At 43.0% G+C, this 68016-nt stretch overlaps 1 protein-coding gene across 1 annotated transcript; it reads left to right on the forward strand.

The window, feature by feature from the left end:
- The first annotated feature begins 37700 nt into the window (after positions 1-37700).
- On the forward strand, positions 37701-59644 carry CHRNA9 (cholinergic receptor nicotinic alpha 9 subunit). Its single transcript, XM_061191335.1, has 6 exons — positions 37701-37761; positions 45238-45357; positions 45644-45789; positions 47016-47170; positions 55463-55995; positions 59103-59644. The coding sequence occupies exons 1-6, from the start codon at positions 37701-37703 to the stop codon at positions 59642-59644; spliced, it is 1557 nt and encodes a 518-aa protein (XP_061047318.1).
- Positions 59645-68016: the final 8372 nt, after the last annotated feature.

The following is a 68016-nucleotide window of genomic DNA, read 5'->3' on the forward strand; positions in this document are numbered from 1 at the left end:
GTTTAAAACAATAAGCATTTTGGGCTTCCCTGGTGGCGCAGTGGTTGAGAGTCTGCCTGCCAGCGAGGGGAACATGGGTTTGAGCCCTGGTCCAGGAGGATCCCACATGCCGCAGAGCAACGAAGCCCGTGCGCCATAACTACTGAGCCTGCGCTCTAGAGCCCGCGAGCCACAACCACTGAGCCTGAGTGCCACAACTACTGAGCCTGCACTCTAGAGTCTGTGAACCACAACTACTGAGCCCGCGCACATAGAGCCTCTCAACAGGAGAGGCCACTGCAATGAGAGGCCTGCGCACCGCGGCGAGGAGTGGCCCCCGCTCGCTGCAGCTAGAGGGAGCCCGCGCGCAGCAATGAAGACCCAACACAGCCAAAAATTTTAAAAAACCAAAAAACAGTAAGCATTTTTTATTTACCCACAATCTATAGGTCATGTGGGTGGTTCTTCTAGTCTTGGCTGGATTCACTCATGCATGTGCGGTCAGCTGGCGGGTTAGCTGTGGGTTGGGTTTACTGATCTTGGACAGGCTCTCTGGCTTGTCTTGGGCCTTGGCTGGGACAACTGAAATAACTTTTCTTTGTTCTATATGATCTCTCACTTTCCCGTAGGCTAGACCAAGCTTGTTCACATGGGATCTTGGCAGGTTTCCAAGAAAGAGAGAGTAGACCTGTCCAAGGCCTCTTAGGTCCAGGCTCAAGACTGGCACACTGTCATTTTTCTCATATTCTATTGGCCAAGGCAAGTCACGAGGCTGATCCAGAGGAAAAAGGTGGGGACATAGACTCCAACCCTTTATGGGAAGAACTGTAAAGTGACATTGCAAAGTGTGTGGACAAAGGGAGGGGTGAAGAATTGAGGCCATTTTTGCAATCAATCAACCACATCCAGTCTTCCAAGTTTTCAGCAGAAGTTAGAAATCTAGGTCTTTATATGAAATTTCCTGAGTTTTAAGTATTGCCTGCTAATTTACAACTTTTAAGACAGTGGTGGCTCAATGCTCTGTGGGCCAAACATATGTCTGAGTTGGATGTGGTTTGTCAGCCATTTGCAACCTCTGGGTACATAGTTTGCTCATGTTTCCACAGTAATGCTGAGAAGGAGGTTTGAACTGGGGCTGTCTGGACTCCAGGTCCATATTCATTCAGCAAACATTTGCATGCCTCCAAGTACAGGCATTGACAAACAAAGATAAATAAAGCACAATCCCTTCCCTGAAGGGGCTTCTGGTCAAAAGTGGGAGACAACCTGTAAACATACATTTAATTCATGTGGTTAAATGCTACAGATTGATTAATATAACTCTGGGTCTCTCTCTCTCTCTCCCCTTTCATACATGCCACACCCTGAAGGTGGAGTGATTGATCTCATTGGTAAATTTGGGGAAAACACCTGGGTATGTTCAGCTCAGTCCCCTGTGTACTCTCAGACCGGGGCCTGGCCAAGGAGAGTGCGTGTTCTCTGATCCTTCCTGCTGAAAGTCCTCCCAGAGCAGGTCCCTCCGTGCTGGCCTCTCTCCACCCCCTGCCCCTGGTGAGCACTGCTGAGAATGAGTGGAAAATCCACCTGATTCTGGGGCTCAGGAAGCAAGCTCATGTAACTCTCACACTAGGCTTTGTCTTCCTACCCAGCTTTATCAGCCACAAAGGTGACATCTTGGCTTCTGGCTTTCTCTTCTATTTTATTTTTTAACTTGTTCAGAACCGGGATAGGGAAGAGACATGTTATTTATTGAGGGACAGCCTCAGAGACCTCAATGGTACTCTGATTATGATTAGAGTATATATATATATAATATATTATATACAGTGTTTACATAATATTACATAACATTTACATAATATTACAATAATGTTTGCATAATATACATGTGTATTCACACACACACACACACACACACACACTATAGGTTTCTATACATATGTACACGGGTACATACATGGCACTGTGAGGGCCCTGACTGCTCAGCCCTTTCACCATGCTGCCTCTCAGAGCTCAACGTTGAGTCTGAGTGTACCGAAGTGGAGATGTAAGTCTCATATTCAAACAAAGGAAACAGGAATGTTCTTAACCCAAATAAAAGCTGGCATCAAAAACGTGGAGCATGGGACTTCCCTGGTGGCGCAGTGGTTAAGAATCCGCCTGCCAATGCAGGGGACACGGGTTCGAGCCCTGGTCCCGGAAGATCCCACATGCCGCGGAGCACCTAAGCCCATGCGCCACAACTACTGAGCCTGCGCTCTAGAGCCTGCGCGCCACAACTACTGAAGGCTGCGCGCCTAGAGCCCGTGCTCTGCAACAAGAGAAGCCACCGCAATGAGAAGCCCGTGCACTGCAATGAAGAGTAGCCCCTGCTCTCCGCAACTAGAGAAAGCCCATGAGCAGCAACGAAGACCCAACACAGCCATAAATAAATAAATAAATAAATTTATTTTTAAAAAAAACAAAAAAAAAACGTGGAGCAGCACTTCCTATCACAGTACAAAATTACCCATTATAGTTTGACATACACTTTTCCTTTTAGGAGTCTCTCTAGGTAGCATCTGCTTTGATCCCACGCCAGCTTTTGTTCCCATGTTGTTACCAAGGGTCTATGTTTCCCAGGAGAAAATGGGTTTGATTTCAAAGGACTCTTTAGGTTGCCTTATGGGTCTCAGAATTTCATGAGTTTATTCACCAAGGGGGTTCTGAGCACCCAGTATGTGGTGGACTCTGTGCTGGGTGCTGGGGAACAACAGAACGTGGAGCCACGTCCCTGCCCTCGGGGAGCTGCCATCTCCAAGGAAAACCTGAAGCCAAGAAGAGATGGAAGTGAGCCCCCAAAGCGTGCTAGGGCCCAGGGCCAAGGAAGGCTTTAGGTCCTGGGGTACTTAGTGATAGGCTGAGAACGAATGGCCCTCTCATTTCTTCTGACAAGTTTCTTCTTTCATACTGTTTGCTTTTTCCCTGGTAACGCTCATTGTCTGTTGTGTTGTGAAGACAGTTTGAGGAGGACCATCCAACCCTTCACGTATTTTCCATCTGTCAAACGTGAGTGCAGACTGTCAGGTTGCGCAGGCTGGGGAAGCCCATCTTCCTTACGAGCCTCAGCCAGAAGCTCACCCGCTCACTCTCTTTGATTCTCGTTGCTTTTCCTCCTCCCGATGTGCTGTAGCCAAGATGAGGAGGAATTAGCCCCATGGAAGGAATTTTATTTCTCTCTAGCAGTTTGTCAAGATAAGCTTGAGAAGGAAGCCACATCAGAAAGTAGGCTGCTGCCACCATCAGGGTATCTGCAGCACCTATGAGTCAGAGCCCTCGTTTCCATGAGGCTCCTGCAGCAAGCTCAGGGGCAGTTAATACTTTCCATTCACAAAGGTATCTCTGACCATTTACAGTAGACGTGTAAGAATCCCCATGACACAACACTACCCATGTCACCTCATGTTGACAAATCAATTCTGGGCCCAAAGTAGACTTTGGTTTAATCAGCACTGTAACATTCTAGATTCATTCTTTGACCAGGAGACAATATCTGGGCAAGTAAAAGCCATGGAATCAGGTGACCTGAGCTAATTAAAATCCTAAATGACTTTAGGGAAGTTATTAAACTTTCTAAATATCACTTTCTGGTTCCATAAAATAATAATTTTTTATTGGATGAGATAATGATAGTACCCACCTCATAATGTAATTAAATTTAAATGAGGTAATGCACTCAGCGCATGGGTGGGCCATACGGAGACTCAGTTAAAAGTTCACCTCTGTCATTTCTGGGGCATCCCCAGTCTTGCTGGTGACGGAGAAATAAAGGAAGTGAGAAGATGTACCACTTGGTCTGAAATAGGTTGTCCACAGTGCACGGAATGTACTTCCAATGCCCCCAGTACCATTGGAAGTTGGAATGTTTCCCAGTCCAGTAAGGTCTTAGTGAATTGGACAAAGGCCTTGAACAAACCAGGCACAGAGCTGCTGATGTCTTTCCTCATCCTGGAGGCAGCAGGTGGACGAAGCAGGGAGAACCTGTAGTCCAAATACTTTAGGCCAAAGCGCCAACCAGAGGGGGATCCTGAGAGGCATCTCTAGGGGAAGGCTCTGAGGTCAAGTTGGAGAAATGGCAAAAGGGAGAGAAAAACAAGAGTGAGAGTGAAAATAGAGAAGGTTTGACTGAACCCTCACTCTCTGCCCAATTCTCCCTCTTTTTCTCTCCTCGTTGAAAATGAGTAGGAGACGCTACCTGCATTGGGGCTATTTTAGAAAGGTGGACATATCTACTGTGGGAGGATTGTCTCTCGGGAGGGGGACGGACCCAAGAGTGCACAGAAGCGCTCATTGGAGCTTCTGTCTTACAAAAGGACGGAGAGTCCCTAATGGGTGGATGGCTGCCCTGCGGGGGGTGGGGGTGGAGATGCTTTTAGCCCCTCAGGGTGCTGCGCAAAACGGGACCAGCGCACTTAGAGAGAACCTCCACTCCTTACATTGATTTAAGCGGATTTTCAGTCAGATTCTTTAATAAAAGCCCTGGGAATGGGTTGCCATGGTTATGCCGGTTTTAACAGTTAGGAGCTTAGGGCTAAGTGGCTTCCCCCAGGCCGTGCAGCTTTTAGCTGCTGCATTTAGATTTTTAACTTCTCCTCCTGCGAGACACCGTTCTGCAAAGGAGAAAGGATCGCAGACAGGCATGTCCTGGGAGCCACTGGGGAGGCAGGTGACTTTGATTTGAAAGAATTTATGCTTTATCCATAGACAAGAGGTAGAAAAAGGTGGTGATCAAGGGAAAGGGCTTCGTCAGAATCCCAGCTTTGTCATATACCATCGATGAGACTTTAAGCAGGTGACCTTAAGCATTTTCTCTCAGAGAAATGGGGACCTTCCCAGTTCATAGGACAACAGTGTGCACTCACAGGGTTAAACGAGATGATATATGAGCCATGAGAAGCTCCCAGGGAGTGTTGTTCATTAGGTCCTTTCACTCCTGGTATCTCAAGGGCTCCTAGAATAACCCCAGATGCTGTATCAATGGCATCCTAATTTTTAAAATAATTAATTAATTAATTAATTAATTAATTTTTGGCTGTGCTGGGTCTTCATTGCTGCACTTGGGCTTTCTCTAGTTGTGGCACGCAGGCTCAGTAGTTGTGGCTCACGGGCTCTAGAGTGCAGGCTCAGTAGTTGTGGTGCACGGACTTAGTTGCTCCGTGGCATGTGGGATCTTCCCGGACCAGGGCTCAAACCCGTGTCCCCTGCACTGGCAGGCGGATTCTTAACCACTGCGCCACCAGGGAAGTCCAATGGCATCCTAATTTTTATGAGGAGGACTGAAGCAGTTGCTCAAGAACCTCCCCCACTGGCCTTTGAGACTTACGTGTGCCTGTTCCGACTTCATCTCCCGCCACTGCCAAGGCCAGCCTGCCTCTTACTGTCCCCCTCTTTGTGACCCTCTCCCCTGGCTTTTCATGAGACCAGCTCCTTCTCCTCCTTTGGGTTTCAGCTGAGGTCACCTCCTCGGGAGGCCTTTTCTAATCACCCTAATCAACCACCCTAGTTACTAGTCATTCTCTATCACTTTATTTATATTCTTTAAATGATTCATTATAGTCCGACATGATTTTGTTTATCGTCTTTAAACAGTTCATCACCATCTGAAAGTTATTGCGTTTATTATCAGTCTCCCCTGACTAGAACGTAAGCTCTTATTTTTCTTACTATATTCCTTGGATTGAACCTAAACTTGGGGACCCTCCTCTGCTAGGAGTCTATGCCTAGCATTTGGGTTCTATGAATTTAGCTAGAACAAAAATTACATCTTTATTTTCACTAATCCCTAACTGAAATTTAGCATTTCCTTTCACTGTGAACGTAGGCAACAAACCACAGTCATATGAACTGTGCTTGAGACTTTGTCACCCACGACTGTTTTACAGATATCTTGAAATGTCATTTACACTGACCTCTAACAGGTTAAAGTATTTTTTAGACCCACCGCTAGATCTTGTTATTTAACGCAGTGATAAAGAAACACATATGTTACTATATCACAATTTTAAAATATTTCGCTAACTACTTCAATACATTTGGTTTCTTTTATGATCCCCTGCGTTTGCTCTATGAATGTAAAAATCATCAGCCTGGGACATAATCCAACCTATATAACAGACCTCTTCCTCCATCTTCAAAGCTAGCCATGGCAGGTCAAGTCCCTCTCAAGTCTCACATCTCTCCTACCTCTCCTTCCATCTTATCTCTTTAACTCTTCTGCCTGCCTTCCTCTTCCACTTTTAAGGGCCCATTTGATTACATTGGACTCACCTGGATAATCCAGGATACTCTCCCCGTAGTGATAATCTCCCTATATTAAAGTCCTTAATTCCATTCAGAAAGTTTTTTGTTTTTGTTTGGTTTTTTTTTTTTGTCATGTATCATAGCATATTTACAGGTTCCAAGGGTTAGAGCATGGACATCTTTGGGGGGCCATTATTCTTTTTTTTTTTTTAGGAATAGAAAAGGGTTTTATCTGAGCCAAAGTGAGGACTGTAGCCCAAAAGACAGTCTCTCAGACAACGCTGAGGAACTGCTCTGGAGAAGCGTGGTTTCCTCTCAGAACAAAGAACATCAAACGAGTCAGGGATACATTCCTTGAAGGTTTCCAAAAAAAGCAGGTCAGCACATACACAGCGAGTCAGTGTGGCCTTGGCACCTGGGAAGGGAATCTTATCATGGAAGGAGTACCAGCTTTGGCTTTCCAGGAAGGAAGGCATTTAATCTTTATTTTTAATATGGATATTCTTTACTTCTGGTCAGTGTGCCCATTTCTTTAATAATTAAAGCAGATGTACAATATATGTTTTAGGCCACAAATAGGCTATTCTAGTTAGCATAAACTTCAGGTTAACTCATGTATAAGCCAGAATGATTTCGCATACATCAATACGTGAAAATTTCTTTGGTCATTTCCTTGGGGGGCCATTATTCTGCCTCCCATATCAATGTTCACTGTAGTTTTTTCAACCCTGTTTGTAATATGTTGGGAAAAAGAGGAAGCACAATAATATCTACCTTATCTAAGCATAGTGGTGAGGTGCAAGTGAAATAAACAGTGATATTTATATAGAATTCATCATCCTAAAAAAAAAAAAAAGAGGCATTAGCCTGAGAAAGTGGTCCATAGGTTTCACAAGATTTCTAATAGAGATCATGGCATAAAAAAAGTTATTTATCTGTGGTCTAGAACAGGGCTTGGCATATTGTAGGAGCTTGATAAAGATGTTTCTGAGTGAATGAGTTATTAGTTAGATGAAGGGAGGTAGAGAAGGAAACAGTGTCCTAGCAGAGGAAACAGCATTCAAAGGCTCAGGGGCTCTGTTCTCTGTTCTAGAAACAGAAAAACTGTCTGGTGTAGTTTGGGCTTCGAGAGCAGCAGTGGGGAGGGTTTTGAGCTGACACTAACAGGGTAAGCTGGCTGAACTTCATCCTGGGGCCATGGGAGGCCAGTAGGAGGTATTAGGCAGGACAGGAATAATGATGTTTGGGTTTAAAAAAATCCCTATGGCTGCCAAGAGGAGAGGAAAATGAAGAAAGCAAGCATAGATGCCAATTAAGAGGCTACTGTAGCTGGTTTGTAGTAGGCTGGGAGTGGAGGTAGAAGGAAGTGGATGGATTTGAGAGCGATTTCGGAGATGAAATAGACACCACCTGAGGGCTGATTAGAAGTAAGGGGTGAGGGAAAACAGGAAGTACAGCACCACTGTGGCTTTCCTGCCTGAGTTCCTGAGTGATGGTGGGTAGCTTACTGAGAGGGGGACACCGTGGGAATGCGGAGCGAGGTATGGGGACAGGCCCCAGGGCACCTGAAACTGCAGGTTAACACTGTTCTTATTTTGTTCATCCTGGCTTTGCTAAAATGCCTTGGAACTCAAACGATGGTTTGAGACCCCTATTTTAGTCCTAGTTCTGCCACTAACTTGCTACCTCAGGCACCTTTCTCAACTTCTTTGTTTTCTCAGCTGAACAATGGAGCCACTGATACTTTGTCCTGCGACACCTCACATGCTAGAGTAATGCCCTGCTCCCACCCCTTCCACTTGTTTCTGTCAAGTCAGAAATATTTGAGCCTATGACTTTGCCAGAGGAGTCTCAAAGTTAATGATGTTTCTCTAAACCTTGAATAATAACTAGGATCTCATTTTAATATCACAATGAAATTAATATTATTATTAATAAAAGCCAGTCTGTATTGACCCCTCATCATACCTCACACACTCTGCTGAGAGTTTTACGTACATTATTCCTTTTTATTCTCTATGATAACATTATGAGGTGGATATTTTTATTATACCCAATTTACAGATAAGGAAACTGAGGCTAGGGTTTTAAGTTACTTCCCCAAAGTCACAGTTGGTAGAGCAGAAATTGGAACTCATTCAGTCTGACTCTAGAATCTTTACTCTTTTCTTTTTTTTTGGCTGCGCCATGTGGCTTTGCAGGATCTTAGTTCCCTGACCAGGGATTGAACCTGGGCCCCGGCAGTGGAAGTGCAGAGTCCTAACTACTGGACTACCAGGGAATTCCCTAGAATCTGTACTCTTAATCACTACATATTCCTGCCTTCTTGGATTAATCACTGTTTTGGTCCAGGTGTTTGTAGGAGTTATCCTGACCCCTAGGTTCTAGATTGAATTGGATCATGTCTCCATTCCATACCCTGTGCAAAGTCCAGACCCTCCCTGAGATTCAGGTGGGCTCGCATTGTTATGGCAATCTGGCTTGGAGTTCCTGCTTCTGTGGAATTCTTTCAGTCTCTGGACCAGACTGCACATGTTCTCTTCCTTGTCTGTGCTCTGTTGCCCAGCTACGGGACCCAGATATTCTCCCTGATTTCTGCCAAGTTACTTACTCATACATTGTAACACATTTTGCCGAAAGTCAAAAGACGGAGGGTTTATAACACAGAAAAATGCAAAGTAAAAAAAAATTGAATAGTAGTTATCTCCATTTTTCCAAAGTCCCATAGTGATTTTGCCATTGTATTAGATAAGATTTCAGCTAAGCTGCTGAAACAATGAGATCCTCCCCTTGGCGCCCTGACTCTCCCACAGAAAAAACACTTGGCTTTATCTCTCTCTCCCAGTCTAGGCTGAGTGGACACTTTGCTTCCCACTGTGGTTGGAAGAAGGAACTTCCAACCACAGCTCCTTCTGTCTAGTTGCTTTGCCATCCCCTGGGAGTGACTGTGTCCTGATCTGTATAGTCAAAGCCAGGTCAAACTACATCTACAAACAGCCCATTGTAAGGGGAGAAGAGGAGGGAATGCAGACCAAGGATTTCCTCCTCAGCAAGTAGTTGGACACATCACTTCCATTCTCATTTCACTGGCAAGAATGTAGTTATGTGACCACGCTGGCTGCAGTGGAGCCTGGGAAGTGTAGTCTCTGACAGGGCTGTCAGGTGCCCAGCTGGAACTCTGTTACTATGCAAGAAGGGAAGAACAGGGTTTTGAAGATAACTGGAGGTCTCTGCTTCAACCAACCAGCCTCTTGCCCTTTGCTTAAACTTGTTCTTTCTCTTCTTTCTCTCTTTCCACTTTCCTTTAATTTCAGCACTCTCCCTCTGCCTCCCCATTCTGCCCTCATTCTTATTTATTTCTAAAGCAGAACAGTTTAGCCATCTCTCATTTTCCCCCCACCTGTTCTCCCATGTCTTAGGGTCTCACTTTCCATCCCAAAGGACCAATAAAGTTATTGTCCTAAACAAAGATATTTTATATTCAAATTGGGAGTTGGTGCCAGATGTTAAGATATTTTTTTTCTTACCTGGTACATGGTAAAAATAAAACAAGGCACCATTTTAAGACATTTCCCTCCAAAACACTGAGTTAAGATCCAAAGAAATCCATTGGCCTGTCATGTTAACATCCCAAATCCTAAGTGACTGAACAAACCCTCAAGAAGAAGAGGCTGCTCACTGCTTAAAATTTCACCCTACAACAGAGCGGAATATCTGGACTTCCAAGAAAAAGTTGCATGAGGGGCAGCTGATACTCTTGTTACTTGAAAAGTAAAATGATCGTTGTGAGAGAGTTTTACACTCTCCTTCCCCACCTTCCTAGAGACCACCTGCCCTCAGTTCTGCCAAACTACGCAAGCATTTAAAGTTTCTGCTAGGACTGGTATATATCATGTTTGACTACATTTCACTGGGCAAAGCAAGTTATGTGGACAAGCCCCCAAAAAATGGAGCAGGAATCTATCACTCTTCCCACAGGAAGACTACAAATCACAAGGTAAAGGATGTGGATGGACAGTCTTATTAGGGGGAGGGCGTGGATACTGGCACACAATAATCCATTTATCAGGTCATAAGAGGTAGGATTGGGAATGGAGATTGAAGCCTGGGCACGGAGACTCCTGAATGTTAGACCATGTAATTGGGGCTTTATTGAAAGGCTACAGAGAATCATTGAAGGTTTTAAGCAGGCTGGTGATGTTATCAGAGCCATGCCTTAGGAATGCCAATTAAAAGAATGACCTGCTCCCCCTTCTGAACTCACCATTGTGGAAGGAGTTGCGGTGAAGTTGAATTAATTAGTTGTTACAAACTGGCATTTTATTCCTGCCTCTATCTGGACAATAGGGTAACTGGACAATGGGTTAAGCCACTGTATTTGTCAGGGTTCTCCTGAGAAACCAATAGTATATATGATAATAGGAGTAATAGGAGTATACATATATATGGAGAATGGAAAGAGAGATAGATTTTAAGGAATTGGCTCATGCAATTTGGAGACTCACGGTCCAATATCTGGAGCATAGACTGGCAGGCTGGAGACCAAGGGAAGAGGGGCAGACTGCAAGGAGAATTCTCTCTTCCCCAGGGAAGTCACTCTTTTCTTTTTCTCTAAGGCCTTCAACTGATTGTATGAGGCCCACCACATTATGGAGGGTAATTTGCTTTACTCAAGTCCACTGGTTTAATTTTTTTTTAATAAATTTATTTATTTTTGGCTGCGTTGGGTCTTCATTGCTGTTTGCGGGCTTTCTTTAGTTGCGGCGAGTGGGGGCTACTCTTTGTTGCGGTGCGCGAGCTTCTCATTGCGGTGGCTTCTCTTGTCGCAGAGCATGGGCTCTAGGCGCACAGGCTTCAGTAGTTGTGGCACGCGGGCACAGTAGTTGTGGCACACGGGCTTAGCTGCTCTGCAGCATGGGGAATCTTCTTTGACCAGGGATCGAACCTGTGACCCCTGCGTTGGCAGGCGGATTCTTAACCACTGCGCCACCAGGGAAGTCCCTTAAATGTTAATCTACCCTAAAAATACCTTCATAACAACATCAGACCAGTGTTTGACCAAATATCTGGGTACCACTAGATACTGGCCTGGCCAAGTTGCCATGTAAAATTCAGCACCACACCCACAGACCCTTATCTTAGCCCTTATCTTTAAAATAGGCATCGATTCAGCTGTGCTATTGGGATTGCGTGGGTAAATGGCAGATGGAAAGAGGTTGGTAGGAATGATGGGCTGTGGGGCAGCTGTAGGGGCTGACATCCACCATATAGGCAGCCAGGCCTCCCTCTACAAAATCTACTAGTGGAAAATCGTCTTCTGAGAAGTAGTATCAGTGAAGTACTCCAATGAACTACCCTCTTGCTACGGCCTCTGCCCTAGTTCAAGCCTTTACGACCTTTTCTCTAGGTTCAGGCACTTCTTTTTCATGCTGCCACTCCCTTTTCCCAAGCACAAATCTGCGCTCCTTAGATGAAACCCCCTCAGTGGTGCTCCATTGCATTCCCACAAGGCTGAGTACATTAGGCCATCCAAGACCTGGCCTCGGTGCTATAGGATCTCTAGTCCTAGCCACCCCCCAACCCTGCCTTTGGAGCCTTAGGCCTTGTGAAGACATGCCCCATCAGCCACCTCTGGGGAGAGGTATCCCCTACAGCCCCTACTTGTATCTATTTTGTCTACTGGGTTCCCACATAAAAGTTTTTGTTTGGAGAAAGGAGTCCGTGTGTGTGTAGTGGGGGAGGGGGAGTTTGAAGAGTACTCGTTTGATAACACCAAGCTGCTCATCGCATGCTCCACGCCATTTCATACTTCTGCTTCTTTGTTTATGCTGCTCCTGTCCCTGGGAATGCCCATTTTTCTAAGCCTGGGACCGACTCTTCCTTTGCTATGGACAGAACGTTTGTGTTCCCCTAAATCCATATACCGAGGCCACAATCCCCAGTGTGATGGTATTTGGAAGTGGGGCCTTTGGGAAGTAATTAGGTTTAGATGAGGTCATGGAAGTGTTGCCCCCGTTGAGGTGATTAGTGCTCTTATAAGAAGAGGAACAGACCAGAGCCCCTTCTCTCTCTCCACCATGTGAGGATACCCTGAGAAGGCAGCCTTGGGCAAGCCAGGAAGAGGGGGTCTCACTGGACACTGAATCTGCTGGCACCTTCATCTTCGACTTCCCAGTTTACAGAACGGTGAGACATAAAATTCTGTTGTTTAAGCCACCCAATCTATGGTATTTTGTTATAGCAGCCTGAGCTAACTAAGACATTACTCAAGCCTTAGCTCAAGAAACTCCACTTCCAAGAATCTGATCTAAACCCCAGGGTGGGCTAATGTGTTTTGCCTGTGTTCCCACTGAAACCTGTGCATGTAGCTATGTTTTTTTACTTCATTAAATTGAAAGCTTACTTGTTTATGTGTATATTTCCCCCATTAGGCAGTAAACTTTTGAAAATAGGGATTATTTCTTTATTCCCTCAGCACCTGGTATAGTTGGAGCTCAAAACAGTGTGTGTGTGTGTGTGTGTGTGTGTGTGTGTGTGTGTATGAGACATGAATGAAACCAGTCTTCTGGAAAAGGTCCCCATCCTCCCATGTCTACCTTAAGCCGCACCACCTCTGAGAAGCCCACCATGATTGCTACAGTCCTCAGTGATCTGTATCTAACCATCTAATGAGACTCTATGACATCATGAATCTGTACCACATGGCTGAATATGAATTCATCCTCCATCTCCATTTTCCTAGACATAAAAATTCCACTAATAAGATCAATTTAAGAAAATCAGAGCAGTGAAAAAATAAATTCAAAACATTAAAAGAGTTATCCATAATCCTATCATCTTTGCAGTAAACATCTCTACTTAAGGTTTTTAAAGAGTTTCTATTGAAATAATGTCTTTTAAAAAATAAATGAAAGAAATACAGGTTCATTATAGAATGTTCTGAAAACATAGAAGAGTATAAAGAAGAAAATAAAAAGCATCCGTTATCCCATCACCCAGAGACAACCACAGTAAGTCTTTGGTACAATTTCTTCCAGTCTCTTTTCTAAGTGTGTATGTATATGTATGGATTATTATAATAACTAATATTCATTGAACATGGTCTACTCCAGGGCTCTAAGTAGTATAAGCTCATTTACTTTTCAATAATCCAGTGAGGAAAATATTTATTATCTCTATTTTAGAGACAAAAATCCTGAGACACAGAGAGATTAAGTAATTTGTTCAAGACACACAATAGGTAAGATAGTGGATCCCTGTGTGTGTGTGTGTGTGTGTGTGTGTGCATTTGTGTGTGTGTATATATATGTATTAATGTTTATATATATACCCATTTTGGGGGGAAGCCGCTAAGGGTTGCAAGTTTTACATTCACAAGAGTTGATGAAAAAGTTAGCTCCTAGAAAACACTCGGCAGTTGGCTGATGGTTTGCAGACAACCTCTGCATTATTATTTCACAGCCTGACATGCTGGTACTACCTAAGGATCAAGGCTCTGCTTGTCTGTTGGCTCCAGTCCTGCTTCAAAGAGGACTTCAAGGGTCAATTCAGGCTAAAGCTTCTCCATTTTTGATGGCTTAGGCAGCTAAAGAATACTTCTCAGGTTTATTCCAAGGAAAGCCTAAATAGTTGCTTTTCCCTTAGGAGAATTCATATAAAGTGACATGTATCCAGTTCTTATTACAGTTGTATTTTTAAAAATTGATAAAAATGATTACTGTGGATCATAAAAATATTCGATAAATACCTAACAAAAATTAATTATTATGCATCATGAGAATAAGTGCTAAACTAATAGTTTCTAAGAAATAAAAAGTAAAGCTCATGGTAGCTAACAGTGACCCACAGGCAAAGCTTTCTGAAATATATTGTAGCGTTCCAATTATTTACTGCAGGATAATGCAGGAGTCATTTGTTTTTAACTGGGCTCAGGAGGTGGTTTTCACTTGGAGTCTCTCATGAGGTTGCAGGCAGATGGTGACTGGGACTGGACGCATCTCGAAGGCTGTCTGTTCTCTAGGACTTTGACTGGAGGTGAGAACTGGAACATCTATATATTGGCATCTCCATTGCCATTTGGGCTTCCTCATACCAGGGCAGCTGGGTTTGAAGAGTAAAAACCCGAGAGAGAACCAGTCTAAATCATCTTTTATAACCTAGCCTCAGAAGTCACACAGTGTCCTTAAATCCAGCCCATATTCAAGGGTAAGGGAATTAGATTCTACCTCTTGATGCGAGGAGTGTCAAAGAATTCACAGACATGTTTTAAAACCATCATATGTAGAAACTCTTCAAACTTTATGGTTCTCATCAGAGAATGGTCGTTCCTCTGTTCACTCTTACAGTGGGCTCATTCTCTGAAACGTCCTGGGGCACACGTAGAGCTTCAGCACACTTCGACTTGTTCTCAGAGGTCCCCGTATTAGGTGCATTTCCTTTTAGGACAAACAGCTCTACAATGCCATCTATCTCCTGGATTTTGTCACTGCCTTTAAAAACGCTTGATGGTTCTGAAAGTGCTTTGTGGGGTCCGCCATGATTCTCTGCATGCAGCTCCAAGGGGGAAAGGCTGTATGCGGAGGCTGGATGCGTTTTCCTCTGTCTTGTGGGCTTTCCCTCCCCAGATCAGCTGCATGGGGTGACTGAGGTAAAACGGAAGGCTCTACTTAGGTCAACAACAGGTAGTAACTATAAGGAGGACAGCCAACAGAGAAGCAAAGAGGAAGTGGATCAGTCTTTTGGGCCATGATTATGTTGTTAATAATACTCAGCATTTATTGAGCTCTTCTTGTATGCTGGGCTCTGTGCAAAGCGTGTTGCCTGCATTACGTCATTTAACAACTCTTCTTACCAGCGTTAAGTGATAGGCACTATTTTTATTTTCACTTTCGCAGTGGTTGAGTGGCTCGCCCAAAGCTGCACAGCTACTAGCAGATAGATCCTGTATTTGAACTCAGGTATGTCTGACTCAAAAGGCAGAATAGTGGTTATCAGTGTGACCCCGGGGGTCAGAACCCTAATGCTTGGGCTTGAAACCTCACTTTGGGTGATCTTTGACAATTAACCTCTTTGTATTTCAATTTTCTCATTGGCAGAGAGGGGATGATATATATACCCCACTGAGGTTTTAACATTAAATGGGATGAGGTATTTAAGGTGTTCAGCACTCAACAAATGTTAACTATTCCCCCTTCTCCTCTACTACTTACATCTGCTAGGATGGTGATTCATTCGAAAGGATAATATACTAAAGATCCAGAGGTCTAAGGAAATACAAAATGAGGAATCAGCCATAGACCCATTGTCAGACCTCATTTCAGTTGTGAAATTTCAGTTGTGACTCTATGTTCCCATCTGCAAAGTGGGCACAAGACTGAGACGTTGTGATGATAAATGGAGGCATCCCAAGTTTCTCCACTATGGCATCCCAAGCCATTCTCTATTTGCAGGTCCAACTAAGTTTGCAAACCACTTGCCAAACCAAATGCAAACATACATAATGGAAATTGATTCAGGAACTCAGAGTCAGAAAGGAGGGCTGGTGACAAGCCCTCTCCACCTCCTTGCTGGGTTTCAAGCACTTTCCAATCCCTAGTGGCCAGATTCTGGTCTCTTCTTTTTTGGGTTAAGCTCTGGAGAGTGGGGCTATGATTTCCTAAAATGTGTTGGAAAGCTGTGAGATCTGTTGCAGCAGGATTTCTTCCACTGTCTCTATGAGTAACTTGGAGGCTCTGGCTGGAAAGGGCCCAATGCAGAGCCCGGAGGGTGGTGTGGCCCTCTCTCTCCCATCAGTGTGGCTCAGCTCCCGATCAGCGGTGCCTTCCCAACCCGAAGAGGCTGGGAAGTTTTTACACAGGCTCCAAGCTGTTGACGTGTATGGTACAGCCCCCTCCCAGGCAGGTTGATTTGTGAATGTGCTGAACTCTAGTGTACTAGGCAGCCTAACCACAGAGAGAAATGTTTTGTTTCTCTACCGGATACACCTGCCCAAAACGCAGCGCTCCCTCATGCTGCAGGCTCTGGTTTGTTTGAAAGATTGCACCCTCCAGATAAACCAGAGGGTACAATTGTGTGCACTGAGAACCTGCGGAGGCTGAAAAGGAATGAAATTGATTTTCTTTCCTTGGGGGGCAAGGGACAATTGTATAAAATTGTTTTTCTATCCAAATGAGCATTCTTCACTTTCCTGTTAGTCATAATTTCTCAAAGTGTACCACCAAGAGGATTTTAGGGATACGCGGACACAGCATTAAAGAGCATTGAGTCACAGACTGAGAAACTTACTCCCTTTTTAATTTTTTTTCAATCTTTCTGGTTTTGTCAGGAAAAAAAATTTTCGTTTGAAGCTCATATTTTTCTTTTTTTTTTAACATCTAACACTTGTTAATCTCCCTTTAAAAACACACATACACCAAATGAGTATAGACCTCAGATTTGGAGTCTTTAGTTAGATGTTATATCTTCTTAAATGCTATAATATTGCCTAGATAAAATTTGATAATTTTTTTGTTTTTGTTGTGATTATTTTTAGGATTATCTTTAATTTATGGTAAGGGATAGCAGTTTACCATTTATTTTAGGCATATTATGTTTCTTTTTAAAATAAATGTATTCGAGTTTTAAAAATCAGTTAAAGAAAAATATTAAGTAAATAATTGTACAGGTGCTATTCATAAATAGTATAAGTCATGGGATTAGTATGTGGTGATATTTGGGTGTGATAGAAATTGGGAAGGGAGTACACAAGTATCTGACATATGAGCAACTAGGCTTTGGAGTCGGATAAACTTGGGTTTGAATCACTGTCTACCACCTACTAGATGCACGACCTTGAGTAGCTATTTAATCTAGTTCCACATCTGTAAAATCATGAGAATGTCAGTTCATTATTCACTTTAGGTTTTGTGAAGACAATGCATGAAAGGCTGTAATGCATGGTCCTGGAACATACTCAAGAAAGTTAGCCATTATATTTTTTTATTATAATTATTATTATTAGTGCCAGGAAACTGTGCTTATGTAAGCACAGTGCCTGGTACATAGCACACAGTAAAGTGTAACTGCTCCTATAATTGCTGTTTTTATCATTAGCATCATGTGTTAGTTTGTGTCTGCTCTGAAGCAGGTGTCCACATGGGATTAGATGTGCAAGGGATTTATGAGGGGGAAGGTCTGTGCAGGATAAAGGAGGAGGGAGCAGGAGAAAGTGGAGAGAGAAGTTCTGACACCTGTGAAAGGAAGGTGGCTTGGGTTGAAGGTGTCTCAGACTTCAGTGCAGTTACAAGAAAGCTTTGGCCAGGTGGATGAGGAGTCCTGGAGTCAAAGTCGACCCCTGGAGAAGTCCGCCTTCTGTGCTCAGTCACTGGCTGGGAGCAGCTCATGGAAGTATGGTCTTGATGTGAACATGGTGGCGAATCCAGAGGGCAGCATCTGGGTCACTTATGCCCCCCATAGCAGGAGATCTGAGCAGCACATTTTGTGACTGCCGTGCAGATCGCCTCCATCTTACTCATAAAAAAGGAGCCTGAGTATTTTCTCCAATTCATTTATCCGGCTAACTAACACCCGGTCATTGCAACCCAGAGAGAGATTAAAATTATTTCACACCCAAAACTGAAATATAATACTTGGCTAACTAATGATTTTCTTGTCTCAATGCTCAACTAACAAGCCAAACACATTACTTACTTTAAAGAGTTTATCTTGATCACAACTTTATTAACTGTTTTGTCTTCTAGCTCTAATTTTGGATTTCAAAAGTTTTGCATTTCAGGCAGAGAGCGAAGCACAATTGACACTTTCATGCAAATTGAATCTAACAAAGGGCCTCATTTGTCAGTCAACAGATGTGTTTGGCTCACACAGTGTTTAAAAAAATTTTGGGGGGTCAACATTTTAAAATTGGGAGATACATTTGTTTTTAAATGTTGACTTTGATTTCTTCTCTTGAAAACCACAGATCTGGAACACTGAGCCTGAATTTCTGCATGACAGTATTATCTAGGGTGAAAGTGGCTGCCCCTCAAAGTGGGGCTCTCCTATTTGTTTCAGGACCTACCACCCACATAAAATATGCATATGCCCTTATACCCAGCAGGCTTCGTTGATTTATGGTCCTGTCTGATCCTTTGTGCAGAGAATGCTAACTGTACCTCAATATTATATTCTCCCCTTCTTCTATAGTGATGTTCCAGCTGTACTCATGACTGCCCATCTAGGACTACATTTCCCAGCCTCCCTTGCAGTTAGGTATGGTCATGTGACTAGGTTCTGGCCAATACTATGAAAATGAAATGGATGTTTGGAACGCCAGACTGCTTTTAAAGAAAAGCAGGATGCCCTCTCTTGCCCCTTTTCTTTTTCTTACCAGCTGCAAAGTGGACGTGATGGTGGGAGCTGGAGCATCCATCTGATATCACAAGATGGAAGCTATGTATTGAGAATAGCAGAGCAAATAGGAGGAAACTGGGTCTTCAACATCAAGGAGTTACATACCAGCTCTGGAAAACCTATGCTCAGACTGTTACATCAGGAAAATGAACTTCCATTCTTATGTCTCTTTTTCACAGCAGCCTCAACTGTATCTTAACTAATACAACCCTGTTTGCAATTGAATCTGTAGCACTTGTCTTAATTGGAATTGAGGTATAAAGGAAAAGAAAATGTATGATTCTGCAAGTTGTTTTCCCTTGTAAATGGGACCTATGTGGCCAGCATTTAATTGCAAATCAAATTTCACTGACAGCTGAGATAAGACATAATTTTTTTTATGGTTAAAGCAATATTGGAAAGCCCTGGCCATGTCTCACAGGCTCTGTTTGCAGGTGGTGCCATTTTCTGGCTGTGGATGATTTGTCCACATGGCTCCTCAGGGGCTACTATATCCACAGCTACATGTCTCAGGTCCACAGGCTACATTCTCATCTCTTCTTCACCTCCACCTTGTCTTTGAAGGCCACACTTGAGCAGGCAGCCCTCCCACCTTTTCTAGGCACTGCCCTCTGAGTGAAAGAGAAGTAGAAACTTCTTGGTTGGTACTGTTTTGGCTTCCAGGGGTCCAAGAGAGGCTTCCAGTGCTAAGTGTGAAACCACTGAGGATCCTCACAGTTTCGATCTGAGCAGACCCTGCTGTATTATGTGAGGGTAAAGGGCTGTTTATGAAAATGATGTATGACAAAAAAAGGACTTACTACTCCCCAGAGGCAGGTGCCAAAAATGGCATGTTATTGTGTCCTTTAGAATGATGAATGAAAGTACTGAATGAAATTTGGGTAATAATAATGCCAAACTATTTAGTTTGCCTGTGACAGAGTTCTCCAAACTGGGACTATTTTGGGGAACAGAACAGGAGAAGAAAAAACTGATTAATGAGCACTTAATGTGCCATAAATATTATGTACATTTTCTCATTTGATTATCTGAAAAGTCCTATGAGGTAGTATAACTATTTTTTTCTTAAAGCAGAAATGCTAAGAAAAGTTAACTTGACAAAGATCACACAGTTAGGAAGTAAAAAGCCAGAGTTTTGACACTCTGGTGACCTATGTTCATTCCATATCATGCAGCCTTATGATGCTCTAAGGCTGGCCCGATCAGAAGGAGGAGACAAGCGAGATCATGGACCAAACTGCTGGGGACGGAAGTATCTGGGTAAGGAGGGTAGCCTGTAATGGAAGCAGGAAAACAAGATAAGAAAGTAGGAGAGAGACATGTTGAAAAGACTATGTACCTGCATCAGATCATCAGCCCCCATGCTGTACAGAAGATCAGGATGAGTGCAACTCTCTGGTCCCTGAGGGAGGAGGGATTCTGCAAGAGGAAGGTGGCAGATACACATGGGGAGGGATTACCTGGCAGCAAGATGAGAAGAATCTGAAAAAAAATTTTACTACACTCTTTACATTGAAGGATATTGCTGACTAATTGGTTGGTATGATATGGAGTAGCAAAGGAATTACAACTTAATAGTTAGCCAGACAGAGGAGTTAAAGTTTCTACTTATTTAAATAACTATGCTTTTCCCACACCTGGCAGATTCTTTTGTTTTGACATATGTATCCTGGTTATTCTTTTATATGGATGCCTCTATGTCCATTCACACTGTTCTGCAAGGTCGAAGGGGGAAATAATTCCCAAAGCAATGTTCTGGGACAAGTAATGCCATCAAACGTGAAGCAAAATTGTATCATTTTTCCTTTTTGTTTAAGGATCTCTTACCTTCTGCCTCTTCAGAGAAACGGTTAATCTCTATTCACATTTAGTGGTAAAATATTTTCTAACAGCATCAGCAAAACCCCATTCAAAGTCAATGACCAGCTTTTTAGACATAAGACACATGCCAATTCTGTTTGGCACAAAGTAACTACTAACAAATCTAATGTATTTCCTTCTCTCTAGGCCACTGACGGGTGTCTGACAGCTCCAAACTCCCTCAATATTAAGTCAATTAGTTAGACGGATAAAATCCTCAGAAATGGAGAAGTTGTCTAAGGTGTAGCTGTTTACATTTCAGTGGTGGTGGGGTCCCAGCCTCGGGTCCCATTCAGGCTGTAAGGAGAATGGTGTCCTCTCCCCTGTGTCAATCAAGCTCTTTCTACAGAATGAGTCTCAAGTGACTGAATACCATCCTACAGACAGGAGCAGGGAAGGATATAAATAGAAACATTGAAATGAAAAATACATTTAATACACCTAACCTACTGAACTTCCTAGCTTAGCCTAGCCTAACTTAAATGTGCTCAGAACACTTCTTTTAGCCTACAGTTGGGCAAAATCATCTAACATAAAGCCTATTTGATAATGAAGTGTTAAGTAACTCATGTAATTTATTGAATACTGTACTGAAAGTGAAAAACAGAATGGCTGTCTGGATACAGAATGGTTGTAAGTGCATCGGTTGTTTACCCGTGAGATCGAGGGGCTGATGGGAGCTGAGGCTCGCTGCCCATGCCCAGCATCACAAGAGGATAATGCTAGCCTGGAAAATATCAAAATTCAAAATTTGAAGTTACAGTTTCTACTGGATGTGTATCACTTTTGCAACATCGTAAAGTTGAAAAATCATAACTTGAACCATCGTAAGTCCGGAACTGTATGTAGTTGGGAACTGGAAAATACATTGCCTCACCAAGCTCTCTGACTTAAGACTCTTGCCTGCCTTGTACTGATAAAAACAGAAATGCAACCCTCAGGGCCATGGACAGCAGTTCTCCATCACCGTGACCCTGGCCTAGTGGAGAGGAAGTGAAACTAATTTGGGCAAAGACATGTCCTGTCTGTCCTGTCTGTTCTTCCGGTGTGGCCCCGGGGTAGAAACAAAGGGTTTTGCATGTTGGGCTAGAATACTAGGGAAAGAGGAAACAGTGTCTAAAGAGAGACTTTGGGGTCAGGGATCGTTCAAATATAAACATTTCCTTTTGCTCTTTCACCTCACCTTTTCTTTTCTTTTTTAACGTGAAGTTTCCAAGTAGAAAAGGCAATATTTACCAAGTGTTACAGTTTACTTTATGCGGATTGGGTTCTGAACATGAAGGCCCTCTTTACTCTGGCAGTAATTTAAAATAATAATAATGGTAGTGTATTTTAGCACTAGGTTATAGGTTCCTCATTTAATGCTGTGATAACCCTCTGAAACGGGGATTGTTATCCTCTCTTATGGATGGGGAAATTGAAGCTCAGAGGGGGTAAGTGGTTTGCCCTCAGTCACTAAGCTGGTCAGAGTCTGGGGTTTACTCTTTCTACCACACCTGTCACCATAATTCTCAGGTATGAGCAGCTGCTTCGTGTTAAGGTTTCTAGTCCCAGCAGTCCTCTGGGCTCAACGTGATACGCACATGTTACTCTGCTTCCCACAGGTGTGTTGTGAGGCTCCCCGGAAACTTCAGTCCCTCCTCTCTCCTGGTGCAGGAAAAACTACAGACAGCTGAATTTCTTTATCATTACTTTAGAGATGATAAAAATTCCCAAAGGGAATTTTATTCCTGACGTGGAGTAGGCAGCCTTTATTCATAAGGGATGCATTGGAATGTTCTGTTTCAGTGAGGAGACATTCTTAGAAATTGAAGACGAAGAAGAAAAGGGAGGAAGTGGGGGAGAGCTGAAGGGAGGATATTCACGTAGGGCCGGGAGTCTTGGCTCTTCTTCCTGCTCCTCCTTAGCTTTAGGGGTCTCTGCCTTCCTTCTCCTGGGAGAAAGCAAGGACCACTGCCTTTTAAGTCAAACAGACCTTGGTTCTGTTAAGAAAGAGACAACAGGCCCCAAATGGAATCACTTGTGCTAAGCCCACGTCACCCAACCGAAACTTAATACCTAACCTAATTGCAGTTTCAATATCCCCCAGGAATGTCATCTCAATTCCCATTTGGGATTTTCTGGTCAGCACCAATGAAGTAATCTGACAAGTAGACCCTTTTTCATCCCCCAAAGGAAGATGAGGTAATTGCTCTTTCCTTATCCCTTCCCCGTCCTGCCTGTAAAAGTCTTCCATTTTGGGGCTTCCCTGGTGGCGCAGTGGTTGAGAATCTGCCTGCCAATGCAGGGGACACAGGTTCGAGCCCTGGTCTGGGAAGATCCCACATGCCGTGGAGCAACTGGGCCCGTGAGCCACAACTACTGAGCCTGCGCGTCTGGAGCCTGTGCTCCGCAACGAGAGGCCGCGACAGTGAGAGGCCCGTGCACCGCGATGAAGAGTGGCCCCGCTCGCTGCAACTAGAGAAAGCCCTTGCACAGAAACGAAGACCCAACACAGCCAAAAATAAATAAATAAATAAATAAATAAATTTATTAAAAAAAAAAAAAAGTCTTCCATTTTGTACAGCTCCTTGGAGCCGCTTTTTATTTGCTAGCTGGGATGCTGTCTGATTCATGAATTGTTGAATAAAGCTAATTTGATCTTCAAATTTACTCAGTTGAACTTTGTTTCTTAACAGTTCAAATCTCAGCTCTGGTGAAAACTCTTGAGGAAGCTATTTAACCTCAGTTTTCTCATCTATAAAATGGGCTAGGGACTTCCCTTGTGGCTCAGTGGTTAAGGATCTGTCTGCCAGTGCAGGGGACATGGGTTTGAGCCCTGGACCGGGAAGATCCCACATGCCACGGAGCAACTAAGCCCATGTGCCACAACTACTGAGCCTGCGCTCTAGAGCCCGCGAGCCACAACTACTAAAGCCCGCGCCTAGACCCTGTGCTCTGCAACAAGAGAAGCCACCACAATGAGAAGGCCACGCACCGCAGCGAAGAATAGCCCCCGCTCGCCGCAACTGGAGAAAGTCCGCACACAGCAACAAAGACACAACAAAAGCCCGCACACAGTAACAAAGACACAACGCAGCCAAAAATAAATAAATAAATAAACTTAAAAATACAATAAAATAAAATGGGCTAATATTTGTATCTTCTTTGTTGGGTCATTGGGGAGACTGAATGCAATATTTCTCTAAGCACGATATGCATATGGTTTTTCTGGTGATACATTTTTTAATGTAATAATTAAGCCACATATAGATAACTATCACGCCAAACGTGTCATTTCACAGGTCATATTGCTTAGGGCAAGGCTAAGTTTAAAAAAAAAAAGCAATCCAATTTAAGTCTATTTTGATAAAATATTAAACGTGTGATGTGGAGATTGCAAGACGTGGTAGGGAGGGAACCCTGGGCCAGTATGAAAGCTGCTGGGAAGTGACTCCTTCCCCACTCCTCCTAGTTAAGGAGGGCTACTTTGGACAAAGAAAACCTGGGAGACCCAGATTGAATGGGAAGACTGGGTTACTCTGGGGCCCTGGAGTTAGCTGCCCTGTGGAGTCCCTGGAATTTCACCTCCCACTGCTGCCCTCTCTTGGTCGTGGGCTGGCTCCAGTGCCCTGAGTACAAGTCAAAGTTGACCCAGGGTGATCTAGCACCCAGCACCCATGCACTGCCCTTTCTGGCCCCTTTCTCACCTCTTCTCACACTGCTTCTGGAACTCCCCCACCCATCAGTCCCACCCCACCTTGGCCTACCCTCCCCAGTGTCACTGTCTCCCCCAGCTAGTCACAACAACTGCCCTTCCCCAGACTCATTACAAATCAGCAGAGGACCTTCTGATTCTCAGGTGTGAACCACCAATGAGCTTAGCTTTCCCAGGGGACATTTGTTTTAAAAGAGGAACTGGTTTAGAGTAAATGAAGTCAAATTGACAAGAAGTGCAGTGGCTGTATTTTGGGGATGGGGATCCTTCTTTGGCTCTCACCTTTCTTTATGAAACATACCCTTCTCTTTAAGTAGGCATCTAGATCCAGGAAATGAAATCCTTTCATTTCTTTCCAAGAAATTCTACAACAAGCTTTCAAAATAGTTTTACTGCTGGTGTAAAAGTTACATTATTTTGCTTGAGACTAACAACCCAAAATAACACTGGTTTAAAAAAGATTTTAAAATATTTCTCTCTCATGTAAATAGAGGCAACCCAGGGGTGGTATGGTGGGTCCCTGAACACCAGGTTCCTTCTGTTTTGTTTTTTCACCCTCTTCAGTGGGTGGCTTCCACCTTGTGGCCCAAGATGGCTGCTCCAGCTCCAGACCTTGGGTCGGCATTCCAGTCACTGGTCAGGAAGGACGGTCCAGAGAAGTGTACCCTCTAGTCCTTTAAAGCACTCACCACCTTCCTTTACATCTTGCTGGCCAGGACTCGGAAGTGAATTCATTGTAAAGCATACTAGTAAATGTGACATTTTTTCCTGAACAGCCTATGCCCTGCTAACATTTGGTATTTTATTACTGAAGAATGGGAGACTGGGTTTTGGAGGCAATTAACATCTCTTCCATAAGCCTATTCCTAGGGTTGTGAGAAATGTTCAGACCCAAGTAGGAACGGATCCCAGGACTAAAACTAGGCTCTCATATTTCTCTTCTGCCATTGTGAAAATGCCACTGGTGCAAGGGACAATGCTTTACACCACAGCCAGGTCACTGAGGGTCTAGTTCCGGCTCTGCTGCTAGCCAATGTCGTGGCCTTGAGAGAGAAGTCTAACACTCCAGGGCCTCAGTTTCTCTAAAATAAGGTTACATAATTTGATCTCCGGGGTCCCTTCCTGCTCTGATATTATGACTTCATGTAACAGTGTCTTGATGTCTGTAATCAAGCAGTTAAATAGAAAATAACATATGCTTTTTTCTTTCGTCTGTGATCATTAAATGCTGTGGGTAATTAAGGATAGATTACCAATTGTTGGCCTCCAGATATCCTTTTAACCTTGTCATCCTTCCACAAGACTCCTTCCTGCAGGAACTGGCTTGAGATGGAGTTGCTGGCCAGGAGACCCACTTTATTTTCCATTGAGCTTTGGAAGCTGGAGGGCTAAAGCCACCAACAAGGAAACTCATGGTCGTAAAGTTTCTGTTTATATCCGGTAGTAGTGGCTGCAATTGCCCATCTCAAACCGCTGGGACAGGAAACATATGCAGCCAATTGATAAAGGGGGTATCTGCTGAAAGCACGCTGATCTTGAGGAAATGGGATCTCAAGGCACCTGGATTAGCCACAGACCAGAAAGGGGCCCTTTTAGTGTTCCTTTCAGTTGCTAAGACACGCTATGTTTGAAAAAACACCTCCTCCGCCACCCGGATGGAGAAAAACATAAGCTGCCATTGCTTAACTTCCTTACACATAACCAACCAACACTGGCATCTGTGCCTTAATACATGGCTAATCTGCAAACAAAAATGCCGCCTTGTCTGCTTCTTGCAGCCAGAAAGTGGACCAGTTCACTGGTTGGTCACCAGGGCTATGAGATATTACTTTTCTAGCTCTATGTGACATAGTGGATGAGCTATACATGGTGGCAGGAAGAGGACAAAATTGGAGATCCAACCAGGAAATGAGGCACCAGTCTACATGCCTGTTGGGCCCTCAGCCCCAGGGAGCCTTGCTCCTGACTTGAGAGAAACTCCCCAGAGACTGGCCTGTCTCATGAGGAGGACGGGCACTCCCACATGTAGCATCTGGAATCACATCTTCCTTTTGACTAGGATGAAGACTCAGGGTCAGGAAGACAACTTTGCATTTTTGGTGAGCAGGACTCGAAGAGGGGCCAGCAACACTTCTCCTCCGTTTGGATCTACATATCTTTGTGAAGTGTCTCTTCCTGCAATGATAACCCTTAAAATCAACCATTGAAATAAGCTGAACCCCAGAATAACTGTAATAGAAGATGTTAAGCTAATATTTTTAAATGTAATGAAGCATAGTCAATCACATTGCTCTTATCAAAAGAGTAAAATGCTTTTATTATTATTTATTATATATAATTTTATTATAGAAATAAATAAATAAATTTAACCTAGCTCATTAAAATGTCCATATTTAGTGTATGTTCTATCATGTAAATAATAATATATTAATAAAGTATACACGTATGTAACTAGAAATAAACAAATATACATAAATGGAAGAGGATACATGTTCAAAATTTTAATCAACATGTGTAGAGATCAGAAAAGTTGGAGACATAAAAGCAAAAATAAACAAGTGGGACTGCATCAAACTAAGAAGCTTCTGCACAGCAAAGGAAACCATCAATAAAATTAAAAGGCAAATTTTGGAATGCGAAAAAATATTTGCAAACCACGTATCTGATAAGAGGTTAACGTCCAAAATATACAAAAAACTCATACAACTCAACAGCAAAAAACCAAAGAATCCAGTTAAAAAATGGGCAAAGGACTAGACATTTTTCCGAAGAAGACATACAAATGGCCAACAGCTACATGAAAATGTGCTCAACATCACTAACCATCAGGGAAATGCAAATCAAAACCACAATGAGGGACTTCCCTGGTGGTCCAGTGGGTAAGAATCCGCCTTCCAATGCAGGGCACGCAGGTTTGATCCCTGGTCGGGAGACTAAGATCCCACACGCTGCGGGGCAACTAAGCCCGCCCGCCACTACTAGAGAAGCCCATGCGCAGCAACAAAGAGCCCGTGCGCTGCAGCGAAGCAAAGACCCAGCACAGCCAAAATAAAAACAAACAAACAAACAAAACAAACAAACAATAGACAACAACAAAAACCCACAATGACATGTCACTTCACGCCTGTTAGGATGTTATTTCAAAAAGACAATAGATAACAAATGCTGGAGTGGATGTGGAGAAAAAGGAACGCTTGGGCACTGTTGGTGGGAATATAAACTGGTGCAGCCACTATGGAAAACAGCATGGAGGTTCCTCAAGAAATTCAAAATAGAACTACTATATGATTCAGCAATCCCACTCCTGGGTATATATCCAAAGGAAATGAAATCATTATCTCAAAGAGATATCTGAACTCCCATGTTCATTGCAGTATTATTCACAATAGCCAAGTTATGGAAACAACCTAAGTGTCTGTTGATGGATGAGTGGATAAAGAAAATGTGATATATACGTATATATATATATATGGATTATTATTATTATTATTATTGAATATTATTCAACCTTTAAAAAGAAGGAAATCCTGCTATTTCCAGATTCATCCCAGGTATTATGCTAAGTGAAATAATCCAGACAGAGACAACATGGTATCACTTATATATGGAATCAAATAAATAAATAAGGTCTCAGAAACAGAGAGTAGAATTGTGGTTGCCAGGGCCTGGGGAGTAGGGGAAATAGGGGAGGGATTAGTAAAAGAGTAGCAACTTTAGGTTTAAAAAAAAAAAAAGAGCAAAAACAGAAATTCTGGAGACCTCCGTAAACCATAATACTAATTCCACGGGTAAAGCTGTTGCTTTTGTCACCATCTGTTCCCTCTGCCAGCAAAGGTATGTTGTGAGTGCAGCAGTGTAGATTCAGACCCGCCACTGGGAGCCCAGCTCACTGAATATGTAGGAAGTTCTGTCCACAAGAAATAAGTGATAGTACGTCATCTAGCGGAATATTATCAACTTGTAAAAAGAACAGATCAATTTAGGTTGATGTAGAAAGATGTCCAAGATACAATAAGTGAAAAAAGCAAGTGGTAGAACCATGTATAGTGTCAAATAAACAAACAATATGTATGTTCTTCTATATTCATAGAAAATTTCTGGTAGCAGTGGTTACCTCTAGAAGTGGTACTAGACAGAAGAGAGACGGAAATTTATGTTTTAATGTACTGTTTAAATGTTTTTTAAAAAATCATAAATAGGGAGTTGCCTGGCGGTCCAGTGGTTGGGACTTTCATGGCTGAGGGTCCGGGTTCGATCCCTGGTCCGGGGAGCTGGGATCCCGCAGGCCACACAGCGGAGCCTAAATAAATAAATAAATAAATAGGGCTTCCCTGGTGGTGCAGTGGTTAAGAATCCACCTGCCAATGCAGGAGACACAGGTTCGAGCCCTGGTCTGGGAAGATCCCACATGCCACGGAGCACACAACTGCTGAAGCCCCGCGTGCCCTAGAGCCCATGCTCCACAACAAGAGAAGCCACCGCAATGAGAAGCCGGCGCACCACAACGAAGAGCAGCCTCCGCTCGCCGCAACTAGAGAAAGCCCACATGCAGCAACGAAGACCCAATGCAGCCAAAAATAAATAAATAAATTTATAAAAATAAATAAATAAATAAAAAACCATAAAAGGTTCAATTGTTTTTTTTTTAGGTTCAATATTTTTAAAAAAGGTTTTAAAATGATCAGGCTTCTTGAAACTCCTTTTATGATTTTATCCTAAGGAAATATACAGTAAATGTTTTATACCAAGGTGATCATGACAACATTTATTTTAATGGTGTAAGACTGGAAATAACCTAGATGTCTAGTATGAAGAGAATGGTTAAGTAAATAATGGAAAATGGACTGTAATATAATGCAGTCATTTAAAAAATAAATTTTCTGAAAATTTTAGCCAGATGGGGAAATGCTGACACTATGTTAAGTGGAAAAAAGCAAGCTCTGTGTAAATTCAGTATTGTATCAATGACGTTACAAATGCATAGGAAAAAAATAGCCTGGAAGAAAATATTCCCAAATGACAATAGTGATTGCCTCTGATAGTAAGATTATGGGAGATTTTTCTCTTTCTGGACCTTTATATTTTCATATTCTTTTCAATTTTTGTGCAATGAGCAGGCATTATTTTGTAATGTGAGAAAAAGAAAGTAAAATACTGAGAAAACCATTACATGCATTCCTGGCATGAGTCAGGAGCTAAATTTTCATGTTTAAATTAGTTTCAGAAACACAGGAGTGGTTTCTAGGCAACCTGCTTGGGAAATCATGTTCCTTTCCATTGTTGCTGGAGTGTGCATGAGTGTCTCAAAGAAAATGTAAGAGATGAACCCTTGCGAAAGCAGTCTCCTGCAAGGAAAAACAAGCTTTGTCATGGAGACTTGAGTTATTGTGACCCCAGAGACACATAGGGACCCGAGATATTTTTGGGTTTTTTTCTGACGAATGAGTGCTTGATTTTAATGAGGCTTGCCATAGGTAGGTAGAGTAGGATAGCTATTCAAGCCTCTGCAAATGGTGTGGGAAATTGGGGTAGGGGATGGGGGTGGGGAACAGGAGCCCAAAGCAATACCTCAGGTAGATGGCTTTCCTAAGAATCCAGGGCTGTGGATTCAGACAGTGGTGAGGCTTTACAAGATGGATTGCAGCGCAAGATGTGAAAAGATTGCCTCGTCATCCGGTGAGCCATTTACCGTCATTATAGACAATCCTGCTGAGCCAAAGGGCTTTTAATCAGGAGGAAACACTGAAAAATGGAACCAGAGCTAAGAAACCCTTGGCCCAGTCTGATGGGCCATGGAGGATGGGCTGAGTCAAGAATGATTTTTTAGCTTTAAGGGAGCTGTGTTCTTTACAAAGAGTTTGTACAAGATGCAGAAGGTACTGTTCTCAGCCCACAATGTATGCTTTGTGGACCTCAACCACATTTTTCAGCAAGAAAACAAAAGGCATTCTGCCTGCTAAATGGGATCAGAGCTCAGTTTCTTGCTCCTACACCCCCTAGTGGTTGCCTTTTGTAATTACAAAAATTAAGTGAGGAAGTAAATAGCAGGCATTTGGGGTAATGATAGCAGTTGACTAAGGGTTAGTGCCTTTGCCCTTGGCTCCCTCTAGACTTCATCAAAGCTCAAGGGGGAAGCTCTGGCCTCAGGAGGTACAGATCCACTTCCTAATAAAAGGTGGGCCCAGAGGGCAGGAATCCTCCGCAGTGGATGTTAAGAGCGTATTTTGTCTCCAAACTTGTGAACCCATGTCCTGAAATCCACCTAGTTGTGGTCCACTGGGTCTGGCCACCTCTCCTTTAAAGTGACAGATACCTGGAGGGTAAAGGAAGAGGGGGACTAATATTTACCTACCCTTCCTCATGTGGTAGCCCTTGAGGGCAAGACCCTTTTCTTTCTGTCTTTGTACTCCAGGGCTTAGCACATGTGTTTGTGTGAAATGTGGTCTTGAATGCTATATGTAGCCCATGAGGTAGATAATACTACCCCTGTTTTTCCAATGAGGAAACTAAAGTGCAGAGAGGTTCAAATATGCCCAAGATATCTATCTAATAAATGGCAGAATAGAAACTCAAACCCCAAGTTCCTAGGGATCTGCTCTTTTCTTTCTACCAAGATGCCCCCTCCTGCCACCTCATGCCCTCTGTCTTGCTGGTCCAACCTGTCAGGTGAAAGCCCCACTGTCTCTGTCCTTTGAGTCAGTCCACCCTGGGGGGCCAATGTCTTCCGAAGGAACTTCTCATTTGTCAGTGAGTCACCCCTTTAACTCTCTTACTATTATTCAACTTTCCTTAGAAGTTTGATTTTTTCTCCAAACAGTCCATAAGCATCTTGAAGGATGGGGTAACATATTAATTTTTCTGTAAACTCTCTGCCCAGCATTCAGTAAATATTTGCAGGAAGAGTGAATTTAACAGCAGAGTGTTGGTCAAAATATACCTCCTAGGGCCTGTTTGTACTAGGAAACTAGCAAAAAATTTTAATTTTTATCTGAAAACATTTATTCTCATCAAAAACACCTAATTAAGTGACTTTTTACCCCCCACTGAGGGGCTTGCAACCTAAGATAAATTAAATGCAGATCTCTTTCTCTAGGAGCTTAGAATCTTGAGCACATACATAGCTGGGCTGTTATAACATTGGATTTGGGTCAAAGGTGGAATCTAAATTCACTTAGACTCTTCTGTTCTAACTGGAATCTTTTGGTTCCCAGGACAAATACAGGGTCCTGCTCTGACAAGCTGGGACACTGACGGACCTGGGAACAAGTAGCTGGCTTCCCTGCCAGATGTATTCATCGCATTATGTACTGCAATATACCCAGCTTTGTTTCATCTTCTTCCTATGGCTGCCCTCCAGGGAGCCATGCCTGGTACAGGTACATGCATAGTAAGATTAAGACCCAAAGCACTCAGCTCCCACTGTCCTCCCACAGGTGACATCAGACAGCGCCAGTCCTCAGGGGAAGCAGGCCAAGACTGCCAGGGGCAAGTGTGATGTGGGAGGATGTCAACTGTCATATATTTCATGAACATTTATTGGGTACCTCTTTTGTGCCAGACACTGGGGATATGGTGACAAATAGGGCACTTTAGAGGTGCTCAGTCTGGTTGCAGGGACAAACATGTAAACAAACAATTGGATACATATTAGAATAGAAGTGCTTACGAGAAACCTCAAGAACACAGAGGAAATAGTACAGAATTCTGCCCCAGGAGGTTGGAAAAATCTTCATTGATTAGGTGACTCTCAAAATGTCTTGAAAGAGAAGTTGTTCACTGGTTGGCAAAGGTAGGATGAGTGTTCCAGGCCCAGGGAACAGCATGTACAAGAGCACGGAGGCAGAAGGAGTGTAGGAAATCCACCTCATTATGAACGCTACACGGAGATGGCCTGAGATGAGTCTGGTGGGGAAGGCGCTGAGAATATGAAGGTTCTCATCTACTTAGGGTGGGGCTCTGGCTCCGTCCTATGGATGATGGGGGAACCTGGAAGGATTTCAAACCACAGGGGGTATAACACAGATTTCTAAATATCTACATAATGTGAGGGCAGGACTAGAGGAGGCAGAGCCTGAAGTAGAGGGACCAGCGCGAGGCTGGCAATCACAGAAATCCAGGCCATACTACCCTGTCTGTGCCAGGAGAGATAAGAGAGGCAATGTGGCCTTAGCTGATGGGACTGATGAAGCCTGGTGACAGATGGGCTGTGGTGGTTTGCTGGGGGCGAGTCTAGGACACTCCCAGTTTTGGCATGGGCAGATGGGAATGGTGGCCCCATTCACCAAAATCAGGAACACACGGCTGGGGTTGGAGAAGAAGGTCAGGGGAGCGGGTGAGTTACATTTTGGCCACGTCTAAAATTGCATGTGGGACGTCCAAGCAGAGCTGCCTAGTAAGTGGTTGGTATGTGGGAGTCTGAGCTCCAGGAAGATGCTGGTTTCTGACAGAAGAAGGCTGGATCAGGCTTCTCTCTCTGCAGACATTCAATAAACATTGTTTTGAGAAGCTAATTAATGATTACAGGGCGCTGGGAAAACAGAACGATGTTGCAATGTAAATGTGGATGCTCTTACAGTAATGGACGGGTGGTTGCAGAAAAGCTCAGGCTAAATAACACTAATTTTTTCCAGCTATAAATAGACCTTCTTCTGCAGTTGGGGTTTTCAATTCCACAGGAATTGAAAAGAAATGCAGCAGTGGAAGCGAGAAAGGGGCAGAGAGACAGCATCTCGTGCCTACTGGGTACACATGTTAGCAAGGTCCAGCCACAGTGGATAAGGCAGGGATCTGATCTGGTGCCAAAGAGCTTAGAGTCTAACATCCTAGGTTCAAGTACTGATTCCTCAACTAACTGGTTAGGTGTCTGTAATAGATTATCAGATGTGCAGTAGATGTTTACTAACTGCTTTTAGAGATACAGTCACAGTTTTAAGCTCCTTCAAATCTCAGAACAGCCTCATGGTACGTCCTTTATTAGGCTTCTTTCGGGGATGAGTAAACTGAACGCAGAGAGTTTAAGTGACTTACCCAAGGCCACTCAGCTAAAAAGTGGCATTTCCAAGATTTGGACCCAGACAGTCTGGGGCCAGAGTCCTTTCAGAGGCAATTAACTACTGTGTTATGCTGCCTTGCCATGTAAAAAAGAGCTTTGCAGAGTTTTCAGTTTCTTATCACTGCATGGATTTTGTAAAGGGCAAGTTGCATAATTTACATTAAGGCCTAAATCATAGGTAAATGTTTTCATTGTGTTCTCCCATAATTGTTCCTTCAAGGAAGCAGTGTTCAATGATTTGTCCCAGATCTTCTTTTCGGAGAAAGCTCTAGGGGTTCCTGTCATTGTGTGACTTTGTGTTTGCAGACCACAGCAGGCTCCCTGAGCAGCATTACCATTCAGCAGTAGAGACCGCTGTCTATTAAATTCAGCGTAATCATAATGGTCATGGGCTCTCGAGTCAGAGACACTTTGGTTCCATCCCAGCTCTGCCACTTGGATGTGTTACTTAAAACTCTCCAAGCCTGCTTCCTCGTCTGTTCACGGGATAATACTAATAACTCCGTAGGGCTATGAGGATTACAGACAGTGTGGTAAGGAGATCACTATCTAGGGTAAGAGTCATTAAGTGCTCTAAGACACAAACAGATATGTGAAATGGGGGAAGCACACATTCTAGGAGAAGGGAACTGCAGAAGTCTTGCTTTGACAGGGAACTGGGAGTGGCTGATACACTAAAAGAATCAGCAAGGGGACTTCCCTGCTTGCGCAGTGGTTAAGAATCCACCTGCCAATGCAGGGGACACGGGTTCGATCCCTGGTCCAGGAAGATCCCACATGCCACGGAGCAACTAAGTCCTTGCCCCACAGCTACTGACCCCGCGTGCCTAGAGCCCGTGCTCTGCAACAAGAGAAGCCACTGCAATGAGAAGGCCGCGCACGGCAACGAAGTGTAGCCCCCGCTCGCTGCAACTAGAGAAAGCCTGCGCGCAGCAACGAAGATCCAACACAGCCAGAGGAAAAAAAAAAAAAAACCAATCAATGAGACTGTCTCGTAAATTTATTAAGCAATTAGCATTCTTTTAATTCTTCAACAGTCAGAATTTCTCTCTCTATAGGACGTATATAACTAACAAAGCAAAACTTATGATTTTAAGAAAATAATTTTCCCTAAACATTTAAGCATGATTCCAAGCCTAAATTAAATTCTTTCATCCATTTAATTAAAATCACAACAGGACACACTGGATTTTCATAAATGCATGAAACGCCTTAAAAAACTGACAAAACACACACTAAGTATTGTAACGGCTACAGAAATAATCATGTACAATTTATTTAAAAATTGCTACTATCAAGGATTTAAGGTTGTTTGTTCTCATCTCCATTGTTAGCCATATTTTAATTCTTATTTTTATTTTATACCTTCCTGGAATTTCTATTTCTATACCAATTTATGGTGGCAATAATCATACACATCACCCCTCCCCTACCAATACCAAAAAAATTCAGACGAGCCAAAGTTGCAGATTCTGAGTTATCACATGATCGATTCTTAGTGAGGAAACTGGACTCAATTCAAACCCTCACAATTAGTCTTTAGGTTGAGCCTTTTAAAGACAATCAAGTCTCATTTCTGATGTCATGGAACTTTTAAGTCCCTTTTAAGTTCAAAGAGATTCTGAGTTTTGGGGACCAGAAGCATGCATTCTTTAAAATGTTCACAATCAATTTTCCCCATCCCATTATTCAGCCATTATAATATATTGATCTGGTCTGTTGCTGTAATTGGCAACTTAGACATGTTTTATATCTAAAGCATGTGCATTATAATGATGCTCATTATAATGATAGCGTCATCTAGAACCTTTTGCTATTTTAAGTGTGGTCCACGGCCCAGCAGCATCAGCATCATGTGGACAAAGAATCTCACTTCAGACCAGCAGGCTTAGAATCTGCATTTTAACAAGACCTCCTTCTACCTTGTGATTTGGTTGCACTTTAACATTGAGAAGCCCTAATATAAAGAATTCATCTACCTGGAGATGATGGATCAAGTCTGCAGTTGGCACTCCTCTTTGGGTCATGCAATTCATTTATCCTCCTGAAACCCACTATTGCTCCCCCTCTTTTCTTACAGTTTGAGACTTTATTTTAACTGCTAAGATTTTCTACTACATTGACCAAGAGAAGTGGGCCTGGGACTGAATCTGAGGAATCCAATATTGAAGGAGTGGGGAGATGAGGACAAGTTGCCCAGAAATCTAGGAAAAAACGAACAGAGTCATGCAAAAGGCCTTTCAAGGTCATAATATTTGTCAGGTTCTCTTATCACACTGACGAGCACATAGTAAGCCCTCCATAAACATCAGACATTGTTCCTGTTGTGATTATTAGTAGTAGTAATTAAAAAATGAAGAACAGAGGCTATGTTGGACAAGCTGGGGAAACCCAAGAAGCATCATCACCGAGATTTCCCATAAGAGCAATATTTCTGGACCCTTTGAGGAAGGATCTATGGTCCCTCTAGGGTGTTGAATGAAGAAGGGCTGATTTGTAGAATAAACTCAGAAAGAAATTAAGGTCAGAAGAAATAGTCTGTTCACTGGAGTGTTTACATTTCTTTCTGAGGGCAGGGTGAGTGGTGTGAAGGGAGAGAATGATAACACGTCTAAGTAAACTGATTTTTAACGAATGGCATGACTTTTCCACCACTTTGTTTTCTGGACCTTGATCATAGCATTTCATGCATTTTTTAAAAACATAAGCAAATGGTTTGAATACTGTTTTCAAAATTCCCTGCCCAAAAGAAGTGAGATATCTAGTCCTACAAACCCCGCGAAGAGTTGGTTCCTCTGAGACCTGATTGTGCTCTGTTAGAAATTGATCTGGCTAAGAGATGAGGACAGAATAACGCAGGAACATTCTAGAAAGTATATTGATTAGGACACACTAGCTCTAATAATCTATTTCATAGCTTAAATCTGTTGGTAGGGTGTATTATCATAAGCATTTAGCTATTAGTCAGAAATCCTAGATAAACGGATGGATCGCTAAAGATTTGGCATTTGACACTGTTACATTTCAAGCTGTTTTTTTGTGCCATCTCTTTAGAGCTGGTTAAAAACCAGATTTCATTTATGACGTCATCTTCAAGGCCCTGTGTCCGGACATACGGGGAGTTTACAGCGACACCTGGTGGCTGGAAAGGTGAAGTACCCTGGCTTTGTTAGAAAAAGATAAAGGATAAATTGTGTCTAAAATTTGGTTTATTTTTGTGGTAGAGAATTTCATTCTTTGTTCCAATTCTTTTTGTAGGATTGCAGTTATGTATTTAAAAAATGGACTTTGATTCTTTTAGATTATTTTTATAGCCTCCAGCCTTTCTTTCCTGAAGAAACCATCAACCAGGTGAACTGACCAGCACCATCAGCTGGTCTAGATCTACCCAAGACCAGGACTAGGGTGATGCAAATTTAAGGAGGTGGTAAAAACGTCAGTAATGAGTATAGATCACATTCTAATGCAATCATTTAAAAAGTCAAAATTAATGCCAAAAATTCATTATAAACAAAAATATCAAAATCGTAAATACAGGATCAGTATTATTGATTTTCCCTTTTGATCCCATGCCCCAATATGGCTCCAAAAGGCCCTGAAAAGAGGCAATGAACTCGATGGCCTAGCCCCTGACAGGGCTCACACATGTTTAATGAATGCACGGCCACCACTCCCACCCCGACCCATGGTTTCCCTGTCCTTCCTGGGTCTCTCCCTGTCTCCTCTCATCCTGGTCAAGGGTAAGGAGCCTAGGTCAAGGGCCATGATGGAGAAGAAGAAAAACCAGAGAATAGAAAACTTAAATGTGGCCCTGGGGAAACAAATTGGGAATGGACTTTTCCATTTCTCCTGTTTTCCTTTCCAGCACCCACCCTCATCTGCTTCTTCCAAAACCTGCTTCTCAGGAACAGGGCCTAAATTACTCATTCACGCCTAGCGGCTCTCTGCTAAGCGGACCTGAGCCGATGAGACTCAGACACTGAGGGCAGGTGGGAATGGAGATGAAGGAGGACATTGCGCTGGTGAGAAAGCCCCTCTCACCTCTTTTTGGGTTTAACACGCCCCCCCCCCCAGTTCCCATGCACCAGGACCAGGGCAGGACATGGGGGTGGGGTTGTTGAGGTTCTGGGACCTCGGGGCCATGTTGCTTCTCGGGGGTGCACGTCTGTGGGAGATGTCGGTAGCTAGGAGAGAGTCCCCCTCCTGCATCCTCCCCTCTTGTCTTTCACGTAACTCTGCGTGGTCATCAGATAGACGGTGACTGCAAATAGCAGGAAAAGATTGTGCAATTGGAAACACACAAGCCACTGTGAAAAGAGGAAATAAAGCCAGTGGGCTGAGAACATATTGGGGTGAAAAAGGATCAGAAACTGAAGAACAAAGAAGAACTTCAAAAAAGCCCTGAGAAGCAAGTGGCCTTGACAAAGAGGCTCAAAGGGTATCATGGATGGGGCTCCTCAGCACACAGTGAAGACGAACCCCCAAAATAAGAGGAAGCCAGAAGGTACTCACCTTATACAACTGTGTAAAGTGTATGGCTTTCAAATATACCCCCCTGGGGGATTTCAGGGAGAAGAGCATGCGCCCTCTGACAAAGCACAGACACCAGAGCCGGCCCCAGTCCCCAGATCATTCACCGGGACACATCGGATACCCTAGATCAAGTATCAGCTGTTCTCCTGACCCAGAAAACTGCACATCCCTTATCACCTGCTTGCGGCTCTTCGTGAACTTGGCTCCTCTGCTGGCAACGTAATGGGTCTCTTTTTACCAGTAGAGGTTTTGCTGACTGCTGGAGCCCATGTGGTTCAGCAGGGGAATCATATTGACATTTATCAAGACCCTGCTGTACACCAAGTATGTGCTTGGCACTTTATCTGTTTTCTCTTTAATCCTCACAATAAACCTTTTAAGTAAATATTATAATTATCATTTTTACAAATGTGAAAACTGAGACTCAAAGAAATTCTGTGACTTGCTCAAGCTCACATAAATAGTGAGTGGTGGTCCCAAGATTTGAACCTGGGCCACAGGACTCCTTCTGTGTCTTTATGTCCTTTCTGTTGCATTAGGTCAGCAGAGACATGGGGGAGATGCCTCCCTGCCCTCCTCCTGCATCCATGGCAGATGCTGCTAATGATCTTGGTGACTGTTCCCTCTGATCTAGGATTAGGTACGAAGCACAGGCTACATATAAAGAAGTTATCATCCATGTTCTCAAGGAGTTTGCTTTGACATAGGTTAAAATATAATACAGCAGTAGACTAGCAATGTAAGGCTGTAAATAACACAAGTGCTAAAAAGATTCTGGTAAGCTTATAAATCATAGGAAATATATCCACCATCCTTTGTCTGAAAGCTGACGTTTTCCCTGCTTTCTAATTCCTTGGATTTCTTTTCTCATTCTAGATATTACTCATTTATTCAATCAAAAAATGTCTTCTCTGGGTCTAGGAGTACAGCATAGAACAAGACCAAGTCCCCGCTCTCAGGGAGCTTAATTTCTAGTAGGAAGACAGACAATAAACAAGCAAGTGCACACAGACATGCACATACTTCAGCTGGTCATAGTGGGATGAGACAGTAAAGCAGGGAAGATGGGTAGATTGGAGTGGAGTGTTGTTTTATGTAGGGTTGTCTGGCAAGGGACTTCTGATAAGGCGGCATTTGAACTGAACCAAGAAGGAAGAGAGAGAGGGAGCCGAGAGGATATGGCCAAGGGCACCACAGGCAGAAGGAACAAAGGCCCGGAGCAGGAGTGGCGTCGTGTTTGTGGGATGGCAGAGGCCAGCCTGACTGGAGTGCAGTAAGTGAGGGGAGAGGGTTAGAGATGGAAAGCTGGTAAGGATTTGGGCTTTTACTCTAATTGTCACTACGGGGAAGGAGGAGACCTGTCCAACCTCCGGACATCAAGCAGGGCTGCTGTGGACTCTCCGGTTCCCATATGCTTCTGGCTCTTCAATGGAAAGACTCCTTTTACGGAGTGGAGAGGACTGAGCAAAGGGGTGACATGGTCAGACATGTGATTTAAAATGGTCACCCGGGGTGTGGCTCCAGCACCACGTGGAGATATGTAACCCACTCTTCCTGTTTTCCAGGAGGTCCTCCTTCCTTCCCTTCTGGAATCCTTTTTGTTCTGATTTCACCTACATTTCCGCAAGCCGAGTGGATTTGGGTACAGTTGAGGGATGGGGCACCATCCTAGAAGCAGAGCAGGGATCTGGGTCTCTCCTTCGTGATGTTGCTGGAGCCCTGCCTCCGGGGTCTCTCCGTCTCATTCCTGGGGACCCAAGGGGGTCTCACGTGTACTTCTGAAACATTGCCCTGCTGTTCACTGCTCTCAGTCCCTAGCCTGGCTGTTGGCCACAGGTTCTATCACCACTGCATATGTCACCCCTATCTGGGGACTCTGATTCCCTGCCCAGGGTACTCTAATGGTCACTATGTGGCAGTGAGGAGACCTGTCCAGCCTCCAGGCGTCAAACAGGGCTCCTGTGGACTCTCCAGTTCCCACGTGCTTCTGGTTCTTCAGTGGAAAGGCTCCTTTTATGTGGGAGAGCTCCCTCTCTGGGAATCTGTACGGGGTTCCTGGGATCCTGCACTGGAAGAGAGGTGGGATTTAATGGAACCAGCTGAGCTGCACTCAGTGTCGGCCCTGGCCTCCCCACGCATCTGCCCACGTCAAGCTTTTGCATCGTGACTCTCTTTTCCCTTCAGGCTGTGCTCTGTCTTCATCTGGGATGCTGACCCCTATTGCAGTGCTTGAGCCTGGTTAAGTGGATTTAAGGGTTTGATGACATGTATCAAGGGTCAGCAAACTCTGGCCAGCCACCTATTTTTATAAAGAAAGTTTTATTGGAACACAGCCATGCCTATTCATTCACATATTGCCTTTGGCTGCTTTCACAACACAACAGCAGAGAGGAGTGGTTGCTACAGAGACCATTTGGCCTGCAAAGCTGAAAATATTTACTATCTGACCCTTTACCTAAAGAGTTTGCCAGCCTCTGTAATAGATTTAGATCTGCCAGCTCTCACAAAGCAGAAAAGAAGATTTAAAAAGACTGCTACAAAAATATGTAAATAATTAGATCCACAGCGGATTGACAATAATATTAATATTGCAGTGAAAAAGAAGACAACAAGACAATGGCAGGACTGATGTTTTCCCACTCATAGTACAAACTGCTTGTCAGATAAAATAATATCCTCTAATCAGTTCTGTCGAGAAGTTGGTGGAGAGAGAGAGAGAGAAGGGCAGGGGGCAGGGGTAGGAGAGAGAAATGGAGAGATAGATAGGTAAATTGTGGCTACAGGTTACATGCTGAAGTTTTAATGCTGGGGTTGCATTTTCCCCCTTTAATCATCAACTTGTTTAGCACTTTTTATGGTCAAACACTGTTCTTAGGGTGTTACCAAGCCCAGTTTTTATCTGCTTACCCAACTCAAAGCAGAGCCAATCTACTGACACAAGGTTGTGCTGAAGAAATGTATAACGTTTATTGCAAGGTGTCAAACAAGGAAAATGGGCAACTGATGCTCAAAAGACCTAAACTCCCCAGTGGCTTTCAGGGAAAGGTTTTTAAGAGCAACATGAAGGGTGAGGGTTGTGGGATGCCTAATAAGCTCATGGACATTTTTCTGATTGGTTGGTGGTGAGGTAACTGGGTGGTACTTCAGAAGTCAACATCATCAGCCTTCTGTTTCCAATCAGTCTGGGGTCTATGTGCTGGTGGTCAGCATGCAGTTAATGTCTTCCTCCTGGTAGGGGTTTTAGTACCTGCAAAACAACTCAGAGATATGGCTCAGGATGTTACCTATAGCCCTTGAGAAGGAACTAAAGATCCTTGACTTTGTTTTATGGCTAAACTTTGTCTTGCTTGATTTCTTTCCTTTTTTTCCTCATTTTCTCACTTCTCTCATTAAATTTGCTCTTTGGAACTCATGGAAGGCCTAGGAGGCTATAGCTTTTCTACAAGCTCTTCTACAAAGAGGCAGGGACATAGCGGGGGAGCATCTATCCCTGGGAAGGCCTTGAAAGGTACTGCATGGTTTCAAGGGTTTCACGTATGTTAATTCATTTAGTTCTAAAAACAACCCTAAGAGGCAGATACTATTATAATTGTCCCCATTTTATAGATGGAGAAACAGAGGCACAGAGAGGTTAAGTAATCTGTCCAGAGTTACACAGCTAGGAAGTGGCAGGAAGGCTTGAATCGAAGCAGTTTGACTCCAGAGTTTATGTTCTTAAATTCTACTTTATACTGCTTTTCTTGATTATGAAAACAAAGACAAAACAAACTGGAAAATGTTCAGAGAGTATAGCCTCAGTGGGTAGTAGCCCTTTTGGCATGATTTGACATCTTAGCTACCAACCCTTACCCCAAACCTTGGTGCATGGTAAAAGAATTTGGAGATTACTCCTTTAAAAAAGCTCTGATTTTTTAATTTCGAGACACATGCCCAGGATGAGTCCATTAGAAAGTAATGTGAAATAGGGCCTCAGAGGCCCATCGGGGAACCTCCTGAGATTTCAGTGAGTTGGGAGGCATTGGTTAGCAGGTGCCACAGCTCTGAGCACCCAGGACAGCTCTCCTCTGCTAAGAGCTTGGGCTCCTAGGGAGGCTGAGGGTCTCTGGCTTGGCTCTCAACGGAGAGTTGTCATCCTGTCCTGTCTACCCCCTCTCTGGGTGGACCTCAGACTTTTCATCTGTAAAACGAGGGAGATCAGCTAGATGGTCTCCATGAGCTTTATAAGGGTTAAAAATATTCTGATTCTAGATTTAGTGAAATGGAGAAAATATCCATGCCATATTAATTTGTAGGGGGGAAATTCTTTACAAAGCATTGTGTTTGACTTTTGCAATTTTTGTTAAAAAAATACATGTAACAGAATGAAGGTATGTGTGCTCTTCACTCCTTTGTCTTTCCCCCTCCCTCCCCCTCTGCTACTGGGGAGAGGGTCTTTTGGCAAAAATTTCACTAGGATTCTCTGTCAGGCAGGAGCTCTATTCCAAACAGCAGAAGCACTGCCATCCTTCTCCTGGAATGGAGCCAGGGATGCCCCCAGAGGGCATGACCTCAATGGGCAAAGGGTTCTCAGCAGCTTCAGCCAAAAAGGGTTGAGCTGGGACCCTGAGGGAGGGAGAAGGTAGGAAAGGATGGGAGACCATTCAAGGTAGATCCTGCGTGAACTACAAGGCAACACCATGAGAACAGGAAAGGAGTATTTAGAAGCACCCTCTGTCTTTCTTTTCCTTCATTGTGCTTTTCTATACTTTCTAATCTTGCTACACTAGACATGTATTTCTTATACAACAAAAATTGTGTTAAAACATATTAAGATCTTACAGAATGTCTCTAATAGCCTAATATTATATTTTGGGAATAGACAAGTCCCTCAAGATTGGTCCATAGAGGAGGATTTGGCTCCCAGCGACTCTGAAATGGCTGGAATCCTTTATTGTGGCAAGGAAGGCTGCTTCTCAAAAGGTGCAGACATTGAAAGGGTTATTGTGCTCTCTAGCAATTTTCTGAATTGTGGGTCCCTTTTTTCCGGCCAGAATATACTCCCTCAGATGGTGATACCACACAAACGCTGGTGAAATGCTGCTCAGAATTTCTACCCACGAGCTGGGGAAAGGTAGCTGCTGGCATGAATATCATGAACTTCACAACTTAAATAGTTTAGGGCTCTGTGAACCTGAATTAATATGCCAACAGATATGACCATTCCTGTTAATGGGCTCTCAGGAAATAGGGTGTACTCTGGAGGTTCCAAATTTCTAGATGGCTGAGGTTTATTCAGATTATTTTCATTGTCTGAACCCATATTTTAGAAAATCAGTCTAAAGCATATCTGCCTGCTTTTTAGCCTTATTGAACTCTAAGTGGTGAACTCAACGGATTACTTCTTCCATTAGTTTCCTACAAGCTACAGGACCACTATGTTAAAGGTCTCTCTCTCTCTCTCTCTCTGTTTTTGTTTTTTGGTGTGTTTAGGAGCTAAGGGAAACAGTGATTGGGTAAAAGTGCACAGGTCCCAGGGAAAACACCTAGTGGTTGTTTTTAGAATGAATTTGAGAGGAGTTTGCTTTCTAGTCATTAACATCTTTGCCCTAAAAGGCAGAATTTCCCCCCCAAAAGTATTGGCTTAATTTGGTTTGTGTTAACATTGACAGGTAAGCATCAAGTGTTACCATTTTTTTTCTTTTTTTAATTTCAAGTGACCAACTGAATGAACTGAGTTAATCAAAAGCAATCTGACTACCAGAGATGATTACTTTTGAGGCAGGTTTCAAGCAGCAGCTGCAGTAGCTAACACCACGTGTTCACTGAGCACTTATTCCCAGGGGCTGTTCTCAGTGATGTGAGGCATCAAAGACACATAAGACAGAGCATCTCTCACCATGAGAAGGAGGAGAGGCTGCGTTAGCGTGGGGAGCACACTGGGCTGGGGTGGGGTGGCTTGGAGTCTGTCTCCGGCCAAGTGCTGCTGGAAGGAAGCCATTCCAATCTCTAGACATCAGTTTCCTCAGGAGAAAATGAGGCCTTCAACTCAATTTCAAAAGGACCTTCAGCCTCTGAGATTCCAGAGCCGATGGTTTTTTGGAGGAGGGAGGCCTGTGCGTGGGCACCGGGAACTGTGTCATTTGATGAGTGAGTCAGACTCAGGGCGTCAGAAAAATAACGTCTTCACAATCAACACAAGGGCATAGGCAATTAGGAAACGCACTTAGCTGACGGCTTGAGTGTCTGTTCCATTCGGAGGATATATTCCTGAAGAGGGAGAGGGTGACTCATCAGACGGCTGTAACTTGATGAAGTACAGCTATCCAATTTCCTTGCTCTGATTCCAGGCAACTGAATGATCTTAATTTGGTTTCCCTAGGCAGTTTCCCCAGGCAAGAGAAGGGACAGGCTGTAGCAACTGGAAACTGACATTCTTTTGTGTGAGCAAAATTAGATCACATATGAGAAATGACTGAAATTATAATAAGTATCATTCAAATGCAAAGCATCCTTAGTAATATCATCATTAGTTATGAATCATTTTCGTGCTGATTTGGTTAGCCCTTGAACCTTTTTTTTTTTAAGAGCTAGTAAACACTGGGTGACTTGGTAAATATAGAAATTCTGTATCTGCAAAGCTGATCAGAGGTGAAAATTACTAACATTTACATAGTGCTTTACAATTTACAAAGTGCTTCTCTATACAGTATCCCAGTAGCTCTGGGAGACAGGGAATATTATTTTCCCAGTTTCTAGTTCAGGAAAGCTCTGTATTGTAAGGGAGGGTTTGGGCTGGCAGTCAAACCTAGGTCTTCCACTCCTAATCCAAATCACAGTGCTGCTGCTTCTGAAGCAAGTGAATGCTCTTCTGCCCCCCATCCACCGGCATACACACACACACACACACACACACACACACACACACCTTCCTGTACAAGATCTGTGCTCAGTGGGACAACTGAATGAGTGGTGAGAAGCAGAGGCAGAGAAGAAACCCAAATGCCAGTTTATTCTGGAGACTGTGGAACTGCTTCTTTTTCCCTCTTCAAAAGCCACTCAAAGTGCATAGGGCCTTTCCAGATGGCTGTCCCATGGCTGGGTCAGTTCAGCTTTCCTTAGTCCCCGGCTGAATCTTCTTGCTGCAGGTGTAGAAAGTGTCCGGTCTGCTTAGGTGGAATCTCAGGGAGTGTTGGACTCCTACCTCTCTTCCCCTGAAAGTTTGGTCTGGATATTCCTGCTGAAGGTAGCTAGGGATGCTCAACCAGGGTGGCTCCCCCAGAACAGCACTGCCTGACCTAACCCACCTGGGGCTCCTGACATCTCAGCTACTGGAGCTGCCAGTCTCAGATTACCAATGGGGAGGGATCTCGGGACCTAGCGCCCTCCGTGTACGGCAAGCCTGAGCTCTCTGCTGTGCAGAGACAGCGGCAGAGTGGGTGCTTTGTGACCAGACCCTTCCCATTCACAGAGAGAACTGGAAGACTGCACTGCCTGGCTGGGAATTTACAGAGGCTTAGGAAAAAGATGAACTGGCCCCACTTCTGCATCTCCTTTTGCTGGATTTACTTTGCTGCCTCCAGACTGAGAGGTAAGAGGCTGGTGGGCGTGTAACCATTGTCGCTCATCTGGGGCCACTTCTTTGGGTTTTAGAGTGGGCCAGGAAAAAGAACAAATGTTCTAACTGCAAGGAAGTACTTCGTCTTCTTACTGACTCATACTAATCCTGTAGGGTGTGCCAGAAAGATAACTCCCATCGACCTAGAGCTTGTCCCTAGCTGATGCTAGATTATCCCCAACGCTAGTCCTTGGACTGTTGTTCTTTGCCTTGAAATATACATGACACTGAAGGTTGATCAGGTCCCTCTTTTGAGCAGCTGGAGAAACAGCAGATGGAAAATACGCTCAGAAGTTGTTTAATGACATTTTTGAAGATTATTCCAATGCTCTTCGTCCAGTAGAGGATACAGATAAAGTCCTGAATGTCACGCTCCAGATTACACTTTCTCAGATTAAGGATATGGTGAGTAACATAGTGGTAACTCTGAAATGTTTAGAATGAAACTAACAGTGCTTTCCAAAGGGAATGTCTGAACTGGGAATTTGAGAGAAAGTGAGAACAGAGAGCTCTGTGTGCAAGCTGATGGGAGACAGGAACTCCAGGGGAAGAAAGCGGTCTACAAAATTAATTTCACTAAATTACCTAATCCTGGCCATTAACACTAACAGTCTTAGATCATCTAAAGAAAGTTGGTTACACATTACATGTTCCATCTCTATGAAATGTGCAAAATCAGCAAAAACGTAGAGACAGAAAGCAGAGCAGTGATTGCCAGGGGCTGCGGGAATGATGGGGGAATAGTGATAGACTGCTTGACGGTCATAGGCTTTCTCTTTTGGGGTGACAAAATGTTCTGGAAGTAGAGAATTGTGATGGTTCCACAACATTGTGAATAAACTGAAAGTCGCTGAACTATACACTTTAAAATGGTTAAAGTGGTGAGTTTCATGTAATGTGAATTTTATCCCCATTTTTTAAAAGGTGGTTTTTTTTAAAAATTAATTTATTTATTTATTTTTGGCTGCATTGGGTCTTCGTTGCTGAGCGTGGGTTTTCTCTAGTTGCCGCGAGAGGGGGCTACTCTTCGTTGCGGTGCGCAGACTTCTCATTGCGGTGGCTTCTCCTGTTGCGGAGCACGGGCTCTAGAGCGCAGGCTCAGTAGTTGTGGCGCACGGGCTTAGTTGCTCTGTGGCATGTGGGATCTTCCCGGACCAGGGCTTGAACCCGTGTCCCCTGCATTGGCAGGCGGATTCTTAACCACTGCGCCACCAGGGGAGCCCAAAAGCTGGTGTTTTAAGATGACTTACCTTATATAATGCTTATATGTGTTTAATTACACGAAGTTATGAGACTTGAAAGACTTTTCTTTGGTACATTATCGATGTTTGCCGACTTTTTCATTCAAAAGAATCATCAGTTGATCCATTTTCAGAGAAATTTGGGCAGTTGATCCATGTAGAGATCTGATGATTTAAATATTTGTCCACTTTACATTCCTAACACTAAATCACAGAAAAAAACATGATCCTGGCAGTCGATCCAGGGGATAGACTGGAAAAATTCTCACTTACTTATTGGAAATAAACTAGCGCTCTTGGAATTCCTGTTTTGAAGATGAGTGTTCTAGAGACAAGTGCATTCAGTTGAGGTGTTGATGGGATAACGTTATATCTGGGTTCATTGTGCAGGATGAAAGAAATCAAATTCTGACTGCCTATTTGTGGATCCGCCAAATCTGGCACGATGCGTATCTCACATGGGATCGAGACCAGTATGATGGACTGGACTCCATCAGGATCCCCAGCGACCTGGTGTGGAGGCCGGATATCGTCCTGTATAACAAGTAAGTGCAAGTCAGTCGTTTCTCAGGAATGAATTTATTGATGTAACAGAATGTAAACATAATGGAAGAGGAATGTTTAAAACATGCATGAAGTTAAGTCTATTCATGTTCCTAGTCCCTGAAGTGAAGGTCATAAAACCTCAGATAATAAAACAATAGGTCATAAAATCTTAGAGTTACGGCCCCCTTTTCAGATGAGAAACTGTATTAGAAGCCGTGTTAGTTTTCTAGGGCTACTGCAACAAAGTACCACATACTGGGTAGCTTAAATGACAGAAATTTATTGTCTCACAGTTCTGGAGGCTAGAAGTGCAAGGCAAAGGTACTGGTAAGGTTGGTTCCTTCTGCGGGCTGTGAAGAAGACTCTGTCCCCTGTCTCTCCCTTAGCTTCTCGGGTGGTTGCTGGCAATCTTCAGTTTCTTGACTTGTAGAAGCATCACACAATCTCTGCCTTCTTCTTCACATGGTGTTCTCCCTATGTGTTGTCCGTGTCCATATTTTCCCTTGTATAAGGACACCAGTCTTGTTGAATTAGGTGTTTACACCGCACCAGTACGACCTCTTCTAAACTAATTACATCTGCAATGACCCTGTTCCAAATTAGGTCACATTCTGAAGTGCCAGGGGCTAGGATTTCAACATACGACGTTTTCACAGATGGAATTCACCCCTTAAGAGTGGTGCTCCCTTGTCTAAGATCATGTGTCAAAAATACATGATACTATTAAGATTAAATCAGAATGGGCCTGCTAGAAGCTGGCCTATGGAATTTGGACTTCGTATGGAGTGGAAGATGAGCTAGATCATAAGATCACCAGTTGGCCTTTTCCTGGTCCGAGAGCAAGGGCCCTTGGTGAGTGGGTAGGTAAGGTTTAAGTTTCTCAAACTGTAAAGTGTGCACGGATCATCTGAGGAGCTTGCTGAGATACAGATTCCGATTCAGGAGGTGTGGGGTAGAGTTTGACGTTCTGCATTTCTATAAGCTCCGGATGGTAATGCTGCTGTTCCACGGATCCCACTTTGAGAAAGAGCCAGATAGCTGTCTCAACTCAGGTCCAGGCGCTCCACCTGTTGTCAAAGGGGCTCCTCTCTCTCTTTTTATTCTGGAACTCAAGTTTCTCAGGGTTGGGAAATGTTCCTCTTTGAGCAGAGCGATATGAATGAGGGGCAGCTCCGGGGGACTCTCCTGAGAGCTCAGCCTTCTATTGGACGTGAGTTTCCCTTCAAGAAGCAACACTGGTAGGTTGCAGCCTGGAGTTGAGTCTCAGTCCTTACTCAGAGAGCTTGTCCAAGGGTCATGACCTCATGAATCATAGCCCTGATGCTGCTGTCCATTCCCCACTCTGGAATGGCGACTCTTCCATACCCCTTCCCAAGCAAGATCACATCCAAGTGCTGGCGCTTTATTCCTCTGGTTCACACCCCCCTCAACACACAGACACACACATACATGTACATAGCAGGCAAGAGAATGAGCCAGGATGTCCATTACCTTGTCCCACACACAGGGTGCAGGAGAGTAATCAGAGGATACACTTTACGTAGAACACTTACAGCATTCTATAAGTTCAAAATTCTCCCTGGAGAAAAACAGAATGCTGGTTCTCCTTTTCCTCCTGCTTTGATTGACTGAAACAGTGCCCAGCTCTTACTGAAACACTTCTTTCCGAGCTGGCATGACCTAAGTTAAGCCTACCCCAGTCCCCCTTTATCAGAGAAGCCAGTTATGCACTCATGAGCTCACACAAACCTGCTGTGGCTTTGGTAAATTTTGTCCCCGTTCTCCATCCTTTCCCCCCCAGATCGCTGGCTTTGAGAAGTGTGAGTTCTGGTCCCCTTTTCTTTCACACACAGACCCTTTTCACCACACTGATTCATCAACTCTTTTCTTTTCCTCTGGATTGACTCTTTAGTCTTTTTTCCCCTCCTATCATGGACAGTTCTGTTTTGGATCCTCTATTTTCCTGTGTGTTCTCCTTCTCAGTAACATCAGAGTTTTACTATTCAGAGGAAACCCTAAATGTACTTACGGTTGGATGTCATTTGCATTCCTTTAAACAACTGAAATGAGAATAGAAGAAAGTTAGAGGATCAGGCAAAGGAGGGACCCCAGTCCTTTGGGGTCCCCAGGAAGGACCCTGACCCTGGTCCTTCTAGCTGAATCCCTGGACCTGCAGAATCTTCCGCTTCCTGATATAATATAAGTACTTCCCAGAAACTGGTACAGAAACTTGTAGACCACAAAATGGGCTTCCTGAGTGGTGGTAGGGAGAATAAAGAGGGGTATAAGGCAGGTGATCCAGTCATGTGTGATAAAGATAGTTTGGGCAGGAAGATGCTTAACATCTAGATTCACCATTGGTGCCTGAATCCATGGGTTAGACTTGCTGAGGAGTGATCAGGATGGTCCTGGGCCTGGAAGCTATTTCATAGGAGGAGCAGTCGAATTTATTGATGCTTAGTTTGGAAGAGAGAGGTCCTTAGGAAGACTTGATGGCTGTCATAGGCAATCATAGGAAAAATAAGGTAGAGAAAAAAGAGAAAATTCCTCCAGAGGACAAAACCCAAAACAATGAGTAGAAGTTAAAGGGTTTTTAAATTGCATTTTAATGCAATTTTTAAAAAAATAACTAATAATTTGAATAATGAATTTTCCCAAGAGGTAGTGAGCTCTTTAACAATATAATGACTCAAAGCAGATATTGGCTGTTACCAGGTCAGTAAAGGAATAAGTAAATTGGGGCTCAAAGTTCTGGTGGGGTTGTTTAGTATAGGTATATAGCCAATATAATGGTTAGTATAAGAGGGTGCAAGGATTCCTGACATTTTTAGATTAGGTAAAGAGTGGATTACAGAAATTTCAGAAGTGTGTTTATTATGAGAGAGTTATAATGGTTGGATTTTAATGGACCGGTTTAATGCTTGGATTTTAGACCTAGTGAGAAATTGGGTACCCTGTTGTACTCAGAAAGATTTGTCTACAATTTAGCTTTAATTTCTGCTTAAGTAGCTTAGAGAATTGAAAGGATGGAAAAACTGTAAGATGAGATTGGATATACATATGTCAAATTTTATCAAATTGTATACTTTAAATGTATGCAATTTATTGTATGCCAATCATACATCAATAAAGCTCCTTAAAAAGAAAAAAAAAAAGATGAGATTGGAAATAAAGGAGGCAGAAGAGGAACAGGTTTGGAGAAAAAGATGATGAGTTTGGTGTGAGACCTGTTCAGTTTGGGAGACCAAAGGAACAGAGGAGACAACCAACAAAGAGATTGCAAAGGCAAGTTTTAAGCCTGGAAAGAAGGTCACGGCTAGAGCTATCAAAAGCCCTTTAAGCCCTTATAGAACTGCTCAAGGAGGGAAAGAAAATGGCTGAGGATAAAGTTGGAGAATTTCTTCATTGAAGAAATTTACGGAGAACATTCAGAAGAAATGGTTAAAGGGGTAGAAGGAGAACTGAGAGAATTGCCTCATAGAAACCAAGGGGAGAAAGGATGTCTAGGAACAACTCACAGCGTGAAGTGCTTGGGAAGGGTTGACAGACTCTTAGAAGAGTCTTTAGATTTGCCCATTTGCAAGTCATGAGTGACCTTTGAAAGAGCACACTTTGAAAGTTGGGAAAAAGCCAAATTGCAAGAATACAAGCAAGATGGGGAAGTGAAAGCAGCATGCATCAATTACTCTTGAGAGCGGTGTGCAGAAAGAGAGGCGAGGGGTGGGAGGGGCCTGGGAAGAAGGGAAGTTGGTAGGGAGACTTGGGAACAGAGTTGGGAAGGGATTAGAGGAGCCAGAGAGAATAAGAGAGACCAAGAGAGGTGAAATCCTGAAAGAGACTTGGAAGGAAAGAAGTCACAGTACAAGAAGAGAAGTTAGCCTTGAAAAGAAAGAGAGGGACTTTTTTTTTTTTTAAATAAATTTATTTATTTATTTATTTTGGCTGCGTTGGGTCTTTATTGTGGTGCGTGGGCTTTTCATTGCGGTGGATTCTCTTGTTGCAGAGCACAGGCTCTAGGCACACGGGCTTCAGTAGTTGTGGCGTGCGGGCTCAGCAGTTGTGGCTCACAGGCTCTAGAGAGCAGGCTCAGTAGTTGTGGTGCACGGGCGTAGTTGCTCCGTGGCATGTGGGATCTTCCTGGACCAGGGCTCGAACCCGTGTCCCCTGAATTGGCAGGTTGATTCTTAACCACTGCGCCACCAGGGAAGCCCGAGAGGGACTTCTTTTTGACATGGAAGGGAAGATAAGGGGGACACATGAAAGACGGAGACATTGGAGATGGGAAAAAGGGTGGATTGTGGGACTGAGTAAAGAGACAAGCCTATGTCGAGGTTCCAGGCACTGTCTGGTACCAGAAAAACTGGCTGATTCTCACTGTTCTCTCCTTCACCAGCCCACACGTCTACAGTTCTGGGGATCTGGCTTCTTACAGCCCCTGCTGGGAAAAGTCTTTCTGCTCAAGTGCGAAGCTGAAGTCAGCTCAGTCTTTGATCAGGGGAGAAGGGACTGCCTGAAGGGCACTAAGTGTTGGAGGAAAGGGAAGATAAGAGGAAAACAATTTAAATAATCCGTTAGGGTCATATTATTGAACGCTGCCCTCTCGACCTCCATTTTGAAATTTTGTCCCTGTAATTTTTTTCATTTTCTAGTTGGGAAAATGGAACCCAGTTAGAAACAGAGGGAAGGGAAAGAGAAGAAACTCATATGTATTGGACACTTACTATGTGTCAGGCAGTGAATTGGGGCTCTACATAGTGTGGTAGACAAAATAATTGCCCCCAGAGTGTCCCCATCCCAATCCCTGAAGTCTGTGAATAGTCACCTTACATGGCAAAAGGGACTTTGCAGGTGTGATTAAATTAAGGATCTGAGAGGCGATTACCCTGCTGGGGCCAATGGAAACAATCTTACAAGTCCTTATAAGAGAGAGAGGTGGGAGAGTCAGATGCCACAAAGGAAGCAGAGATCAGAGTGATGGAAGGAAGGAGCCCTAAACCAAAGAATGCAGGCAGCCTCTAGAAGCTGGAAAAGGCAAGGAAATCGACTCTCCTTTAGAGCCTCTGGAAAGAATGCAGCCCTGCCTAAACCTTGATTTTTGGATTTTTGACCTCTAAAACTGTAGAGATGCTAAATTTGTATTATTTTAAGACACTTGGTTTGTGGTAATTTTTTACAGCAGCAATAAGAAATTAATAGATTAATTATTTACTTAATATAACATTTAAAAAGAAACCTTAAGGTATTATAACCTCTACTTTTACAGGTGGGTGATAGAAATGTTACTTGCTCAAGGTTACAAAACCTGACCAAGATTTTAACCCAAATCTCTCTGTGATATTTTTGTGATGTCATTGCTACTTTCTAAAGGAGAATGAGCCGTATTGATTCAATCAACCCATTTACCTACCCACTTACCTTTCTTTGTTAAACGCTTCTTCTGTGCAAGGCATTCAGTCATGTGTTGAGGGGTTAGGATTTTAAGACTCAGTCTCTGACCTCAATGAACAGTCCAATAAGAAATGTATGTAAAATGTGCCAGAGCCCTTCAAAGGTGAAGGGATTTCATCAGACTGGAGGGGCAGGCGGGGCTTCTCAGAGGGGTAGGCATCTGAGCTGTCTTGAGGATGTATTAGATTTATACTTGCAGAAAGTGGGGTGGGTATTATAGATAGAAGAAAGAGTTTGAGTAAAGGAGAGACATTCACAGGATCTGTTAGGGTTTCAGCCTTGATTGGTGGTGTGCGAGTGAAGGAGACCAGTGGGAGACATCAGAGACCAGTGAGAGGCTACAGAGTGGGATGGGAGTAGATCATGGAACATCTAGGACACAGAACTTAGGAGGTTTGGAAGTATTTGGTCAGCCATAGGAAACCAGTGCAAATGCTGAGCTGTAAAAGATGTGATCAGAGAAACCAGGGAGATAAAACAAGATATTGGTCATGAAGTAATTAAATAGTAATGTCTTTAAACTCCTCCTGAGTAGCTGGGGTGATGTTTTCAGACAGTGGGCTCCTTTGCCCTCTGGCTTCTGGTTGGGTTGGGCCAATGAGAAGCACCAGTGAGCAATTGGAGGGAGAAAAGGGAGTGAGGTTAGGGCATGTATTCCCTTGCTCTCTTCCTATAGAGTTATTATCTTTGGCTTGTTGTGTCCCTTGACAGAAAGGTATAACTCCTATCATGGTGACCCTCTTATGCAAGTCTTTCCTTCCAGGTCTTGGTAATTGCACCTTCCCTTCACCTTTTCGGGCCCAGGAATGGTAATAGCTCTGCTGTTACTAGCCCTGGAGTGGTTGCCCTACACCTTATCCATACCTTTGTAAATAGTCCCTGCATTAAACACTCCTCAAATTATCTAATTTGAGTGGGCCATCCAATTTCTGCAGGGACCATGACTAATACAATTGTTCTAGCTCCAGATAGATTCTCTCTGACCCCGAGATCTCTTACACCAAGGAAGGTAGGATGGGTGAGTTCCCATCCTCCAGTTCTCACTTCTCATATAGCTAACTATATATATTTCTCATTGTTACAGAGGGCAGGTTCAGGCATTTTCAAAATATTCATTTTGTTCTCTTTACAACACTGTGTTAAAGATCCCCTCTCTAGACCTCCATTAAAAATCGAGTGCCACAATTCAGCTGTAATGCTCTGATTAGAGTGGACCCAATCAGACCATTACAGTTAACATTGTGGTACCTAAATTTTAATAAGTAGGAAAAAAACTTTTAAAACATGCCAGTTCTTTGATCCAACACACCCTCTTCTAGCAATTTAACCTAAGGAAAGAGTCAGTGGATAAAAACCACAATTTGCCTACAGAGATGTTCACTGCGGCATTGCTTGTAAATGTAAAAACTGGAAACAACCATAATGTTGAAAATAGGTGAATTGGTTAAATAACTATGGCACATCTCTATAATGGAATGCAGTTGAATACCATTTAGCCACAAAAATAAAGTTGCACAAGAATATGAACAGGTGATCATATATGTTTTTAAATTGTCTCAATTTTTTTTTGTAAATTAACTTTTTTATTTTGAGATAATTTTACAGAAAAGTTGCAAAGATGGTACAGAGTTCTTGTTTATTCTTCACCCAGTTTCCCTTAATGTTACATCTTATGTAACCATAGTACATTTGTCAAGACTAATACAATACTATTAACTAAACTACAGACTATTTGGACTTCACCAGTTTTTCCACTAATATACTTTTTCTGTTCCAGAATCTAATTCAGCAAACCACATTACATTTAGCCATAATATATTTTGTAGGGAAAAAATTGTAAGGAACACTTGGAAAAATGTGCATTAAAATATTAACAGAAACATATCAGTTAAGGCTGTAAGCATTAGAAACTGACTTTGTCTACCTTGCGACAAAAGGAATTTGTTGGAAGGATATCGTACAGCTCACTGAATTAAAGGAAAAAAAATCAATGACCAGGCCTTGGAAAGGACAAACCAGGACTACTCTACAGTTCAAGACAGTGGGGAATATTGAGCTTTTTTTAAAAAAAAAAATTAATTAATTGACTTTTATAGGGAGCCATCACCAATGTGACTCTTTTTGGTCTTTGGGTCACTCTGCTTAAGATCTAAACTGCAGGGAGAGTGAATCACCTGGACCTAGCTCGGGTCACACAGCCAGCCCCTGGCCGAGGGTGGCTGAGGAACCTTGATCATTGTTTCATCTGCCTTACAATGGTCATGGAGAAAGAGTCATTCCCCAAAGTGAAACAGAAATTCTGTACCCCCAAGATGTAAGGCATAAATGTTGATAAAGCAAAAAGAAGTTATATCTAGAATAAATTATTATCTCTTAGATTATGGGCGAATAATTTTTTCTCTGTGTTTTTCAAATGTTCTACAGTAAACATGTACAACTCTTTCAACAGCAACAAAAAGTTACTTTAACATTCTTGTGCCCACAGTTAACAAAATCAGGTAAGCAGAGCCCCCTGTTAGATTTTAGCCTCGTTTACTTTTTGTCTGGATGTTTGAATCATTATACCTGGACCAAGAGAGTGGCACTGGCAATGGAGAGGAAGAGACATAAAGCAGAGATGCTTTAAAGAAAGAATCCAAGAGAACTCGGCCCTAACTATTCACAGGAAATGGAGAAGAAGGGCAAATTAGAGTTGAGTCCAGACTTTCAAGCCAGGGTAACAGGAATGGTGATCCATTGCCAAGACACTGAAGTGATGCGCACAGGGCGGTGAGCTATGGGGGGTAAGGAGTTTGGTGAGTTGTCCTGGCGAGCAGCTCTCATTTTCCTCCTCTGACCTCCAGGGCTGATGATGAATCTTCTGAGCCTATGAACACCAACGTGGTCCTGCGGTATGATGGGCTGATCACCTGGGATGCACCAGCCATCACCAAAAGCTCCTGTGTGGTGGATGTCACCTACTTCCCCTTTGATAATCAGCAGTGCAACCTGACCTTTGGTTCTTGGACCTACAATGGCAATCAGGTGGACATATTCAACGCCCTGGACAGCGGAGACCTCTCCGACTTCATCGAAGATGTGGAGTGGGAGGTGCATGGCATGCCTGCTGTGAAGAATGTGATCTCCTATGGCTGCTGCTCTGAGCCTTACCCGGATGTGACATTCACTCTCCTTCTGAAGAGGCGGTCCTCTTTCTATATTGTCAACCTCCTCATCCCATGTGTCCTCATATCTTTTCTGGCTCCCTTGAGTTTTTATCTCCCAGCAGCCTCTGGGGAAAAGGTCTCCCTGGGAGTGACCATACTGTTGGCCATGACTGTATTTCAGCTCATGGTGGCAGAGATCATGCCAGCCTCAGAAAATGTCCCTCTGATAGGTGAGTTCAAGTGTCTTACACTTTGAGTCAGCACTGTGGTAACTGGGGTTGTATCTGTATCTTTAAACTCCTAACAATGAGTTCAACTTCCCACTCAACACAGGCTGTCACATACTTCATTTGACGTGTTCAGCTGGCATCTTTGAAAAGAGACGTGGCTGTTGGAAACAAAGCTGGTCTTGCTGTCTCCAGGTTTACCCAAAAGAGGAATGAGAGCAATATGGTTTAGAGCAGTGGTTCTCACAGTATGGTCTCTGGACCCACAGCATTAGCATCATTTTAGAAATGCAAGTTCTCAGGGCCCACCCTAGACCTACTTAATTAGAAACTCTGGGGGTAAAGCCTGGCAAACTGTTTTTAAAAGCTTTCTAGGTGATTTCGATGAGCTTTTTGTTTAAGTCTAAAAACCACTGGCTTATAGATTAAGATCCTGATTTTGAAGTCAAAGAAATCTGCGTTTGAACTCTGACTTCACCACTCATTCTTTGATCAGCCTTAAGCGAGTTACTTAATCTTTGAGTCTCTACTTCTTCATCTGCAAAATTTGTGTAATTGCTACCGCATTGTGCCACTGCTTAACACAGAGCCTGGCATATGGTGAGGACTGAGAGAAAAGTGCCTATTATTATCACGTCACAAGGGATTTCTTCTTGGGAAGAGTGATAAACATGATGGAAATGATGAGCTGGATTTTTAAGCCTGCCGTCTACCCTTGATAGAATAATTCTCAACCTTTACTGGGTAGAGTAGGCGTGGGAGAGCTTGTTAAAAATGCAGGTTCCTACACCCAAAGAGGTTGTTTTTCTTTTTAAGCAATCTTGGGCAAGATTTGGGAATCTGAGGTGATTCTCAAATAGAGCACATTTTCAAAAGTTTGCAATAATGAAATGTCCCTCTAAGGGAAGGAGTGTAGACTGTGGCTGCCATCCCTGCTTCCCCTTTCCTTTACCTCCCTTGCTCTGAGATCCTTCCTAACACCTTTAATACCTACTTCCTGCCACCAAGGATAACACCCAGATCAATACGTCTGTCTCAATGACTTGCTGTTGTAATAGATGCTTATGAGAATCAGAAGCTAGACCTAATTTTTAGTTCTTTAATGTAATCAATGAGGAGAAATTTCAGAACACCAGGAGACTTAGAAAGCAATATAAAAGGGATATTGTACTGCCCTTTTACCCTCTCCTGTATCCAGTATTACCCAGGATTTAGACGTTACTACATTGGTTTCTCTGTTTGGAGATCTCTTCCTTGTTACGTCTCTCCCAGCAACACCTCCCCACACACACACACACTCATGTACACCTTTTTTGAGAAATAGACACAGAAGGTTCTCTCCTTTCTCACCACCACTAATAAAGAGGAAGATGTTTATTGGTACTTTTATCACCTCTCTTGAGGCAGAAATGATTGACAGTGACAACATCTAATAATAACCCTGTTTGAGGCAAGATCAATTGACAGATCCCTCTCTCTTCTTTAGCAGTAAGATTCAAAAGCAAACTGGATCAATTTCTGAAGAAAGATGTCTCAGAACATGTCTCAAGAATTTTAGAAGCATTACTTTTTCTGTTTCTGTGATAATATGAAATGTATCTTTTTCGGAAGGGTGCACACAGATCTTGAGAACTTTATTAATAGTCACAATTTGTTATTTGTAGCACCTATGAAATAGAGTTCCAATCTCACAGAAGTGTGTTTAAGTTTCCTGCATCAAGTGTAACATTTGATCCAGGCTTTTGGCCCACAGCCTTGACAATGTTAAGAAAGATTCCATTTATTTTTAGTTTACTCAAAGCTTTTAACAAATAATAAACAGATGATAATCATTATCAAATGCATTGTCTTCATCTGTTAAGATGATCGTGTGAGTTTTTTTTCTTTTCCCCCCATTAAGTTAGTGAATTATATTACAGTTTTCTGATGTTGAACTAAACTCTTCTTTATCATGATGAATTATCAATTAAAGACACCGTAGGATTTAGGTAGCCAATGATTTTTATAGGACTTTCTCAAATGTGTCTATAAATGAAATGGCCTTAATATTTCCTTTCTTGCTACTTTTGGAACCAAGCCTGAATTTACTTCATAAAATGAGATTTTCTAGGCAGTTTTCCGTCTTTTCTATTTTTGGAACAACTTGCATAAGATATGAGTTATCTGTTCCTTAAAAAAACGGTGAAACTCACCTGTAAAACCTTTTGGCTCTAGAGCTTTTTGGAAGGTGGGTGGGTAGAGGTATTTGGTTAATTCCTATTTCTATTCAAGTGTTCTTTCTTCTTACACTAAGTTTGACATCTTATATATTTGTATAAATTTCATCTAGGTTTTCAAATGTATTATACAGCTATTTGTAATATTATTTTATTGTTTTCTAAATTTCTATTCTCTTATTTTTTTCTTTTGCGTCCCTTTTTCTTTCTTTCTCCCACCTCTATTCCATAAGTGGCCTCATCAAAGGTTTATCAATTTTATTACACTTTTCAAAAAGCTTGCTTTTGGTTTTGTTCATCTTCTAGGTTCTTTGTTCTACATTTCAGAAATTTGTACCTTCATCTTTATTGTTTCCTTCCTTAATTTTCCTTTTTCATGAATATTTGCTTTACGCAATCACATGTTAAAGACTGATAGTGACACAGTGTCTCCTTTCTTCCCCAATGGTAATGAGCTTTCATATTAACAAGGTCCAAAGACAATTCTGAAAACTGACCAAGATCATTCATTGTTTATTTATTTGTTTGCTGAAAGTGGAAGTTTTTCACAACATGACCTCAGCAAAAATTTACAAACCTTTTAACTCAGGGCAAGGGACAGTGCTGAAAACTTTTCCTGTATTTTCTCAGTTAAGCCTCATCATAGTCCTATGAGTTAGATACTAATATTATAGTCATTTTATTAAGAAGAAAGCTGAAGGTTACCAGAATTATATAACTTGCTCTAGGTCACAAGTCTAGTGAGTGACAGAGCTGGGATTTGAACCCAGTTTTATTCAAAAGTCTATAATAGCAACCATTAGTGTATACAGCTTCCTTAGAAAAGGTGTTTGTTTCTTTTTGAGCCAAACACAAGGACAGTTTTACGCTAACTTGGTTGTTGTTATTTTCCAGGCAAATACTACATAGCCACAATGGCCTTGATCACAGCCTCCACTGCCTTGACCATTATGGTGATGAATATCCACTTCTGCGGGGCTGAGGCCCGGCCAGTGCCACACTGGGCCAGGGTAGTCATCCTGAAATACATGTCTAGGATCTTGTTTGTCTACGATGTGGGTGAGAGCTGCCTTAGCCCCCGCCAAGACAGGGAGCAGGACCACCTCACGAAGGTTTACGGCAACCTTCCAGAGGCTAATCTGAAGACGACCAGAAATAAAGACCTTCCCAGAAAGAAGGAAATGAACAAACTCTTAAAGGATGACTTGAGGCACCAGGGTGAAAACCCGCAGGATGTTGACAGTGACTGTGCACGGTACAAAGTGCTGACGAGGAATATCGAATACATTGCCAAATGCCTCAAAGACCATAAGGCCACCAATACCAAGGGCAGCGAATGGAAAAAGGTTGCAAAAGTCATAGACCGATTCTTCATGTGGATTTTTTTTATTATGGTGTTTGTGATGACTATTTTGATCATAGCCAGAGCAGATTAGTGAGCATTTGGTGTGTGGGGATAAAATCAATAAAATTCCCTGTGATCTACTCTAATGTTCTTCCAAATTAGAAATACCTATATCTATATATACACAAATATATATAAATTAGGATTTATGTTGTCTTTACTTTTTGTTTGCAACTTCAGATCAATATTACAGCTATCTGTCAGGTTAAATCAAGCAGGAGGTCCAAAATTTCAAGGGCAGGAAAACGGAGGAAATAGAGAAGGACCCCTTTTATAACCTACCAGAGTGGTAGGTGTCTGGCTTCTAGATCACACAATTATTCTCTCCTTTAGCAGTACAGATAAAAAAAGCACACTACATTCCATTTAAAATTCAAAGCAAAACAAAAGAAACTCATTTTCCCTTTAGTCCCTATTAGAACATGCTTTTTAAAAAAGGAAAATAGTGCTATATTCCTTAGTGTAATTTAAGTCTCACTGTTACCTTTCTCAGGCCTGGTGCATTTCAAGCCATATCTCAAATGATGGAATAAAAAATTTTGTCCCATATAAAGGTCTAAGGATCAATGACTTAATGGGGAAGAGAGTTTTCTTTGTAATGATGATGTCCTATATGCTGGTTATATTTTATATAAACCTTAAAGATGAAGTCATGCCGGCATTTACTCTTGGATTTAAATAAGATCATCAGCAAACTGGGCTTATTTATTCATTCATTCAATTATTCACCAAACATTTATTTTCTCCTACATATAATAAAGCTGCATGATTCACATCTGCAATGGGTGTCATAGCAAATCTTATGCATAAGTCTGACACTTTTTGATCTTCACTACAATTCTGTGAGCTAGGTGGGCAGGTATTTCTAGTCATCCTTCTCAGAGGAAGAAGCTGTGTCAGAGGAAGGTGGGTGTAAGTGACCTACCTCCACATCCAACTAAGTGGCGTATAGAGCTGGGAAATAAACCCTTAGCACTGTGAGTTCAGGCCAGGTCTGCTAAAACCACACTGCTTTTGGCCATGACAGATCATGATTTAGGATAGTTGTGACTGAGGGATTCTCATTCTTAATTCCGAATTTCTGCCCTAAATTTCTTCCTGTGCTTCTCCACTTTTTTCCTACTTTCAGTCAAATGTCTTCAAATTCCCTTACTCCCATCTTGATTAAAATGATCTGAGTACTACTACCCATTCCCTAACTTCCAACTCCTCAACTATTCTTTTACCAATTAAAACAAATAAACAAATAAACAAATGAACAGAAGTGGAGAGAGGACAAGCGTTAACCTAGAAAAGAGAGGATGATATTTGGTTTAAACATATAGACATTGTTTTCTACTCTTTTGTCTACTTATTCATAAAATATTTATTGTGTACCTACTATATACTGAGTGCTAAGTCAGCCTTGAAGGAAACAAATACAAAACATGGTTTCAACCCTCTGGTTTCTCATATGGTACTTGTAGTTCAGTAGAGGAGACAGTCAAGAAAATAGAAGAATATAGCATAAAAGTGCTATCATAGAAGCATGGACAAAATGCCACAGGAACAATGATGATTAATCTGTTTGAGGGAAAGCTTGGGAAAGACTTTGTACAGGTGTAACATTTGAGCTGGGCTTTGAAGGATGAGTAGGTGTTTGCCAGACAGAGAAAAGAGTATTTAAAGGGATGAGAAGGAATTGGGGAAATGTAACTTAGAATCAGACAATTTTTTCCTTATTTTAATTATAGAAGTACTTTTATAAATTACAGTTGCATTTGGCAGCAAATAATAGAAAACCCAATGGACCATGACTTAAGCAGATAGAGGTTATTCATCTACACAAAAATAATTCCAGAGTTACAAAGTCCAGGGATCTTCCCATCTTTCCTTTGTGTTGTTTTAAGGCCCTAAATTCTAAGTTTGCAGTAATTTGTTACAGTAGCAATAGAAAACTAATATAGTACCCAATGAGCGATTTTATGTATATAACTTTTTCCATATTTTAGATTATTTGTCTGAGATAGATTTGTCTATAGCCAGAGAGAGGCAGTCCTATTGAGCCACGTCAAAAATTTGGAATTTTATCCTAAAAATATTTGGTAGCACAAAAGGGTTTCAAGCAAGGGAGTGATAGATTCAGATTTGTGTTTCAGAAATAACACTGTGGTGGCAGTTAGAATATTGTAGAGAAAAAAGAGAAGAGGCAGAGAGATCTATTGGAATTTTTTTTTTTTTAACCAATTCAGGGAATTGATAATGAAGGCTTGACCCAAGACGGTGGGAATAAGAAAATGGATCACATAGTATTTATGACCTAGACTAGACAGGACTTGGTGACCAGATGGATGTAGGGTTAGGGAGAGGGTGGCATTGAGAATGATTCTGAGCTTTCCATCTCAGACAACTGAGGCGAAGAGTAAAGGAGGACCAGGTTTTGGAGGAAAGAATTTAGGACGTCTTGAGTTGGAAATGCTTATGGGACATCCTGGTGGAGAAATCTAGGAAGTAACTGAACATGTATTTGGAACTTTGGAGAAAAGTGAAAGTTTAAAAAATGTACACTCAGGTTAATTGTTAAAGTATTTATTAAATAATTTCAGTGGGTAAGACATATATTACAAACAGTGCAAGACTCAAATGAACAGAAATGCATTCTTTGCCAGAATTCCATTAGTTTATAATCATCCTGCATCACTAAAGCAGTTACCTTGTTATGCTGTCATTTTTCCATTCACAAGTCTGCTTCCCCAAACATACTGAGGTCCTCTCTAGTCCTAAGGCCCAGAAGCTCTGTCATTATTCTCTTTTTATCCTTTGCGATAAGGATATTCTCTTTTATTCTGTGTGCAATAAAGGGCGTAGTACAAGGTCATTAGCCATTAAATGCTTATTGAAAGAATGAGTGAGTGAAAGGAAGTGCTTAAGAGGGTCCAGCAAAGTGCTAAGAAGTTTAGACTGTGAAAGAGGCCTCATCCTATACAATACACAAAAATAAATTCCAGATGAATTCAAGACTTAGATGTAAAAACAAACACAAACTGGGACTTCCCTGGTGGCGCAGTGGTTAAGAATCCGCCTGCCAATGCAGGGGACACGGGTTTGAGCCCTGGTCCTGGAAGATCCCACATGCCACGGAGCAACTAAGCCCGTGCGCCACAACTACTGAGCCTGCGCTCTAGAGCCTGCAAGCCACAGCTACTGAGCCCACGTGCCACAACTACTGAAGCCCACGTGCCACAACTACTGAAGCCATTGCGCCTAGAGCCCGTGCTCCGCAACAGGAGAAGCCACTGCAATGAGAAGCCCACGCACCACAATGAAGAGTAGCCCCCGCTCGCTGCAACTAGAGAAAGCCTGAGAGAAGCAACAAAGACCCAACAGCCAAAAAATAAATAAATAAAATTAAAAAAAACAAAAACAAAAACAAAAGGCTTGTAATAAAATCTAGTTGACTTTCTGAATAAAATTCTCCACCTCCATAAATTTTAAGATGTGGCGACTGCTTTGAAAGAGGAGTCCAGGGCTGCCTGAAGGGGAGGAACCAAGGGGATGGGTTTGAATTGGGGTGGTCAGCCTGCTGAGGAAGTGGCCTTGAAGATGAGCTCTGAGCATGAGAAGGAGTTAGCCAGGATGAGACTTGGGGAGAGTGACAGGTTGCAGGCAGTGGAAAGGTCAGAATTCAAGCTCAAGGGCAGAACAGAGCTTATTATTATTTGAGAAGGAGAAAGGAGGCCCTTGGGGCAGAGATGGAATCAGCGACCTGCAAAAGACACGAAAGAGGAGACTGGCAAGGTAAGCAAGGCTGGGTCATGCAGAGCCTGACAAAGTTTAAAAAACACCAACAACTTTGTTCATTGTCTGACTGCCTTGGTGCAATGAGGGGTGCCTGGGTTTGCTGAGGTCCCGATCTTTGTTCATTTTCCTTCTTTAGCCTTTGTGTCTACTTTTCTATCAGCTCATTGCTCAGACCAACACTTGCCAGCACAACCATGGGCAAACCTGTCAAATGGACTGTCTTGGTCAAACTGGAAACACAGGTTCCAGAATGTCTCGAGCAACATTGGTGAGGCCACTTGTACTGTCATCAACTCCAGAGGCTAGCAAAGAGCTCTCTGCCTATTTCTTCCTTCCTCTCAGATCACTCCTTTGAAATAGGCCCTGGCTGTTAAAACTCCATGAGCTTGTCAGTATATCCAAGGCTCTCTAACCCTTAAAAAATAAACCCTGTGACAAAACCTCCCTTGTCTTTGCACATTTCTATCTTTCTACTCTTCCCAGCCAAGGTTCCCCCCTCATCATTCAGGGTTCCAGCAGAACACAAATGGTGTGCTCGAATTTGGATAATTTGAGGAAGGTTTAATAAAGGACTATTTACAAAGGTGTGAGCAGGATGTAGAGAAACACAAGGGGTGGTAGAAAACCCTAAGACCAGTAAAGCAGAGCTATTACCACTCTGAGGCCTGAGAAGAGGCAGGAGGGAGTGGTTACCTGAACCCAGCTGGTTGAGTGAATGCAGCAGACCCCGTAGGGAGGGAGTTGGGGGAATATATATCCCCACCTCACTCTCCTTCTTCCCTTCCATCTCCTCCCAAGGCTCACCATTGGTCAAACTCAACAGAGTCATGGGAACATATTGATGTTACTGTATATCTGGGACAAAGAGCACAGTGGTGAAGGGTAGAGTGTGGATCTGGACGGACAAAGGGGAGACATCTGGCACATTCTCTCACTCTTTGACTTCACTCTACATTTAAAAACTGACTTCTTTACACCCCACTCAACTGACACTGCTTTCACCAAGTTCACCATTTGGTAATTGCCAAATCCACTGGATACTTCTGAGGCCTCTCTGCTGCCGTCAGCACAACTGACCACTTCCTCCGTCTTTTTATTTATTTATTTATTTTATTTTTGGCTGCATTGGGTCTTCGTTGCTGCAGGCTGGCTTTCTCTAGTTGTGGCAAGCGGGGGCTACTCTTCATTGTGGTGCACGGGCTTCTCATTGCAGTGGCTTCTCTTGTTGAGGAGCACAGGCTCTAGGCGTACAGGCTTCAGTAGTTGTGACACCTGGGCTCAATAGTTGTAGCTCACAGGCTCTAGAGCGCAGGCTCAGTAGTTGTGGCGCACGGGCTTAGTTGCTCCGCGGCATGTGAGATCTTCCTGGACCAGAGCTCAAACCCGTGTCCCCTGCATTGGCAGGCTGATTCTTTTTTTTTTTTTTTTTTTTTAATTTATTTAGGCTGCATTGGGTCTTTGTTGCTGTGCGCAGGCTTTCTCTAATTGCAGCGAGCGGGGGCTACCCTTCATTGTGGTGCGCGGGCTTCTCATTGTGGTGGCTTCTCTTGTTGCAGAGTGTGGGCTCTAGGGTGCTCGGGCTTCACTAGTTGTGGCATGCGGGCTTCAGTAATTGTGGCATGCAGGCTCAGTAGTTGTGGCGCACGGGCTTAGTTGCTCCACGGCACGTGGGATCTTCCCGGACCAGGGCTCGAACCCATGTCCCCTGCATTGGCAGGCGGATTTGTAACCACTGTGCCACCAGGGAAGCCCCACTTCCTCCTTCTTGAAGCTGTTCTCTCTGATCTTTTGTGCTATCACTTTCTGCTTCTTAAATGGCTGGTTCTCAGAACCCCTTGCTGTCTCCAATCCCCCCTTCTTCTGGTAAATGTTGGTGTCCCTCACTGTTCCATCCTCAGCTCTCCTCCCCATGGCTTTTACTACCACATATATCCTGGTGATTCTCAAAGTCACTTGTTCAGTCTTGCTCTCCCTTTAGCTCCAAATCCACTATACTCTTCATGTCAACCAAGTATTGCTGCTTGAATTTCTCACAGACTTTCAAGCTCAATGTGCCCCCAAACTAAGCTCATAATCTACATTGTCATCCAAGTCTACTCCTCCTCCTGTGTTGCTGTGTCATTTAGCTGTACATCATCAGCTCTGCCACCCAGGCTAGAAATCCAGCAGTCATTCTGGATTCTTATCTAACCCAACATCAAACCAATCACTGATCCTGTCAATTCTACCTGCTGAATGGTTTTCACATCTGTCCTCTTCTATGTCCCTGGCAATTGCCTTATTTCAGGTCTTTGTCATCTTTGCCTGGACTGTTGCAGTAGTACCTTAACTGGGCCTCCTGTCTCTGGTTTCTTTTCCTTCTATTCTATCTTCTTCACTGCTGCCAAACTGATCTTGTGACTCTTGCACCTAAAACTTTTAAATGGTTAACTAAATACCTACAAGTTGAATAAACTCCAACTTCCTTAATATGATATAGCAGAGATTTAAAATGTGTGTTTTTTCTTTTTTGTTGCTCTAGTAATAGATGTTCCTTTGTTCACCCCAGGAGTGTAAATTATCTTCTTGGCATAGAAAGTAACCACCCTGCTATCTCTTGCAAGAGAAGTTATCAGACTTTTTCTGTTGTGAGAGTCTGAGACCCCTGGGAGCAATCAAAATAAGACCTTTGGGCTTCCCTGGTGGCGCAGTGGTTGAGAGTCTGCCTGCCTATGCAGGGGACACGGGTTTGAGCCCTGGTCTGGGAAGATCCCACATGCCGCGGAGCAACTAGGCCCGTGAGCCACAACTACTGAGCCTGCGCGTCTGGAGCCTGTGCTCCGCAACAAGAGAGGCCGCGATAGTGAGAGGTCCGCGCACCGCGATGAAGAGTGGCCCCCGCTTGCCGCAACTAGAGAAAGCCCTCGCACAGAAACGAAGACCCAACACAGCCATAAAATAAAAATAAATAAATAAATAAGCAAATATGGTTAAGAAAAATATAAAAATAGAAATAAAATAAAAAAATAAGACCTTTGGTGTTTGATGGTTAGAAAAGCAGCAGCCAGACTGGCTTCCCACCCTGGGCATGTGACTCAGGCTGAGCTAGACATGTACCCCACCTGAGACCTTGATTCTTAAAGTTTATATGGAAGAATGAATACTAAATATCAATAGCCCAGAAAAATATGCAAAAGGAGACTGAAGAGTGCTTGCCTGAGAAGATATTGAAGGCAAATAAAATTGGGATTAAGCTAGGAATAGACAAAAACAAGCAAACAAACAAACAAAATCAGTAGAAATGAGCTGAGAATCCAGAAATGGATCTCAGTGTGTGTAAGAATGTAGTATATGATAATGAGTGTAGTTCAAACTCATTATGGGGAAAGACTATCCATTAAAAAAAATCTTAAATAAGATTAAAGACTTACGTGTAAAAAGCAAAATAAAAACATATAAATTCTGTAAGAAACTCTGGAAGGCCATTAGCAAAATGGTGAAATAGGAGGTCCCCTACTTATATTCCCCCTCAGTAACAATAATTTGGCAGCTTTTCACAGACAAAAGTGCCTGTGTGGGAGCCCTGTGGGATCCAGATAGGAGACTGTGAAACCCTGGTGGAGCCCGAGGCGGAGGAGACCCATTTGAGAAGGCAGGCACGTGTCCAGGTGGCGGATCCACCAACTGTGGTCCTGGTTACAGACCTGGAAACAACCTGTGGACTCAGCTACAGCCCCATTTGGCCTTGATCCTGCCATCAGCACCATCTGACAAGGGACCTGGCAGGAGACATGCCTATCTGTGTCCCTGTAGGTAGGCCTATCCACCTCATTACAGATGCTGAAATGGCCTGTATCTGGGCTACAGCCCCTCTCAGCCACGGGCCAGGAATACTGCTGTCTGCCCAGAGGCCCACCAGGAGACATGCCCCTCTGTGTCTTGGGGGTAGGCCTGCTGACCTCAGTCTGACTATGAGCCTGAAGCAGCCCTATGACTCGGTTCTTGCCCCTTTCAGCTGCAGTCAGGAGTAGTCCTGCCCACTCAAGGACCCGGTGGGAGACACGGTTCTCCTTGTCCCCAAAGGAAGGCCCACCAACTCTGGTCTGACTACGGCTTCTGAAGCAGCCCTGTGACTTGGTTCAGCTCCTACCAGCCATCCTCAGGGGCCAACCCTGTCCTCCCAGGGACTTTACACCTTCAAGGAACTAGAAAAAGAAGAAGAAACTAAGCTCAAAGTTAACAGAAGGAAGGCAATAAGAAAGAGTAGAGCAGAAATAAGGGAAATAGAGACTTGGAAAGCAAAAGCAAAGATCAGTAAAACTCAGGATTGGTTTTCTGAAAAAAGAAACAAAGTTGACAGACTGTTAATTAGATTAATCAAGAAAGAAAAAGACAGAGGACTCAAATAAATAAAATTATAAATGAAGGAAGAGACATTACAACTGATACCACAGAAATACACAGGATCATAAGAGACTACAATGAAAAATTATATGCCAACAAATTGGATACCTTAGAAGAAACAGAAAAATTCCTAGAAACATACAACCTACCAAGACTGAATCCTAAAAAAATAATCTGAAATGACCAATAACAAGTAAGGGGATTAAGTCGGGTAATCAAAATACTTCCAACAAAGAAAAG

This window comes from Eubalaena glacialis, chromosome 5, assembly GCF_028564815.1.
Source record: "Eubalaena glacialis isolate mEubGla1 chromosome 5, mEubGla1.1.hap2.+ XY, whole genome shotgun sequence".
Taxonomy (NCBI): Eukaryota; Metazoa; Chordata; class Mammalia; order Artiodactyla; family Balaenidae; genus Eubalaena; species Eubalaena glacialis.

Bases quoted from the DNA above. Each gene is read 5' to 3' on its own strand.
- CHRNA9 (XM_061191335.1), top strand. From the start codon at position 37,701: ATGGATGGGGCTCCTCAGCACACAGTGAAGACGAACCCCCAAAATAAG. The intron at 47,171-55,462 runs GTAAGTGCAAGT...TCTGACCTCCAG, and splicing joins GATATCGTCCTGTATAACAA to GGCTGATGATGAATCTTCTG. The intron at 55,996-59,102 runs GTGAGTTCAAGT...GTTATTTTCCAG, and splicing joins AGAAAATGTCCCTCTGATAG to GCAAATACTACATAGCCACA.